This window comes from Argiope bruennichi, chromosome 9, assembly GCF_947563725.1.
Source record: "Argiope bruennichi chromosome 9, qqArgBrue1.1, whole genome shotgun sequence".
NCBI classification, from domain to species: Eukaryota; Metazoa; Arthropoda; class Arachnida; order Araneae; family Araneidae; genus Argiope; species Argiope bruennichi.
Genome location: NC_079159.1, coordinates 100,320,233 through 100,371,251, shown reverse-complemented (window position 1 = coordinate 100,371,251; position 51,019 = coordinate 100,320,233). Strand labels below are relative to the sequence as shown.

The following is a 51,019-nucleotide window of genomic DNA, read 5'->3' as shown; positions in this document are numbered from 1 at the left end:
TATTCTTTAGTTTCATGTGTTTCACCTGACAACCAGGATACATTTTTAGTATCTTGATTTTGATTTAAAAATATCAGATTCTCAGTAAAATAACCCTTTTATTTAAATAAAATAATCATTTTTCGTCCTTTATTCACTTAAAGTAAAATAATTTAATGTTCGTAAATGAAAAAGTAAAGATACTTGCATCTGTAACAGATAAACATATTTGAATTTTTAAATTTTGCTCTTGAAGAATTTTTTTATCTAATTATTTCTTTACAAATAGAGAAAACCAAAATTATTATGTTTAAGCAAACTATCTAGAAATTTGATAATTAACCCCTTTTCTTCAAAAAAAAATTAATTTAATGTTGAAATTTTAATTTTCAAAAACTAAATGAAAGCCCAAAAATATTGTTGCGAATCTGTAATGTTGCTTCCCAGCACAGTCAGTTCTATTGTTGGAAAGATAGTTTTATGGACAGTTCTATTGGAATGTGATCAGATGCCGGATCAGTGATTCCCGGGATTGTCTGTAAATTTGTCGACCAATTGCCGATTTGGGGGGGGGGGGGCGATTGGAGATAAATTTCATGATACTAGAATTTTTAGGAATTTTGTCGATAGCATCAATAGGAGGTGAATTATGCTTATTGTTCGAGAACTTCTGTGCCCTACTCCGTATGTTATAAAAGGGCCGCAGTATAAGCCGAAGTCTGGAGAATAGTTAGTATAGTTAGTGGTGCTGAGTCAGCAACGAATTAGTTGGATCAGTCTGGAGAACATTTTAATTCCGTAACAATACTAAATGATTTTAGAAAAATAACTTTTTTACTGTCCCACATATTTAAAAGTTATTATTTTTTAAATCTAACTTCCATAATTTATTCTAATAGCAAATTCTTAATTTTTCCTAGAACAATGAACAAAATATTGTAAAACTTCTAAAACAATATGCGATGTATGTCTATTGAAATTTGAAGTTTAAAAACATTTTTTTAGAGAACTCATTAAGACCATCTTATTATACATGACAAAATATTTAGTTGAAATATTTGATGATAACTAATTATCTCAGACGGCCAGCTGGTTTGTTATGAATATTGGCTATATTTGGTTTCAGATAAATCAATTAGATATAATTTCACGTCAGCGATTCCGCAATAAAGCTATGCTATTTTAATTGTTTTACTCAAATTCCCTTGATTGCGTTTGTGAATCTCTTTAACGAAGAACAATTGATGCATGTCGGACTTTATAGTACTAATAAAAACGTAAATGCCCAATTCATCTATCTTCCAGTATTAGCGACATTACAAGTTAGCTTTTATTCATCTTATAAACTATACAGGTTGTTAACTATAAGTCAAACGGTCTGACCTGTAGAGTGCCAGCACACACACAGACACATATTGTAACATTCCCCGTTTCCCAGTACTGATAAGACATTGTGTTGTACTGATTCATTGTGTCGTCGCTGTTACTTACTAAACTCCTCGACATAGCCAGATGGTGGATCTTTTTACCTGAGTGGTCTCGCATCTGTTCATTAGCCACTACAATGAAAGACCACATACGGAATTCCTCGTCCCAGAGGTATTGACAGTACCTTCAAAGAGAAAGGGGTGTCCGAATATCTAGATGCTAGATGTTTCTCTTTGTGAAAGGATCTTCCCACTGGCGCCGCTGAGAGAGCATATGGCTGAACCCCGATTGGCCGAAGGAAAGCTCAAATGACCAATGTAAATTAAGCGGTGGAAATTGTTGCCGAAATAAAGAGCGGAGATTTTTTTTTTAGAGAGGAGAGAAGAAAAGAATTGCAGAGGACAGTTGGACTACGCCCACGAGTTCGGAGTCTGAGAAACTACCCCTGGAGTTGTCTTGTTGACATGATGGAGAACTGAGTTCCAAGAAAAACCTTCGAATTTGACTGTTGTATCTCCTACTACAGATGTAAATATCTATTTATTTAACCAAGATTAGAACAAGTTGTTCTTTGTATATATATAAGGCTGTAAAATAAAGAATTGTCTGGAAATTCTGCTTCGTTATTTGATCAGTCTAGATCAGGACATTACAACATGCATACATATTCATCTTTATTATTAGTAGATATTAATACCGTTGAGCCAGATGTCATCAAAGATAATCATAAAGATAAAGTTAATAATAATATTGATTGTTTTTATGAGACATTTCCCTTTGTCATTTTAATAAGTACTACAGTTATCTTAAATGCGCAGCTGCCTCATATTTTTTTTTCTATTTTACAAAGGCTACCTTTGTAAATTACCTAATTTATGTAGCCTTTTAGTTGTCTAATAAAATTCTAAATAATATTTCCACATATAATTACATTAATAGAAATCTCTAAATTAAATGATTTTAGTTTTATTTTGCAATGCTTTGCTCCTTATGCCAGTTAAGTTTAAGTCAAAAGCATTTAATTCATTTTTAAACTATTATTTAATTTTGAAATGAAAATTATTAGTGTAAATATAATTGCAAAAAAGTACTTAAAAGAATATTAAGCATTTGTGCATTGCATCCAAATGCCATTATATTAAAAAAAAAGCAACAGAAAAATATAATATTGTATCTTTATCCTTATTTATACTTTTCCTTATTTCATTTAACATTAGGATTAAATGTCAACCGAGCTTTTCCTTTAAAGGCTTTATTACACGGACAAATATCGTCTACACTTTCGTGGACAGTTTTCCGTTTATACCCGCAGGCAACCGGTCAACTAGGATTTTCGTCATCGTGGACTGTTTTCAACCGGCTTGAGAGTAGACGATAGTGACGGAAAGATTGTTTGCAAACGAAATTCAACCAATCGTGCATGGCTTTGGTAGTGACGTAGTTGCCAAGAATGGCGCGATTGACGCCAATATGAAACTAATTTGTAAACACATTTCCGAATCACACGGCAAAAAAGGCTGTATGGTCGTGTGATAAAAAATGGGTTTTGATCGATTTTATTCGTGAAAAGCCGGCTATTTGGAATCCATTGAATATTCATCATTAAAGAAAAATGTTACACGAAAAAATTCATACAATAATTATCAGAAGATGAAGAGATATTGACACACGTAGATAGTCATCAAAACCCAAGAAAATTTATTTTCAGAATTGAAAAAAATTATTAATGTTTAGGTGAACTATCTTCTTGTAAACTGTATTTGATCAGATTAAATCTTTAAATTTTTTTTAAATAATGGTAGAATTATTGAATTTCTAAAATATGTAATTAACATCTTCCATACAGTTAAAAAATTATTTAATTAATATGCGGTTGTGAAAGTCAATAAAGTTCAATTCATTTTCTTACCGCTGAAATATTGTTCAGCGCATTATATAGTACATTTGAGGGAATTGCAGAATATGAATGATTCTGTTATTATTTCATGTTTTAATCAATAAATAATAGTGAAGTTTTTATTTTTAAAATTAATTACATATCCAACTCACAAAATCGCTTTTTTAGCATATTTCTGTGTTAAATTTGATTTTCACAATTTAATCTATAAAATACCAATACAGATACATTATGCAATTATTAGGGGGGGGGGGTTGTATGTAAACCGGTCATTATTAGTGAAAAATTAACAAAATTGATATAACAGCAATATATCCCAGAATATAATGTACGGAATGTACGGTATTCACAAAACAGAAAAAGCAATAAAGAGCGATAAATTAGCCATAAAGTACACCTGTGTTTTAGGTTTACCATACAGCAAATCCCCACGTGACGTCACTACACACATTTTTCCATGCGCATTTCTCCACGAAAGTGTAGACGGAATTTGGCCGTCTGAGAAGGCATTAAGAGTAATACGTATCTTTTATGTTTTTCGTTTGCCTTCCCCGTTGTATTCACTAGCATGCAGCATTAACTTAGTAACTTCTCATCATTTATAGCCTACTGAAAATCTTTTGTGTGTCGCTATGGATAGTGAAAATAAGTAAGTAATTTCTTTTACGCAATTTTTTAATAATAATAAAGTGGAGAAAATTGATTTTATTTCATTACTATAGAAGTGCTCAACTCGTTTTATGTGTGGAATAAATTAAAAGATTAACTGATTTAAAATCAATTAATATAAATGAAAATTTAATTAGATAAGAAAAGGCATTCAAGAAACTGCAATAAGTATTTGTAAAAGTTTGACAGGTAAAAAATTGTATTCATATGTTAATTTCAAAAATTAAAAGTAAATTTAGTACGAAATGCAAACGATTTTTCATTTTTTAATAAGAATTATTTGAACTCCATTATCGATTAAAATTGCCATAAAATAAATATTTTGTTAAATTCTTTTGTTTTTCTTAATAAATAGAAATCTAGAAAGCCGCGAATTCAAATAAGATTGCATGGAATAATATTAAATCTTCCCAAAACTCAAAACTCATTCCTTTTTCAAATTCATCAATATTTGTAACAAAAATTTTAAAACATATCACCAACCAACCAAAAAAAAAAAAAAAACATCAAAATTTGCTGAAAAATTATTTTAACCGAACTATTTTTTTTCCCCTTTAATTGATTGATTTTCATTTATTTTTTAATTTCTGGATCATAACAAAATTTTCTGGATAAAAACGGGATGCTATTTTATTTTTTAAAGAAGTTGCCAGGGGAAAAAGATCCTATATAGGCAATGAAAAGTCAAATTGACAGTTCAAAAAAATCGTAATGTATCATTACTCTAATTTAAGAAGTGGATCATAATGCAATTAAAATGAATTAAGGTGTATTAGTAAGATTAATTACAAAGATAAAAGGAATGTGTGCCTGTGTATTTTTGTCATTCTTCAAGATAGACAAATAGTCCTAAAATTACCAAATTTTCTGCATAGATGTACTTTGGAGATTATACAAGAACACAATTGAAACATTTCTTCGAAATTTTATTTACTTTAAAAACATTTTTTCACTATAACTTCTAAAAAAATTCAAGCTTATGAATAATCCTTAAAGCAACTCTAAAAAAACAAAAAAATTATCCTTTTAATGATATGAATTTAGTAGTCGCGCAGTTTCTTGCTGATTAAAAAAAATAATTTAAAAGTATTTTTTACATAATTTTTAACAATATTTTCTTTATTGCAATGAAATTCAAATTTTTTTTATTATTATTAGATGAAATATTTTACGTTAGTATTTTTTCCATTATTGAAAGCACAGTTATAAATAAGGAATAAAAAAATGAATTAAATGAGGAATAAGAAATGAAGTTATAGTATCGCGAAAGACAATATACAATAAGGCGATAAATAACCTAGATAGTTATGACATTTTTCTATGACATTTTAGTTGCCTTTTTTGTAACATTTCTATGACCAATAATAAGAGTCATATACACGATATTCTGAAAAGGTCCAAGGCTATTAAAATAACACACCTTTAATGCCTGTCGCAATTTGACCCTAAAAAATACTTTGTAGAACAAATCATGTGTAAGTTATGCATAGTAATTACATATGATCAATATTCTGAACGAAACTGATTTGTCGCCAAAAGCAGATTGTCTTAAATAAAAGATACATATTATTTGTAATATATAATACATTATATGATAACCTATGTTTAAAATAAAAGTCGCTTAGTTTCATATTGCCTTGCGCATAGCCTAAAGACATGTAGAAATACATATGATATCATGAATCATTAAGAAATAATACATAAATTTCTAACTCTCAACTCGAGCTAACTCGTGTATAAATTTTATAACATAATTTCTAGCATTGAACGTTATGTTTCGTAGAAAAGCATTCGATATATCGAAATATCGACATGCTGCATTTACTAAAAACAATCATGAGTAGTTAACATTTTGGTGTTAAGTAAGATTTTTTTTTAAAAAATTAAACTTACAGAAAAATTTATTTTAAAAAATAAATAAATACGTATGTAATTTTCAGTTTTATTACAGTGAATTAAAAAATGTTTGGTTATATGTAAAGAAAAAGTAAGTAACTAATTTTAAAATTAATAATAGTAAGTCATTTTTAAAAAATTTTATTTATTTTTGGAAAAGTATTTTTGAACATAAACTTTTACTGAACCTGTTTAAAAAATAATGTTCAAATTTATTCAGAAAAAATGTTTTTCGGAAACCTTTCTCAAACCGTATCGAACCGTTTAGAATACTTCCATTATTTGTTTTCTTGTTTTACAATTAATTCATCTTCATCGTCATCATCATCTTCGAATTCATCAAGACTGAAATAATTTTTTAATTTGTTCAGATCCATAAGTAATCAGCTACCATTAAGTTATTGCCCATGCATAAACAATTACATTTATTTTATACCATTATTTATTATCGGCAAGGGATAATTATTTACACTATTATATGGAACAAAATTTTTGTTCGATATATAGAAATTTTATTTGATATATAGAAATATTTTTTAATGGAAATCCGAGGTTCTTGAAAATAGCATAATTTCTAGAATTTTTCCGATGCATGGACTTTCAATAAATGAGGATTCGACTGTATTTTCCAAGAAATAAACGCAAGAACTTCTAATCCTATACTATATTACTTGTTATTTTAAGCTATTTATAAAAGAATTAAATCTGTGCAAGAATTCAAAAACATAATAATTTAGATTTAAAAAAAATTGGTGCATGATCTTCATTTAAAAGTTGTAAGTTTTTATTAAATTTCAAATGAAATCCATCAGCTGAGAGTCAATTTGTTCATCTCTCTGTATATACACGTAATAATTAAGCAGTAAAAAAGAATGATAGTAACTAAATTTATCAAGATACTTTAAATAAAAACGTTTATAAAAAATAATTAAAAACACTTTTACTAAAGTTCACTCTAAACCGTAAAAAAATAAATAGTTAGATCCAAAAGTTAAGATCAAAAGAACGTTATTTCCCCTAATTGGAGGGACTACCCAAATTCTAACTGTCAGCGAAAACCACAGAATGACCTTAACAAGCAGATGAACCACATCGTTTATTGCATTTAAAGGGGGAAAGTATTAACGACTTTCTACGTCGGAGCCGGGTTTAAATCAGTTTTCGGAAAGCAACTTTCTACGTTCCAGGCGGTTTTCAAGAGACACATTGGAGCGACTTTCTACGTTCCAGCCGGTTGAAGAGTTAAAAATGTCAAGAGCGAGAAAGAATAAATTTAACAAATTTTTAATCATTAGAATAGAGGAGTTGTATCACATTTTACATCAAATTCGTCAAAAACTGAATGCTAACAGCCAAAAGGGCAACAAGCTAAATAAACAAGCTAAATCTAGAGAAAATGCAATTTTCTAGCTAAATTTAAAAATAAAACACTCCGAAGAGCTTATTTCTAATCTCCATGCCAAATGTGGTGCTTAGGTCAAATGACCTGTAGAGGCCAATACACACGCTCATTCATTTTTATTAGTATTTAAGATAGAGATTATGTTTCCGAGTTGCATAACATATACATCTGTAGACACCATTATTGAAGCAGACGTTCGGTTTTATGAATATTTTTATCACGTAGTAAATGTAATCAAACTTACAGGAACCTGACCAATTATACTTGATAAATTGATCATTTTATCCTACTATTTTATAATTCTTTGCATTTGTATTTTTTACAAAGTTACTTATTTAGCAATTAGGAAATGAAGATTTTTAATCTATCCTTTTGCGGCCCCCTCTCAACCTATCGCCACTTGGCAGTTGGAATCGGAAATCCACCACTGACCGTGATGAAATGATGTATACATGTAAACAATGTTTAAATATGAAAAGTATGAACGGTGCCCTATTGTACTTTATTAAAAGCTATTGGTGAAAATATTAACACAATATGAGCATGAAACAATTCATTTCAGACCGACACCTGTGGATTTGTTTTTCACATCTTACGAGCCTTCTGATAAACTCAAAAATACTGAGAGTAAACCACCAATCATTTTCATTCACGGACTCCTAGCAACACCTAACTGCTGGCACAAAGTAAAGAGCCGCATTGCTGACAGCACTGGAAGAAAGGTATGTTTGCTCGCACGACTTTCAAATCGTTACTGAAATAAATCTACAGTTGTTATTTAATTAAACTAGAAGACTTGCTCATCTAGACAGGCTGTTATCCTATTGAAAATATTTCAAATATGATTATCACATATTAACTATCGGTAATAGAAATATCATACACATTGGCAGAGTGCTTAAAAATATGGAAAAATATTACATGTATTATACTTTATGTTAATACATAGTAATTAAATATTAATGTAAATGTTAATATATAATAGAATTAAAAGTTTTGTTTCTGTACAGAGGGATCTTCTCTATTTACTATGTTCACGAACTCTAAAATCAAAAGTAATCACTAAAATGTGATTGAAACAATTAGTGGTCCATTTACAAAAATGAATCAGCCATGATAAAGGCTTAGAATTTTTATTAAAAAAATAGATGAACTTTATAAAATAATGAATATTGCCAAATATAAACATTGAGAAGGAAAATATAAATGATTAAATGAACAATAAAATGAAAATATGCACACACAAAAAAAATTAATCTATCTCAAGAATAATGAAATTTGATTCCCAAAATACTGCAATTCTACGTTTCCGTGAAAATGCCATGCAAAATACAAAATAAAAAATACTATTGAATAGTAAATCTCAACTCATTAACTTCTACTACAATCTGGCATTTAAAAAAAATAGGTGCAAATAAAATGTGAAATTTCCGAATCCATAATGTGCAATAAATTAAACATTTAAATCAAAACTAACCATTAAAATCAGATTGAAACAAATGATGATTTACTAATAGAATAAATGCATTGCCAAATGCAAATTCTATTTTTAAAAAATGCTGGATAGTGGAAAATAAAGTATCATATTCGCATTAATAAACACTTTCAGGTTGGCTTGCGTTTATTATTCTCACACAAAAAAACAGATACTAAAAAAGCATCACCGTCATTTCTAGATAATTCTGACATAAAAAGATGATACTATTTTAAGGACATGAAGCGTGTGAATGACTAAAACGACAAAGAAAGAATTATTCAAAAAGAAATTTAAATTACACTAAAATATTAACAAATCCTATATTGGAGTACCTGATTTAACCCTCTGATTGCCTAATTTTTAATAGCACTATTTGGATGAAACGTTTGCAAATAAGTTCAAATACTTTTTGAACTAATGATATGCTAACAGATAATACCATAATATAATTCAAATCTGTCATCTCAACAGATGAAAACGTTAACCTGCGAAATTGTAGCAGAAAATTGACTAATACCGTCAGAAAATAAGTAATTGTAGAATTGTTGGTTATGTACATGATAAAGAGATTTTTGTATAAAATTTATGGCAGTTTAACGATAATTAGAGAATTTATTCCTTCATTATTTCAAAAATTCTATAAAAAATATAGAGTTATAGAGACTGCGAAAATCACATTTTGCTTCTTTTTTTTTTATGGTAACGGTGAATAATTCGAAATTTGATTTCAAAAAACATGCAAGAAATTAATTGAAGGGGAACTTCATCCTTAAGTATATACATACATAATTTTTTACCTTTTATATTTCCTTAAATTTTGATGCAAAATATATCAATTTTTTTCATATTGTTAGTAGGATAAATTGAATTTTTTTAAGAAATTTTGGATGGAATTGAAATATTTTGAAATTTAATTTTGAAAGACGAACACAACTTAAAGAGACTTAGACACAACTTAAAAAACTTAAGAGTTGTAAATTTTGATTTGGGGGAAAACCGACTCTCTTGGTTTTAATTTATTCTTAATTATAGAAGCTAAGCTGCAAAAAAAAAAAGGTTGAAACGCAGATGGTCAAGAATTATTTTAGTATTCTTAACTAAACAAGCAAATCAGGATTTTTCTTTTTAAAAAAAGAAGCCAATGAATATGACTAAATTTTTTGTACAACTCTGATTACTCAAAGTTCCACTCAAAAAACCATGTAATAATTCCTTTTTTTTTGCTCCAAACTGATAAAATATTGTTTTAAATTTCATGTAAATTAACAATATGCATTCATTTGAAGATAAAATTACAAAAATAGCTTTTCGAATTTCAAAATCAAAAACATGCAGATGTATCCAAATCTTGGTGTTGAATATTTTCGCTAATGTAATACTCTATATATCATACATAATAGAATAAACATTAAAAAAAAGTAAAAATTTGAAATCAAAGAAGTGATTTTAATCAGAAAATAAAATAATTTTTTTAAAACGACACCAAATATTTAATCTTTTGTTGTTTAAAAAAAAGAAAAAAAGATTTACCATAAAATACTAATTCAATCCCAATATTGTTTTTCAGGTTTATGCTATAGGAATGAGAAATCACGGATCGAATGGTTGGTCGGATGAGTTCACTGTTGAACACCTTGTAGCAGATTTGGATCACTTCATGGCGAAGCAAAACATTCCCAAGGCTATTCTCGTGGCTCACAGTTTAGGCGGTAGAGCAGCAATAAGATTTACATTGTTAAAAGTAAGAATTTTTTTTGTAATAATGAACTTTCTTGATTCAACTTTCATTGATTTTTAAATCGTCCTTGTTAGTGTAAAGTCGGGTAATGCTACTGAATCATTTCCCAATTGATGAGGGTGATATAGTCGGATATAGGGACCAGCTAGTTCGCCAGGAATATTTGTTATATTTAATTTTATTTAAATCCTGCAAACATAACTTCATGCTCATATCTTCGGCAAATTATCAGGCATTAAATTATTTTTATTATTGTATGTTCCTCTCGCTCTATACATAAAACGTTCTAATGGAGGTCAATCCCATTATATCATATCAAAATTAAAAGCGTAAATGTCCGGTTCATCAACTTTCTAATTTCATTGTAACTATGCTTTCAGTTTTTATTTTTTTATTCGTTTAATGAACTACATAGATATTAAATAATATCCTTCTTCTTGAGCATTCAAAAATGGAAGAAAATCGCATGATATATATATATATATATATATATATATATATATATATATTAAAAATTTGCCAAAATTAAGAAAAAATTCGCACAGTTATTAAATTAGTATCATTGAAAAGATAACTTTTTTAAAATTTTGAAACGATGTAAAATTTATTTTAGGCGGTAATATTTTCGGAAGTTATCATGGACAAACAGAACAATCCAGCTTACTGTTTAATTAATTAAAATTCGTATTAAAAATTGCAAAAAAATCGCTCTGAAGTGCACATTTTCACCCTCCAAGGTATATATGTGCTAAATTTGGTAGCTCTAGATCAAACAGTCCGACCTGTTGAGCACCAAAACACACACATTCAACCTTATTATTAGTAGAGATTTAGGAGGTTGATGGATTAGTTGTAATTTTTGATATGGGGAAAACCCGACTCTGTTGATTGTAATTTATTCTTAATTATAGAAGCTAAGATGCAAAAAAAAAAAAAGTTGAAACTCAAATGGTCAAGAATTATTTTAATATTCTTTACAAAACAAGCAAATTAGAATTTTTCTTTTTTAAAAAAGAACCAATGAATATGATTATATTTCTTTTTGAACAACTATGATTACTCGAAGTTCCACTCAAAGGACCATGGAATATTTCTTATTTTTGTTCCAAACTGATTATATTTTGTTTTAAATTTCAGTGTAAATTAATAATATGCATTCTTCAGTTTCTTTCGATATCGCTGCACGAAATAAAAAACGTACGAAAGAGCTTTCGTTGGTAATATGGCAACAATAGCGTGCCTACAAAAAGTGTCAGGTATATAAACGCAGGTAACTGCAAGTATAATTATGAAAAGTAATGCTATAAAAAATATTTTTAAATATGTCTTACAAATTTATTAAAATAAGCGAAAAAACTACATAAATAAAATTAAAGAACTGAAAAGCTAATTTTTTAAACTTTTCACCCCTTATAGAAGTATTATCTCTCCATTTATCTTTAAGTTGTGTAAAAGTGGTGTTTGTGCAATAATATGTTTTGAAATTATTAAGAAAAAACTTTAAAATTAAAATTTATTTTTAACCAAAAATTTAATTGAAGTTTAAAAAAAAAAAAAAAACTTTTCTGTGACCACTCATTACGCAAGGAATAAGTACATGCTAAATTTATAGCTCTAAATTCCCTACATGGCTATCAACTTCACTTGAGGCAGCACTTCCCTCTCCAAACTTTCCTACTACAGTAACGTTAGGTGTTTCGCACACGCAACATCAGATTTAATGTGCATCTGGCTTTTATACACGATGAATCTTTCTTGAAATCAGATTTCGTGAATAAAGCCATTCAGCTTATACCTTACCACTAAACCCTTCCCGGTTGTCCTACTTATATGGAATTTACCTCAACCTTGATATCAAAATTCCATTCAAAACTCAATGTTTATACTTATTACCAATCATTATTTCTTACATCTGTTCTCGTTATTTGAAAAATTACATTTAAAAAAAAATGGTGAACAAACTTTATTTTAAATATCTGTAGGACTAAACCCCTTTCTTTTCTTTTTTTTTTTAACAGCCTGAGATGGTGGAGAAATTAATTATTGTAGACATGACTATCTCTGTTGATGAGGAGCAATATGAAGAAACTCAGCAGTTTAGATCCATTTTAATAATGGCAAAAAATTCTCTGGAGGAAATTCCACCCTCTTTCTCCGAAGCAGCAGCGCAGAAGAAGCTTCAGCAACTATTCTCTCTCGCTTGGTGCAAGGTGTGTCGATGTTTTTTTTTATAGCCGTTGAATACATGTTTCTATTGGTAGCTAATCCTGTTAAAACACCAAAAATCTATCTAAAAAAATCTATCTGTCTATCAAATATGCAACTGCTCGACTTCCTTTGTATCTGGCTTATCCTACGACGGTTTGGTTTGGTTTGGTTATATTAACGTCCAATTTGAAGTAACACTAGGGCTATTTTGGGACGGACCTCGTCATTTTGAACCACGGTCAGATGACGAAGACGACACCTGAGCTGGTACCCCCCTCTCCACACCACACCACACCAGATCCTACGACGGAGCACCACTACGAGAAATCACCGTTCAACAGAATGATTCTCCTTTTTCAGGTGGGCAGAACCTTTCCTTGTGAGATCGAGTTACCTCTACTCCAATTACAGGTGAATTCTTGGGAAGGGTTATATCTTGGCGGGGAATGGCCTTCAGGATTTTGCTATCACGGCGTCAGTTGTTCAAGTACACCTCGGAATCAAGGCAGAGAAGGGTTCACTCTTTATGTAGTTACCATTCTTCCTGTATCGCCAGAATACGTAGATGAGAAGTTGTCGAATATGTAACTAAGTTCTCTCTTCTCTGGTGGGCATAATAATATTATGAGGTTCAGTTGCATCCACTACAATGACGGAATGTATCTTCCATAGGAGAGTTGATCCTTGGTCAAGGATGGTTATATGACTCTATCTTCAATTTTCCGCCTTTCACTGTCAGACAGCGATCATTCAATTAAACTCCGCCTCTTATGCGAAAGTAATTCTGTCATGGTAATTATTCGGCATAGCTTAAAAAATGATTCTTCCTAGTAAAAATTATGAATAAATAAAGGTAAAATTTGCTTAATGAGGCATTGAAAGAGAAAATTTATTTCAATATTTTTATTTGTCGCATTAATAACATAAGTTTAGACTTGCAAAGAACGTTTATCTGCTCTTTATTTCGTTAATTGTCTTTGGGCGTCATATCGATAATCCTTTGAATTTCCACTATTCCCGAAAGTAAATTGCTATTTGGCACAAATTATTTTTTTCCCTCTTTAGAAGTTCAAAAATGTGTGATAAATGAAAAAAAAAAATACTATGAAGGGGAGGCAATGCACTATAATGTAACTGGAATCTGAAGTAACAGCAAAAATGTATAGTACTAATTTGTAGAAAGAGATCATAAATTAAGGATAAAGTTGAGTTTTTGCAAAAAAAAAAAAAAAGTAATCAACGGTATTTGAAGAATATGAAGTTTTGAACAATGCAATTTCTCTTTTAATAGCGTCCTATTTCAAGAGCAAAATGTTATAAGGGAATTATGCTTATAAAATTAATAATTTATTCAAAATTAATTTTATAGAAGCACATTCCCAAGTGATTCAAATATACAGTTTTAAGCTTTGAAAGAATGACTTAGCCAAAATATAATCCATGTCGCCTATATTCTCTATGCAATTATAAGTAAATTGCCTTAGCATAAAGATATTCCAGTGCATAAAGATATAGCAAAGGAAGACTGAGGGAAGAAAAATTACTACTTAAGTCTCGAATCATATGAAGACTTGTTTTCATAATCGTTCTCTTCTCTTTCAGAAATCAGAAAATAAAACTTCGAGACCACCAAAAATTCCTTTACCATTTCACAAGGACAAGTCGAATAAATTTGTATGGGACTTCAATATAGACGCTGTTATCAATTCTCTGGCAAGTGCTCACAATTTTCAAACAGATTTGTCTGAAGATTCGGTTTACCTTGTAGAAGCTTTGTTCATCTCAGGAGAGTATTCAACGATTCCTATGTAAGTTCTTGCTTAAATATCTCAATAATTAATTTGTATAAAATTTTCACTTCTCACCAACTTTAAAAATATTTTCCAAATGTAAATGAATTGGGGCATTTCTCGTACAATAAGTAAAGAAGATCATGTAAGTCAGAATCTTCTTTATCAGTTCATATTTGTATATATCATGTCTACAGTTCGTGATTTTAGCTACTCAAAACCCCCTGTTGGTATGACAGGAAGTTATAAGTTCTCTATTCAGAAAAGGTGCAAACTGACATGTTCCTCGTGCTGTCAAAACATTATAGCATTTCAGTACCCATAAATAACTCATTCGCTATTTCCTAAAACAGCTAACAGCGTTTTCCCCCTTGAATAAGAAATTTTTACTCTTTCCACATCTGAGGAATGTGCAACAATTCTCAAGTTCCCAAAAAGTGCATTGAAAAAAGCATTGGAGGAAATGGAAGAGGTAGACTTGAAATACCTATTCACTTAAGTGTGTAAATCATTTTTGCTTTAAAAAAAGGTGCGGTTTAAGATCATAATCATTATACAAAATGAAAACATCTTTTCTTCCCTCTTTCTTTTCAGCCTTACTTTGGTGAAATCAATACCTCCTTACGCATGCGCAAAAGCGCAGAAGTTAACCATGTCTGAAAATAATATGACTTTCTTCGTAAAAAAAGAATTATCCAAGAAGAACTGCTTTTAATTTCAGTACCGATAGTTACCGCGTGTACACAATAGTTGTAAAGATCACTTATTTCAATTGCGTTTCTTGATTATGACGCCTCTTTCCAATTACTGAATGAAAGATGTCGAAATACAGTTTCATATGCAAGATTTAAAAAATCTTTACCACTGCCAGCCTTAATATTTAATTGATTTTTTAATGCAATAAAATGATTTAATTGAAAAAAATTTACACTTTCAAGCGATTTAATATTTTTATTTTTTATTTTTAATTGCGATTGCATAAATGTTCATAAAGAAGAAAAAGGGCTGCAGCTATATGTAATTCAGAAAGTTTATTTTAAATATCAATTTCTACCTAATAAGGAAAAAGTAGTTAAAAATTTAAATTAATTATAAATTATAAGTTGCCTAATTTTATTTATTTGCTAAAACATAGTAAAAAAATAAAAAACTTTTTATTAACTAATTATTAAATTATTCAAATTATTGTTAAAAAGGGAAAATTTAATTTATGCATTAGTAAAAATTGCAGCAATTCCACATTTACAATGTATGTACTATCACAAATAATGAAGCAAAATTTTTGTGTAAGATGAATTTTGATATTATTCAAATAATATTGTAAATTGGTTTTGCTATTATCTTGCTTTCAAAAGTAGTATTTAATTTTTTTTCCTTATTATGTATTACCCCAACATGTTATTAATATAAAAAAATTCTTGTTCTTCATTTTTCTATCCAGACTTAAAGACAAGGACGTGATTCAGAAACGTTTTCCAAATTCCAAAATTGTTGTTGCAAAAGATGTTTACCACAATTATCACTTGGAAAAACCTGATGAGTTTGTAAATGAAATTATACAGTTTATTGGTATATAAAATATATTTTTTTCATCTCTGTATTTAAAATATCTTTTCTGAACTATTATGTTTGATATTACATTTTAATATATAGCAAAAAAAAAAAAAAAAAAATGCATTTGCTTTTTAAAATAAATTGTATTTTTATGAATCGTTGCTGCATTGATTTCGTTCAAAATTCGTATGCAAAGGAGACTTGAGAGATTTTGCATCACATAGTTCAGAAACTTTGACATTTTTCTTCTGAAAAACTAGCTGGAACGTCTTTTCCAAATTCCACACTACACAAGCTTTCTAATTCAGTTATACTATAGAGCTGTAATGATATTTTAAAATCTAATTTCAATCTTAATAAATTTCCACATTTTTATCTTAAATTTGCCCATGTTAACTTCATTCTAAAATGGTCTCTTATTTTCTGATCCAATTTAATTTTTTTTAATTTAATTAATTCTACACGTGCTCTATAAAACTGCTGACTTCAGTATTTTCTCACTCTCCAAGTGACGGGATAGAAATCCCTAATGCTTACAAATTTTTTTAAAAATATGATTAAGTTTCCTTTCCTAAAAATACACGTAAGAAATCCCTATCAAAATCTCATATTAAAATCACTGAAGGAAAAAAGAATTTGACATTTTTTTTCGGAAAAACTAGCTGGAACGTCTTTTCCAAATTCCACACTACGCAAGCTTTCTAATTCAGTTATACTATAGAGCTGTAATGATATTTTAAAATCTAATTTCAATCTTAATTAATTTCCAAATTTTTATCTTAAATTTGCCCATGTTAACTTCATTCTAAAATGGTCTCTTGTTTTCTGATCCAATTTTTTTTTTATTTAATTAATTCTACACGTGCTCTATAAAACTGCTGACTTCAGTATTTTCTCACTCTCCAAGAGACGGGATAGAAATCCCTAATGCTTACAATTTTTTTTAAAAATATGATTAAGTTTCCTTTCCTAAAAATACACGTAAGAAATCCCTATCAAAATCTCATATTAAAATCACTGAAGGAAAAAAGAATTTGACATTTTTTTTCGGAAAAACTAGCTGGAACGTCTTTTCCAAATTCCACACTACGCAAGCTTTCTAATTCAGTTATACTATAGAGCTGTAATGATATTTTAAAATCTAATTTCAATCTTAATTAATTTCCAAATTTTTATCTTAAATTTGCCCATGTTAACTTCATTCTAAAATGGTCTCTTATTTTCTGATCCAATTTAATTTTTTTTAATTTAATTAATTCTACACGTGCTCTATAAAACTGCTGACTTCAGTATTTTCTCACTCTCCAAGAGACGGGATAGAAATCCCTAATGCTTACAATTTTTTTTAAAAATATGATTAAGTTTCCTTTCCTAAAAATACACGTAAGAAATCCCTATCAAAATCTCATATTAAAATCACTGAAGGAAAACATTTCGATCTTTTTTTGTCTCTTGTGGTAGTATGTAGACTGATGTATCTCATTGCTTCACCCTTGTTTCTAATAAGCCTCCCAGGACGAAATAAATCGAAACTAAATTTCAGAAATTTCTTCTTTTCGGCCACGCAATTGCCAAAATACGTTTGCATACATATAAACATGTTGCATAGAATCTGTATTTAAGCTAGTTATTTGATTTACAACATATGTTTAAGAAGACAGGGGATTTTTTTATTGAAATTAAAAAAATTATCGGAATTTAAATAAGAACGAATGTTTATACTTCTATAATATAAAGTTGGTATTCATTTTACACAGATTTTTACGCTCTATAACCTTTTTAATAGTTTAAGACTAAATAAGTCGTTTTCGAATATTTAGGAAGAAAGGAAAAATTCTAAATTTCACATCACTTTTTTCAACTTAATAGCCACAATTCACCTCTCGGTGCGATGAATTCTTGGAACAGTCACAATGGATCATCACTAAAGTGATTGAAGTTGTAAAGTTTTAGAAACAACATTTCGATTTGAAACTACTACTATAAAATGTTCTTAACCTTGTTGAAAATGGGACATCCAAGCCAAGAGCAGCAGCATTTAAAAATAGACACAATTAAAAAGAATGTCACTGTTACTTGATTCTAAAGTTAATTTCTTGATCCTAAGTAAGTAAGATTTCTTGATCCTAATTCTAACCACAAAGGAGCTACTCCCGTCCTGCCTTTGCATCCGGCGAAAAATGAATGAACAGGCCTACAAGAGAAGCCTATTCGTGCACTAAGATAAGAATGGAGTTCATTGCAATGCAATCTATACATCCATCACACAAGAAGGAGTACAGCCAGTCATCGATATAAAGGCAACTCATTCCTCTACCATTGTTATACTGACCAGGAAAGAGAGAACCTAGTTATTTACAAAGCAATTAATCGTGAGGTATTATGAGGTATTTCCCTGTGGGATAAATCTTAATTTTTACATGAAGTTAAAGATCAAAAATTTATGTTTTAAATGATACCAATGTTTTAATCTTAAAATTAAATTTCTATTTTTAATGAATTTTTAAATAAATATTTTAACTATATTTTTCAACAATTTTTTTTTCGCACAAAATAAAAATAAAATTTAAGCTGCACGAGCACGTTTCACATTCATAGGAAAAAATTAGCTTTTTTCAAAGTGTTGCCATCACATTGATTAAAGCTCCAATTAAAAATAAATTAAATCTTTTTGGTAATGAAATCTGCAAAAATATAATTTTCGGCACGTGTCTGTAGGAAATGAAACAAATATGAAATATTATTTTTTCTAAAAAATAAATCCAAGAAAAATTATTTTATGATCTTTTACACTCTCTATATTATTAATCCAATAAATCAGTTTTATTTTAAGGCAAGTTTTGTTTAATATGAACAGGATATCCATTCAAATCAGGGCCACACAGCTAATTTTTAAACCTTTAGTAAGACGCAGATCTGCTAAAATGGTCTAAATGAAAAATGATTATATTTTATGTAACTTGATTCAATAAATGCTCTAATAAATAACGAATTTTTGATTTTACATAAAGATTCTGCTGTGGAAATCACGAATAACAAAATGTTCTTGAAACACTAATATTTTAAATAAAAAGAGTTAATTTCCAATCAACTAAATCAATCACTTAAACTGACTGATTTATGAAAATTTGAATATCACTATTCAATAAAAAAAAAGGATAATTTTAGATTTTCCATCGATCGTTTCAAAGAAAATACGCCAATCAGCGCGCAGGTTTCTCAAGATTCTGTCGATACTGCTACGTTCAGTGGTGGCGGGGTGGTCGGCTGTACGCAAGAAGAGAAGGTTTCTCAAGATTAATTGGCCTATGATTATGAAAATGTTGAGTTATTCTAAATTTTTAACATTCAAAACTTCATAAATAAGTCTTAGTTGATCGTGGAAAATAGAAACATTCATTCATTTATTTAAAATTTGGTGTGTCCAGAATATTTCTCAGAATCTGATACCTTACTGCATTAAATTTAGACTTCATAATTTTTGAAATATATTTATAGGCCGGAACAAAATATTTTTATTGATTTCATTTCAATCCTTTTGAAAGCAAAACTAAAAACTGAATTTTATGCTGAATCTGAGAAATTTTTGTTGAATTATTGTTTGAGATATTACATAAATTATGAAAAATATTTTGTAGTTCACATAAGACTTAAATACCGAGCGATTCTGTTTGCAGTACTCATATTCAATAATAATAATAATAAATAAATAACAATAAAGATGATAAATAAAATAAAACACTTAGTTTTTATATTAATATCTTTATATTAATTGCAATTTCAGCATTTCCACTTTAAATTAAAGTTGAAGTTTTACCGTAAATGACAACAAATTAGCAAAATATATATAGTAAATTGAACGAAACGATCTGAACAACAGTATAAGTTTGGTATGACTATCAAAATTTGAAAATTAATGTTTTGTTTGAGAATCTATTAAGAGACCAGTTACTTAAAATAATGAGTTGAAAATTGTAGCGAGCGGTAATACTGGCCAACCGGCTGGTGGCCAAAGGCGGCTACTAAAATAATAAAAGCAAAAATGAAAACGACTTTTACTTTAATAATAAAATATATTGTTATAAAATATATTTAAAATATTTTTTTTAATTTTATTGAAAATAGAAACATAAATTATATGGTAAAAATTTTCATGTAGTTGAAAATATTTTTATTTATTATTTTTATTTTAGGACGAAAGAACATCATTTCTGTGCTGTAACATTTTGGAAAATATTCACGATAAAATATTAAAATTTCCCTTAATTTTTAATTGCAATTCTAATCAAAAATTAAAAAAAAAATCAGTTCGAGGTGCACATTTACATCCACACAAGTATATGTATGTATGTGAATTTAGTATCTCTAGATCAAACGATCTATTACATCGCATACACATACACAAACGATTACAACACATACAAAAACGAGTTACATCACATACACATACGAGTTACATCACATACACACACACATTCATCCTTATTAGTAGCAGAGATAGAGAAGTAGACGTCAAGTACACAGGTGCATACACGAAGGATCTTTGATGAAACTTTGTTTCTTGTCGGTAACAGTCCGGTCCTGAAGTCAATACCTTACCACCAGGTTGCTGAGTCCTGTGCTCTATTTATAAACACAATAAATCAAAAGCATAAAAAATTAGATAAATGTTTAATGCATTACTTTTTGTTTATCTTTTATGTAATTTTTTATTTTTATTTTGCGCATTATTTATGTTTTTTTTGTTTATTTGTATGTATGTTTTGTTTTTATTTTGTACATTATTTATGTATTATTTTTGTTTATTTTTATGTATTATTTTTGTTTATTTTTATGTATTATTTTTGTTTATTTTTATGTATTATTTTTGTTTATTTTTATGTATTATTTTTGTTTATTTTTATGTATTATTTTTGTTTATTTTTATGTATTATTTTTGTTTATTTTTATGTATTATTTTTGTTTATTTTTATGTATTATTTTATGTTTATTTCCATGTATGATGTCATTATATAAAGAACATAGATATTAACAAATAGAACTCGCCCAATAGATGGTTTGTCTTTCATCCGTACAGAAGTGAATAAAATAACTCAAAGCAACAAATTGGCTGAATAGATTTTGACGTATGTTTTTATTATCGTAATTGCAGTTGTGTTTCCAATTTTGATTGCAATTGATCAACTGGAAAAGTTTCAAAACGCATATTCATTTTTCTTCATTATACTATAATACTAAATACAAGATACGTCATACTGTGTAAGTACACGAGAAAGTAGAAATGATCACTCTCCCAGTAGTTTTTGAATTTGGCAGTTTTGTTGTGAGAATATAAACTAAAATCTTGAAACCAATTTCGACTATGCAAACTTAGAAATTTATTCCAGTATAAACACGAAGTACAGCTATTTCTTTATTGAGAACTGCAGGTATGCAAATAATGACTTACCCATTTCAAAATCTGCTATCATGAAAGAATAAATGCAGTAAATATCTGAAGACAAAATGTAATGAAATAATATTTTCCGGCATTTCTCAATATCGAGTAATAATCTTGTATGTTTAAGATGGAGAAATGTGGTATATTTTGGTGATTGAGTTGAAATTGATGACTTCGAGTGCTACATTTATTTAATAAATATTAATTGTAAACACGTCAACCAAATTCACGTTTAAGCTCATTATTTTTCTGGGAAAGTATCTGAATTTGCTTCCTTTAACCTTCAGTTAAGTATTATCTAATTTGTGTCACATACTAATGGCTCATTTTTCTGACGAAAACGCCTTGTAATCACACTTTTAATGACAGTTTTTATAGACAGTGTCTCGTATTCTTAATTTTGACAAAGCTATGCTCAATTGCACAATAAGAATTGTTCTGCGCTGGCTTGTTTCGTTTTAACGTTAAAAAGTAAAAAAAAATAAGAAATTATTGGAAACGCATACTTTAACAAAAGCATTAAATTGTAGAAAAAAATTTATTAAAAATTACTGTTTAAAGCAAAAATCTTGAAAAACAAAGGCACTGACATGGTTATTTTAAGTTAATTGGAATTTGAAAATCATTCATTCAATATATACATGATACCCTCTCTAATCTTGACCTATCTCTAAGCGTTTAGAGATAGAAATATACTTTCAAATGAAAATACGCTCTAAATGAAATTAAATATTATATTGTATACTGTCTGAGTCAATAAATGTGCTGCCGAAAGAACCATGAAGTCTAAATTTTTATAGTTTCCTGTCATATTTAATAAAACGCAATTTTTGTCACACCGACATTTTAAACGCAATGATTCCTGCTTTTCTGCGACCAAAATTAGCAGAGTAATAAAGGTTTGAATGTCACTATTCCAGATGATATTATAAGTAGAGATTTATTAGAAGCTCTTTATTATTAATAGAGATTCCTTCACCTCTACTAATAATAAAGAGCATATATGTGAATGAATGAGTTGGCACTCTTTATTTTGAAGGATGTGAATGTGCAGTGGGGAATGATTTTTTAAAAAAATTAATCAAAACTTGAATCAATAAAAAATTAAACCAAATTTTAACTTTCCCCGCAATAATTTCCAAAAATATTATCACACAAATATTATTTTTCTATCACTTTACAACTTAAAAATTATTTTTTAATGTTATCAAATTATGTATCTTGCTATCCTTTCTGAACTTAAATTTTTTTTAAATAAATCTTTAACATTTCATTGTTGAAGTGAATTTAAAATCGTTTTCATTGCTTCATAAATTATTTAATCACTTAATATTTCGTTTTTAAAAGCAAAGGATGTCATTTTATGCTTAATACCTTTAGGAATCAGAAAATGAAGTTGCAATCCCTCGAAAGTTAAATGATAAATAGACCGGAATGTTATATTCTTAATATCATTATAATAAAATGAACAACAAGAAATAAAAAGATTAATTATGCTGAAAATTACATTTTTAATATCGCTGTGATGTCATGGGACTTGGTTCCATTTGGATGGTTCATATACACAAGACAATAAAGATATAAGGCTATTGATATAACACGCCTTTGATGTCTTGCTTATAAATATTTTCTTGGGGGAATAATTTAATTAGACATAAGAGATTTAATTGAAAATAACACAAAAAATATTCTCGGTGAACAAACAGGTCTCTAAGGCGGCTAGTTTTACAATAATTTCCATTTATTTGTTAATCTATTTCATTTTTTAATGAAAGTTTAGAATTGTTTGCTTTGTATATTCTATTATTTCGCTTCGTTAGTTACACATTGATTTGGAAATTAAAAATTGTCCAATCTTTTACTAAAATTCTTTTTATTTATTATGTATTATAATTAATAAATATTATTATGTATTTGCCATTTTTAAAAAATTTGCAATTTTTTTTAATTTTATTTTTTATTTATTTATTTTGTAAGATATTGAGATCAAATCTCTTGAAGGCAACCCATAATAAAGAGTTTTGTTATTTCAATTTGTAGTAATATCTGTTACTTAAAAATTTCTAATATGCATATTAAAATGAAATTAATTACAAAGTATCGAGCTTTGAGAGGGTAAAATAAAAGGGCGTTGAAGTTCCCTTTGCCTAAGGGCTCTACGTGGCTTAATCCACTGCCGTGCATATTCAGGAAATGCTGTCTTCTCAAAAATAAAAGAAAAGTAATGTTTTTTATTGGTAATTGAATAACAAATCATAAAAGAACATACAAGTTGGAAAAACAAGATTCATTTATCAGTGTAGTTTTATTTCTAGTTCCAGTTGTTCTTAACCAAAAAAATAAATGCATCATCTAGTTGCTCTAAGAGAAGTTCAAGTCAAAGATTTGTATAAATTCCTAGATATGATTGCCATGGTGATCTAAAAGAGAATGAGACAGAGAATAACCAGGTAAGAATTTAAAAGAAAAACCCTATTGTCGAAAAACACATTATCAGTTTCATTTGCTTCTAAATGGAAATGAATCCAAAAATTAAGCTTTATAATTAAATCGATATAAATCGACTGTTATCTCTAATAACCTATATTCAATTGTTCGTTTGTAAATTATCTTTAATCTTAAAATTGGTAAAGATTTGTGTGTGTGTGTGTTTTTTCTGCACGAAATCCCAAGCTATATTAATAGCTCTTTGTAGGCAACACTTGAGTACTACTGTAAATAATTTTGTAATAAATAAGCTGAATAGATCCAAATATATTTGTTATTTATTTACAAGTTTAAAAAAAATAGTCCTTCCAGGAAAAAAAATTAATTATTATTTCTATTATATTCAATACAAGGGTTGGGGAATAACTGAGAGAAAAGTTATATGTAAAGTAATAGAATAAATGCACGATATCACTTTACATGATATATATTATTCAATCTCATACTTTAAGAAAAGTAAATTTAAGGAAAACAATTATTCAAATCGCACATTTATTAATATGCTAAAACGAAGAAAATTTTCACTTTAATTACTTTTTGATTATAAGTCTTTAGTTTGTATTTCATTTTTATAAATAATATGAAATCTTGAAATAAATTTTGATTGATACCAATATTATCAAATCTGAGTTAATTAAATTAAATCATTAACTGATAATGAAATTTGACCACATTAAACTAGTATATTGTCATAGGTAACAAACAAATGTGTGAAATTTCAGAATTCTTTCATATTTAGAAGAGGATAGATACACATTTATAAACTTCCATGTTTACAAGCATGAAATAAGTGAAATAAATACAAAATTACTATAGTTTAATATCCCTTACTATTGGAAGGGATTTAGAACAATATATTTTTGAGAAATATCTTTCTCTATAAGACGCCCAAATAAAATGCGAATGTAAAATAATAATAATTCAAAATTTCGTAATAATGCTCTAAAGCAAGTATGATAAGTTTTATATTAGAGCACTCTGCAGGGAAGTGAAGGTCGTAACCAAATCTATAAACTGAGTGCAATTCATTATAATAAATAATTTAAATTTCTTATAATTAATAAATAACATCGTGAAAAGATAATTTCAACTGTAGAGTTGCAGAAGATTTGATGCGAGATAATTTTCTCTCTATATGGAATTTTTCGTATCCGATTGTTTTCAATAACAAGTCTGGGGATAATTGGTTTGTAATTTCTTCCTTTTCTGTATTCCAAGAAGTATTGTAGATATATACTATTAGTCATAAGTGCTTTGACTGTTATTGATGTAAAAAGAGAGAGATTATTTTACTGTTTTCTCCTCCATATGCAGAAATTTATTTTTGATATCTAAGATAGAATAACAGTTCTTGTAATTTTTTAGTTTTTTTTATATTAGCCAAAGTTGAAACTTGGCTAATATAAAATTATCAATATTTTCAATATTATAGTTTCCTTTCCAAATAAATGAATTGAATTAAATTTCAACTAAAAATTAAACTAATAGGTTTTTTAGAAAAATACCGTGGCAGCATGCTGTGAATTTGACATGGAAGCCCGCGTATTTTGGATGGATGATTGGCCAGAACTTAATAAATATTTATTTATTATATAATTAGAAAGTACATTTATAATATTATTAATTGATGTTTATATATATATATACATCAGACATAATTAAGAGTTGATACGTCACCGTCTTTGATCATTCGATTCTATAATAATAATGTACATATTGACAACACAAAAATGTTAAATAAAATGAAGATTATAGATAGTCTAGATGTTCAATTCAGTCTATTAGAAGAATACAATACATTACCATGAAAGATTTCTTACCCAAGTCAGCAAACATACGATAGCGAATCCACCGACTCCAAAAAATACAGTATGTGCTAAGTATTTGGTTATAGTTTCCAGACATCCAACAGTATATATAGTCAGATCTGATGGATAAATGTACTTGGAATGATAACTAGTATCTTCGATTCTTTTGTCTACGCAAGGCCGGGAGATATCCGTTCTGCAACAGCTGAAAGGTACATCTTTCCCAAAATACAGATTTCCTCTCATATTTCTGTCAAAAGAATTCAGTTTCGTTAACTATTCGTAACGAATCATATTTTATTTTTAAATTTTTATATTGCAATTATACTTATAAATATTACTGAATTCTAGAAAAAAAAATGCACTAGAACAGGAATTTCTATTGAAATAGAAATACATGCATATTCTGAAATAACAAATTAGTATTTCACGTTAAAATACGATTTGATTAAGAAGAAAGTATCTCTTCAAAGATATAATACATGACAGAGTATTTAATAAGAGCCTTTATTCAGATTTAGTGCTATCTCAAAGCAATGTATAAGCTCGATATTTCGGGTAACTTCATAACTGTTCGTACAGTAAAAAATATTTAATTTTTTTTTATATCGCTTAGGTGAATAATTTTTCCTTTTTACCTCTCGGTCCAAAAAATAATGTAAGCTATGTATAATTAAGAAATAAAAATATATTCTAAAAGTATTGTAATTCTATTAAGAATTCTTTTTAATAAAAGTGATGTTTTTGGAATGAAAATGCTGCCTTTTTTATTGTACGAAAACATAGTTATTATATTTAAAAGTTAATTCGTATTCATTCCATCTGGAGATCTGTTTTACTAGCTAAAAGAATTTAGACATTTAAAGACGTTCTTGAATTGGTTCTTAGTTACTGCCCTATTTTTACAATAGCTATGATTCGGTGGATCCACTGTTATTTCTGTAGAAGAATGTAATTGGAGCAGGAAAAAAGTATCCCGAGAACCAGTAATCACATTTATTGTTACATCTAGCCTTTAGTAGCGATTTCATGAGAATGGAAACCTTGGGAGATGCTTTAATAATGGTCATCCCAACACGATAGGTAATAGCGGTATTCTCCTAAACAAAATGGAAAAATACTGCAACTGGAGGCGTTACAACATAATTCAGTTTCGAAGTGTTCTTACGCCGGATCCCTGGCCTAGGGGTAGCGCGTCTTCCCCGTGATCTAGGCGTTCCTGGTTCGGGCATGGTTGTTCTCTTCCTTGTGCACTCTCTATGAAGTGCGTGAATGAGCCCCCCCCCCTGTAAAAAGGGGTTATGCAAGCGAGTGTGTGTGTGTGTGCTATCTTCATTTGAGCAAGAAGTCAGACTTCTGCCCTCGGGTGCTCAGGGGTCTTTACCCTCAGAAGCTACTGCGCAAAAATTTGGCTTAAATAGTCACACGACAAAAAAAAAGTGTTGTTACGTTGGGAAAGTTTGATTTATCTATATATTTGCAAGTCTATCAAATGTGTTCCTCTCACAATAGCTCACTGTCAGGGCCGGTTAGCCTAGTACAGAGGAGATCATGTTAATTGTAAAGCAAAACGGTGCACCTTTGAGTGTTTTCTGAATCTTATCATTGACTGGTCACAACCAAGAAGTCGTTACACATCACTATTAAGATAGAACTAGATTGCTGGTTTAGATTTAATTATATTAAAGTCTCGTTACAAAGCAACACTTGGGCTATTTCGGAACAGATCTTTCAATTCTGAACGGTGGTCAGACGTCGGGGGCAATATCTGAGCAGGCACTCCCCCTCCAATATTCCACCCCACCAGCGGGAGGACATGGCCCAACGGATTTAACGTGCACCATATCCGTATACATGACAGCTTTCGGTGGAATCGCGTCTCGAACCTGAAACCGTCCAACCCCAAAGCTGAGGCTTTACCACCAAGATATTGCGGTCTAGTGATGTGGGCTTATCTAGAGTTCTTGAACAGAGCTCCGTTTACAATGCAGATCCCGGGCGGCAATGTTTATTGGTATATCATTCTAATATACTATATTCTGAAAGAGAGAAAGTCAAGCACTGTTAAAAGTGGACAGTATCCTGTTAGTATCAAAAAAAAAAAAACCTCTTTATCTAATCTTTTGTTAATGATCAGGGATTCTACCTTTGACTAAGTCACTGTATATATTTATTTTTCTGATTATTTTCATCATTTTTTACTTTTTTAAAATTTGTTTATTTATATTTTTCTCCTTGCTTTTATTTATTTATTTTTATTTTTCATTTATTTTTCTGTTTTCAAAGTTTTAACTGCCTTTTTTTATTATTTACTAATTATCTTTCGATGATACTGTTGCTGTGGATATTATGTGGGCTCTTCTTGAGCCATTTAGGACCTTCTCCGCTTTTTTTTTTTTTTTTTTTTTTTTTTTTGTTCCGGGGTGGGGTGTTTGCATCTAGTACACAAGCATATGAAAGTTTTTTTTTGAGTAGCTAGTCCTTTGATGGCTATTTAAATTCTATTTTTTTAATTCTATTTTTTAACTATGAACTTTTTACCCACTTTTAGCACACACCTAATAATCATCAGAATATTATATTAATCTATTTAAAGGAAAATGAATGCAGATTTCATCTTCATAGATGACAATCTCGTCCCCACCAACAATCATCGTAGATGAATGCTTTAAAAAAGATTATATAGAGTGATATACGATGTGATTTCTTTCTCCTCCAGTTTGAACCCGATTGAATATGTATGGCATATGCAACATTATTTCAACATTTCATTTGTTCCCTAAATCAATTCCAAAATTTCCAGTAGCAATGATTGAAAAGTCGAACAGTTTATCGTATGAATAACTCGATAGTTTAATAAAACGTTTTTGACGTTATGCTGAACCATCTCGCAAAGCATGATGAGCACACAACCTATTAATCTAAAATATTTGATTTATAATTTTAAAAAATTTGAAAACTATACCATTAATTAAGATTAATTATTACATACATTAATATCCATCATCATCACATTAAAAAAAATTTTAATTCAGAAAAAAGACTGAAAGTCTAAATAGTTATTTATTAATGGCGCACAAAATTTCAAAGATCTGTTAGTTTTTAATAAACTTTCCACAATTATTACGAATGAAATCAGAAAAATATTTGGGTGTTAATGTCAAAAGTAATAACAATTTGAGCGAGTAAAATTATTATTTTGTTAATTTTGCGAATTTGTTATTATCCTTTCTATATTTGATACATTTTTTTTTTTTTCATTTTGACATCATCAATTCATCTTTATGAGTTCTATTCAGTCTTCATGCTGAAATGTTCTACTCCCAAAGAGCCAATCTGCGCTTTTAAAACCAAAAAGTTGAGTTGCCTCTCTTGATTGCTGGATGACTGATTGAAGGGTATTGAATTCTCGAGAACTTTGTACTAAAACGATAAAGAAAGGTTTTAAATAAAATTAACTGGCAATATTTCGAATGCTTCTTTAATCAAAGAATGGTCTTTCAGTAAATAAGGAGGCAATATTGCCAGTTTTATTAACCTAAGGTTTTGAAAATATTCTGAAGTATAAACAGATTATTTAATGGCACGATAAAAAAAAGAAAGAAAAACCTCATATAAGAATGATTTATCGTGTATATATATATAATATAATTGTATTATGTATGTAAAAGGAGAATAATCAACTCCGCATACAATATGAAGCTTACAGTGTGCTTGAAACAATCAGCAACAGTAAAAGCTCAAAGTGCCAAAGAGACTCATGGGAGCATTAACCGGCTACTCCAATCTGCCATTAAGGCACACGGATTTATCTGACTGACTGGACTGCTGAGACAGAAACTGACGGGAATTATGGTTGAGTCCTAAGGGCCATCACTGGCCTCGGTAGAATCCTTCCCGTGGGAAGAATGGCTCGTCACCGATAGGAGGTAGCCGACTCCCACCATTTATGTATCCACCCGGGGAACGAACTTCTCATCATCATCACTGAGATGCCTCCTCGGTGAGATAGGGAATCATGGGAAGGGAAATTTTATGTGATAAATGTTGAGCTCATTATTGTGGTAATGTTGAGCTCATTGTGTGGAAAAATAAAGACAAAAATCAAATAAGAAAACCGCATCGTCCTTATTACAATTTAAAATCCACAAGACTGAAATACAAGAGAGATGATTTCAGTTATTTCTCTGCAATACAGACCTTCTGTCATAAAATCTCTTATTGCTTTTTGAAGTCATGAATAAATAAGGACAAAAAATCAGCTGGGATTACGGTATCTTCCTTATCACAATCCAAATCCACAAGATATAATTACTACAGAGATGTCTTCAGTCATTTTCTGCAATTCGGACTTTTCGTCATGAGATCTCAGTGCTCAGTGAAGTCAAGAAAGCTTTGGATAGACAACAATTTTCGTCGAACGTTGATGTGAAGAAGACAATGCACAATGTGTCTCAAATTAAATATGGCGAAGAGCACCTTAAGTATAATACATAAATATGTATAGATACCAAAAATATTTTTAAAAAAGAGATTAAATCAACAAAGAATGATTGAAAAACCTACCTGGCTACTCCAGGATCTCTTGTGTCAAGATACTGAACATCAATCCACGATATATTGTACCATGTTTTATAATTATCAACACCGCAACATTTATAATCAAGTTGTAATCGATCAATTTCCGTTTTTATTTCTGGGATATGCTTATATTTTTCCATTCCAGCTTTCAAGCCTTCTCTGAGTCCGTGACGTAAGAAGTAAATTTCCACGAAGCAAGCAAACGCGGCAGCAAGAATGGCAGAAACTGTAATAGTGGCTGCTATCCAATACATGTGAAAGAAAAAGGCGGCAGATTTTGCATCAGATGCGTCTTCTACAACATGACCCCCAACAGCAGCTTTTATTCCGAGAAAACTGACCAAGAACATCACTAGGCCGGAAACGAGAAAACTTAAAGGAACGGCTTTCGAATGATAATATTCTTGTAGGAAATGGATTTTCTTGTCTAAGGCTGTCTTGACGTACCAGCTAAGTAACATAAATATCACACCACAGTTAAGAGAGAAAAAATTTCCAACTATCAAAATAATTTGTTTTCCATTATCCGAAACGCTAAATAACATGCAACTGTTGCGGGCTTTAGACTGGAAATTATTGTCAGGTTCCAACCAGATACAACTTCATATTTCATTTCATTCATATAGCCTTAATAAATTAGTTTAAATAAATAAATAAAAGATAATTATAAAACACTGGAACTATTACAGCTCTTTTCCAGTGTGTGAGATGAAAATGATGTTAATTGGTTATTTTAAGCAACGGGATATTTTCAACAATAAAAATCCTTTCATTTCAAAAATGGAAAAAAATCACAATTAAAATAGACGTTATTATTTTCAACAGAGGCTATATGAATGGCCCTTAAACCCATTGTTACTTTAAATTTGTGCTTTTTACTTTCTCGTATACGTAGTATAGAGAAAGTATAGTCAAAAATTTCGAACTCGAGATTTTGAAGAATATCCACGTTTTAAAACTTCCCAAGTTCAAAAAATACAATTTTGGAAAGTGTGTGTCTCTCTGACGAAGATAACTCAAAAATTCTTCGAGTTAGATGGTTGAAATTTGGAATTTTATTGTCGCTAAATATGCAAATTTCTATCAAATGTTGAATAAAATTTGCTCAGAGGAAGTCCGTCTTCCCGCTTGTTCAAATATAAGTTAACACGATAACTACAGAACGATAGCTGGATAGATAAGATTCGGTACATAGATTTAACATCTATCATGTAGACACCTGTCAAAGTTTGGGACAAGACCAACAACAGGTTGACTATCTGTCGGTCTGTACTTTCAGAAAGATGTTACTGAGATAATTCAAAACGAAATTAAACATATCAAATTAGGTATGCGATTTTTGTGATTACAAGTGCAGTTTTGTGTCAAATTTTTGTTGCAATCGTTGAAAAAAATGTATCTAAAGCGCAAATTCGATTTTCGGATAGTATTAATTGCACGCCAGGGATTAATAGCCAAAAAACTCGCCAAACGTGGCACAATAGATTCGGTGAAAATTAATATTTTGTAACTATTGTACGCTGGAGTTATGTAAGGCGTTTGATGACAAGTTTATTAAAGTTTATGCGAGAAAATTTTGGGGAGACCATTCACGCTGATTACTTTCTCGAATGGGAAATATGAAAAGTATTGTATTGTTATCTGGCTGAGGTTCAAAATTACGAGGTCCGTTCCAAAATAGTTCGAATCGTACTTTAAAACAGCATTTTAACATCAGTAATATAAACCAAGTTTCATACCTCATTGAGTTAAATAAAATAAAATAAAACATAAAGCTAGATGAATGAAACTTTGTATGTGGTCTTTACAGTATATTTGCAAATATAATGTAAAGTATAATTGCAGATATACCATTCGGTAGAAGTTCAGTTGGCTATCCGAACACAACTGAACACGACACTACAAAAAACGTAAAGATAAATAAATAAAATTCGATACACAGATTCAGCATTAATAATGTAAATACATATCAGATTTTTTAACCAAATCCGTCAAAGGATTGACTTTCAGTTGGTTTGTACTTTTGCATGCATGTAAACAAAAAAGCAAAGACTTTGATAAAATTAAGTCTCATTATTAAAATTATAGTTCTGTGTCAAATTTTGATTTCAATCGTTTGACAAAATGAGGCCAAAATGCAATGGCTAAGCGAAGGTAACAAGCATCCAGGACACAATACCCTCAGTCAACATCAATGATTTAGTTAATACAAATGATGCCAGGAGCATGACATTATTTTTTTCTTCCGTTATATTATTTTAAAAAATGATGTGAATGCATTAATGCTTTGTCTCATAGGCACCCCATAGGGCTGTTAAGTATTCCTGGTCATTATACCATGGCCAAAAATGTTTACTCAGTTTTCTTTCCTTATTACGAAGTATAAAACGCTCATGTGTGGGATACTAGAAATAAAAATCTGCGTACCAATTTAATTTTTTTCTAATTGATTCCAAACACAACTAGCAGCAATATATATTTTTTTAATAATATTCAAACCACTTATATTACTGTATCAATTCTTCCATTTATATGATTTTGCCTATGTTAGAGTTATAATAATAATGATAATAAAAACATTAACATGAAGTAAGGTTTAGGTTCCATATATAAGGTATTAAAAATCTTCTCTTTTCACCAAACTTCAAAGAAAAAAAAATTGTAAGAATAAACAAGTAAAGATAAAGGATTTAATAACAACTCATATTCATTGACAAAAATTTATTGAAACTGAAATTTTATAACAAGAAAGAAACTATTAATATTTCAACAATATCATTTTTAAAATATAAAAATCAGACATGACACAGTCTGGAACAAAAAAAAGCTAACCTTCATAAAATAATGAATTGTGCCAAACATAAACAATGAGAAGTAAAATAAGTATGATTAATTGAACGATAAAATGATTAAATTTATACAAAAAGTGCTTGAGATATTAAAAATACTACAGAATTTTTACATAAAAGAAAATTCATTAATTGCAAAAATGATAAAATTCAATTTCAAAAATGCAGAAATGTGTCATGTCTGAAAATTAATTATGTGTTATTGTTTATAATATAAAAACTTACATTAAAATTTTGCTTAAAAAATTCAACTAACAAAAAAGTAAATAAAATAATCGATAATTATTTTTTAAAAATAAGAATGTGTTAATTTGTTAAGAACAATTTTGTAAAAGAAATTACAGCAAAAAACACACACATATAGGATATCTAATTTTAATCTTTTTTCATCCATCAATATTATTTTGAGGAATAAAAATACATAAATGATGTTATGAGTAAAAAAAATAAATTATATTATAAGGTAATGTTAAAATGGATAAAATAAAAACTAAAAACCTTTAAAAACAGTCAACAACTATTAAAAACAGCACATATACAGCAGTGAACACACTGATAAGCAAAAAATAAAATAGCAAATGATTTCTATGTTTAAAAACCTTTTTGCTGTTGTATGGAACATATAAAAACTCTTTTATATACAAAAGACATTGCACTAAAACATACAAGCACATTTACAAACATTAATACCAATTCATATTTTTCAAAAACTAAAATTTTTATTCAATAAATTATGATATTAGAATTAAATAAATTTATTCTTTGAATAAATAGATAATCTACAAAAAAATTTATTTATCATGAATAAAACTAAACAGTTAGTCTCACTAAAATTCTTACATTTTTTTTAATTTTTTTTTTATTTTGACTTCAATTTTCAAATATATATTTTATTTCTGCAACTTCAAAATATTGCTGCTTTTAGATAATTTAATTATATACAATATTCATTCTTTAACACCTACATTTTTTTAGCCAATAACTTCATAAATAATCATATACCTCATTAAATTAATAATCCATTTGCAATAATAATAATAATTCAATTCAGTGATAATATTTTAGGCAAATGAAATATGGTTTAGAATTAGATTGAATTTTCAAAACCGAAAATGAGATTAATTTAACTGTACATCTGAAAATGTAAATTCTAGATGGTACAATTAAAAAAAAATGCCAATTAAAAAATTTGACTTTTTAAAAAAAATATTTGATATTTGCATTTATTCCATTACACATCATAGAAGGCTAATCACAATAATTAAACAGACATAAATAAACAACATCAAAATCATTCAGAGTTTTAAAAATGAACAAGAAAATTAGACATATACTTTTAAAAGAGTTTTTAATATTCTCTAAAACAAACAAAAAACCTTCCTTCATTTTAAAAGTTTATTAATGTCCCTGAATAATTTTATTTTTGTTTCTGTTTTGCTATTGAACAAATTTAATGATTTTACTGCTAATACTTTCTCATACGTTAAATCACAGCTAAGCAATGTTAAAAGAAATTTTTTTTTAAAAAATTAATATCAAATTTCATTTTATTTAAAAAATAATTTAATTTTTGTAAAATATACATATCTACACTCTGTTACATTTTCATAATGAACAATGCAGCGGTAAAATACTATTTACAGAATGAAATTTGATAAACAATTTAAAGAAATTAATCAGTATCAATTTTTATAATTCAAAATTTGGCCAGTTAAAAAGCAGCACGTTTCTTTCATTTTTTCATTAATCAAGAGAAGAATAAAAATTTGTTTCAAACAAAGGTTATAAATTTGGTTGAAATCCATTAACAAGTTTTATATCATACTTTCTAATACTTTGATTATGAAAGTAATTTGATTAAAACATTTAAGAACACAAAAAAGATGTTTATAAAATCCTCAACATGAACTAAGAGTCTAAAATGCTTCATCTAGCTTCATTTAATGTTCCTAAAATATCTTGTAAATAAGAAATAAGTATATATATTACACAGAGTCCAAAACTAAAGGTTTAATACCAATTTGAAAGTCAATATAAATAATAATAAACAGAATAATTTTAGAATCCTGTATAGTAAAAATAATGTCATGGAATAAATAAAAAGTAAAATATTTACTTTGTTTTTAATTCAGTAATCATGAGAATTTATTTTTGAATTTTTTTTATTACATTTGGAAATTTTTTAAATGTCATTCTGTGGCCTTCACATCTATTTTAGTTCTTTGGTCATTATTTCTCAATTAAAAATTTCAAAATAGAAAAACAATAGGTAAAGTTCATATTTCCAACACAATAACTAAGTTTAGTTTAGTTAGAATAAAGCTCCTTTCTTAAAGAATGTGTCTTATTTTGGGGTGTACTACGTAATTTTGCCAAATTACATAAACCACATTAATTCCATGTCATATTAATATAAGATCTTTAACTCATTTCAAAAGATTTGATATCAGCTAAGATCAAACTACATTAGAGAAATTCAACAACTAAGTCTCTGAAATCTCCAAAAATAACTAACACTATCTACAAAAATTTCTTTTAAGATTAAAAGACGCAACAGCATGCAAATACCGTACAATATTTTCAATGCTATACAGCATTTTACAAGACTAAAAACATTCAGGGTTATTTGGATTAGAAAATAGGTAAGAGTAATATTCATCTGAACAACAGTGACAAAATTCTTAATTCATGCAATGCTTCTTCTTAAGGAATGCTGGTAAATATCCACCCTAATAAATTAATATGTATAATAAAATAAGACAATTTCTAATTTTAATATAAGAAAACATTCCATATACAGTAGTATGTAAGAGTTGAACCTTTCACTAAGAATCCAGCCCAACCGGTTATGCAAATTCTGTGCCAGAGATACGGTTTCTGTTTCAAACGAGGGCTGCAAAATGTAAAACAAATTATTACCAAGGATGTCTTCTCTTTAAATTTTGCACCCTTCATTGGAAATAAAATCTGGCAAAGCAGTATAAAATTTGCATGGTCGGTTGGGCTAGGTTAGCAGTAAAAGGGTTAATGTATTTTCATACTAAAACCTGGATAGTCTTTATACAGATACATTCTCATACTTAAAGAAAGAAATAATGATTTCATATAATTGCTCCAGAAATTAAAAAATTTACAGGTGGTAGTTACAAAGTTCTAAATTCTTTGAAGAATTATATTATGAGCATTTAAGGGTCATAAAATTACAACTACTGAGGTAATGTTTTATACTGAAAACTATATGAAATTATATTAGAGCATTTTCTCCTGTGCCATTCAAAAAAAAATTGGATACCAATACAAAGTCAACCCAAGTAAGAAGACCAGAATTTAGTAGTTTAACATTGGATTTCCATTCATAATATTAAGAAGAAAAAAAAAAAAAAACTGAAAATTTTATGATTTATAAGAAGCAGAATTCATATTTTTTTAAGCCAAGTCATTACTAGAATCAGAGATGTCACAATTTTAATGAGGAATAAGTATATATTGTATCACTATAATAAAGAGATGATACTTCCTCAAGCATTTTCATATTTGAAACTTATTTGGTTTAAAAAATTAAAATAAGTTTTATATATTTTATTTCTATATAGTAAATATCAGACTTATTAAGACACCTGTTTCCATTAAGAAATGAAGAACTTCTTATTTAATAGATGAAAAGGTAATGCATCCTTTGGTTTTGGACCCTGGTAAAATGTTTCTAAATTAAGAGATACCAGTAAAATCTCTTCAAGTTTCTAATTCCAATAATGCTTTCTTAAATTACACAATGAGAGAGAAAAGACTACAAGAACAAACTATAACAATATTAAAAAATAACTCACCGCCAATATTATATAATTATATCAATAATTAACATATTTACTCTTTTTAACATCTTAAAACATTTATACACACAGAGAAATAACTTTGAATAATATATTATATTTGGAGGGAACAATTTATGCACAACAAAGCATATTTTCCTTCTATAAATATTTATAATAAAGATGCATTCATGCATTTAAAAACCTTGTCAAATATACATTAATTTAAACAGCAGGTACAAAAGTCACTTTATCAAATTTTTTTCAAATAAATAAAAATGTACAGTTTTACATATGAACTGTAGTATATGTGGAAGTAGTTTGCCCCGGATCAACTGACACAAATGTTTGCAAAGTTTCCAGAGTGAGGTTCTGGTTACTAGGCACTTGTATTGTACCATCAGGATTTTGTACAATAATAAGATTTCCAGGCAAACAGTTCTGTACAAGTTGCTCATTCACAGACTTTTCTGAACTATCAGCTGGTGACCAAACACCAATCAACTGACCATCAGGTAAAACAAAGTGCCTTAAAATTTGGGAAGAATCGGTGGTCTTGGTAGATTCAGAAGCAATGTCACTTGGTGGAATCTAAAGATAAATTAAACAGATACTTAATATGCAGAAAACTAATAATCAATCTACATAAGACATTTTATTAAATAGTTTTTTAAAAGGAAAGGTTAAGAAAAAAGGCATGCATACATATTTAAACAAGTACATTAACCTCTTTACTGCATACTTTTTTTTGGTACTTAATTAAGTTACAGATACCTTTGGATTTAAAAAGGAATTGTTGTATTGATTAAGCTATAACTCTAATTAAGTTCTTGAAACCCTTGAGACATTTATGAATGCAACATAATTTAAATATCGAATTATAACATATAGGAATGAATTTTAGCTTATTATTTAAAATATAAAGTTTTTAGATGCATGAACCAAAGTCTGGCACCACAATAAATACCCATATTAATGTTTATTAACTCACAAAGCCATTTTTCTTGTATCAAAGATATGAAAATGTTCTGTGTAAATAAAGGAAATCTATCTATCTCTCTATATTCATCATAAAAATAGAATCTAACAATCATTACTATTATTACCAATTATGCCTATTTATTTTTAATCAAATTTGACAAGTTTCTTGTCTAAGTGATTAGATTTTTAGACACTCAAACTTCATTTTAACAAAATAAAAAAAACTATCAATCAATTATTTTTACTTTTTATATTTATTTAAAAATAAATAAGATAAACTAAAAATTTATACTGTATACAAAAATAGCAATATAAAAATTCTAACCTATCAAAATGGAAAATAACAAAACAAAATAATAATAATAATAATAAAATAACATCAAAACTGACATAAGAGATTTGAAAATAAAACTTGTTATTTTATCTTAAATAATAATGAAAGTGAATAAATGAGTGTGTGTTTCGTGGCTTTCTTGAGAGCAGATGACTAGACCCAGATCTAATGATTTTGCGATTGATAATGAATTTGCAATTCATTTTTTATTTTTTGGGTTCATGAAATTTTTAATACAAAAAAATAGCTAAAAATGCTTAAATTTAATAAGTAATTTTTACTTTCTCACATATGCAGTAAAAAAAAGTATTGCAATCACCAAAAAATTCAAAATAGATTTTGATACATCTTCATGTTTGAAATCTCTCCAAGTTTGAAAATTACATTTTTGGAAAATGTTTGTATGTCTGTTTGTAAGAAAGGTAACACAAAAATACTTTTAGCTAGAAAGATTAATTTTGATATACAATCTCTACACCAATTTGTAGATTTCTATAAAAATTTGAGAGAATCCACTCAGAGGAAGTTTATGTATCTGGCTATTTGAATATAATTCAGCATATTACTTAAGAAATAAAGAGAGCTAGATTAATAAAATTTGGTGTACAGATTTAATATTTATAGTATAGGCACCTATAGATGTTCTGTCAAATTTTGAGCTAAATCCAACATCGGCTTGACCATCTATCAGACTGTACTTTCAGAAACATATGAAGGCAAAAATTCAAAAACGCAATCACTTAAATATATCAAATTTGGTATGCGATTTTGTGACTATATGTACAGTATTGTGTGAAAGTTTTGATTTAGTCAGCTGGGCAAAAAAGTCTAAAACACAAATTCGATTATCGGATACTATTAACTGCATGTTACGAATTAATTGTCAAAAAAAACTCACCAAGGATCACACAATAGATTCACTAAAAATGCTAAATTCCCACATAGTTTAATATTTTGTACCTATTGTATGTCAATGCCATGGAAGGCATTCTCTGGGGTAAGACCTTTATTAGAAAGTATGCAAGAAAATTTTGGAGATTCTACTCCCACTGGTTTAAAACAATGTCAATGGGGATCAATACTAGAGGTCTATTTGGTGAATTACCATTGAAATATGAAATAAATTTCATAGCATTCAAAAAAGATTATTTAAAGTGCTCTTGTTTGTGAAAAAAAAGAAATGGATCAACTCTATTAAGAAATTCAGCAGAATTTTTTGCTACTTTTTGAAGGATATTTATTTTAACTACTTTATACTTTTTTTCCCCATTTAGCTATTTATTTTATCTATGCTCATTAAAAATTCTCATAATATATTATGTATTCATTTACTATTCACATTATTATTAATTTATTACTTGTGTTGGCTGCTTTACATTTACACACACACATATTTCAAACACAAACGATTTTACTGATTTATCTATGAGTCATACTTGTATTAAATTACTGAATTTTAACATTTATAAAACCAGATTAATTTATGTATAGGCAATATAATTCAATGTAAAAATTACAGAGAATCTATAAGCACTTCTTCAAATTCTTATTTGGATCAAAACTGTAATCATTCTCAAAACCGCAAATATCATCTAATTAAATAATATAAAAAAGTGAACATTATGCAATTAAATTATTTTTAAATATTTTTTTTTAAATAGCCTTACCTCAAATTCCCTAGATTCTTCCAAAGTGTTGCTACTGGTAGTGATATCAGGTGGTAAGCAAGTTTGTATTTCATTGTCACTAACAATGGTTGCAGGATTTTGTACATCTACCAAAGGTAAACAATTAACAATATTTTTAGACACCTCATCTTGGACCTTTTGTGTATCAGTTATTTGGCTTTCATTAGAAATATGAGTATTATTTACATGGGATAAATCAGACAAAGAATGATCTGTTGCTTGATTGTTACATATGCCAACACTTTCTTGTAAACCCTGACTAAGAATGTCAATATTCCCACTAAGATTTAGAGTTTGAAAAGTACTTTTTGCCGTTAAATTACTGCAATCTACTTCCACTTCCCTGTTGTTCATGCATATAGTCTTATTAGATGAAATTTCATTTAAATTAAAATCTGGAGGTAGAGTAAAACCGTTCAATGACATTCTTGTGCTATTTTTCACCAGTACTTGCTGCTGGGATTCTGTTCCCAATAATTGTACTTTACGAATTTGTAAGTTATGTAATTGTTGAGCACCATTTGTGGTGAAAAGCATATTCATTTTTTCTGACTTAGAAGTATTCACAGCACTAAGACAACCTGAAGACAAAGAACTAGGAGTAACAGTGGTAGAACTGCTGAGATCAAATAAACTCTTTGAAGCTAAATCATTTTGTGGATCAACTGCAGTAAGAGCTGAACTGAATATGTGATTATCTTGTCTCTGAAAATCAGAATTCACAGGAAAACTGACTTCAGACAATGGCAAATCTATATTACCACTTTCATGAACATCACTCAAAATCTGATCTGGTAATCCAGAGCTAATATCTTCCACATTCTGATCAATTCTTTTCCGTTTCGCATGAGGTTGGATAATATCACCAGATTGGTTCAATTCACCACTTAAACTTTCACTGAAGGCAGCATTTGAAATGGTAGTAGATGGGTCATTGACAAAATAAGCTCCTCTTTCTAATGATAATGCTTCAGCAATCTGCTTGCTGGAGATCTGTAAAATAAATCAAAATAAAAGTCAAGGGTTTTTATGAAGCAGTTATATAGATAATAAATGCACAATTTACAAATGGTTGTTTGTTTTTTAACCATCTTTTACAAATTTTTAAAAGAACACATATAACAAATGCTTATATTTTTATTAATATTAAATTAAAAATTGAGCAAATTATAATTAAAATTGATAGATTTATCATATATATATACTATGCAGAAAACTTTATCAAAAAGGAAAAAGGTTTGAGAAATAAAATTTAAAAAAGTAAACATTCATATAAAGGGAAAGAATATATGCCTACATTTAAATCAACTGCAAACTTTATATGAGAAATAAAGTGAGTTTACCATATTATATAATATGCAATTAGTTAACACAAACAGTTATAATTGCACAAAAATAATGGTATTAAGGAAATTTATCACACAATATGCAAAAACAAGTATAAGGCTATTAAAATAACACAGTTTAAATGTATGTGACAATCTGATGTTTAAAAATACATAATTAAGAAAACCATGAATACCAAACCATGCATAAGAAATTTAACTGAAATTAAACACAACCATGAATCCAGTTGGTTATCAAAGACAGTTAATAGATTTCATAGTTAAAAATAAAGAATGTTAGAATTAACAGAATTTCTTACATTAATGATTGTTTTCCCATGATCTTCATATGATGCAGGTGACAGATAAGCATGAGAGATCTTTTGCATTTCAACAAGAAATTTTTCAAATTCTTTCAGCATCTCATAAATTCTCAATCCATCTGACTTTTCATCACACTTTTTTAAGAAAAAATCCCACAATGAAACCTTTTGGGCTAAATCAGGAAGTATTGCATCTATCAATTCTTCATCTGAATAACTTTTTAAAATCTGAAAGAAAAAAAAAAGTAAGATTCTTTTTACATTTGCTTTAATAAACTTACAATACATTCCACAAAGAAAATCAATAAGGCCATAAGGATATATTAAACAAAATAAAAGGAGAAAAAATTATTATAAAACATACATCACTCATAGAATTAATCCAGATAACAAGCTAAAGTAGTTTGTTCCTATCTGTTGTTTATTTTCTATAATAATGTTCAACAAATTGCAATTACCTACATTATGTCAATTAAACATTTCAAATTAGTTGAATATTATTGCTTTGATTTAAAACATTCTTCCTATTATATGAATGTATTAAAATTAAAATATTTTAAAACTTCTCAAAAATATTAATTATACATTGAAAACAAAATTTTAAATAACAGCAAAGGTGTAAAGGAGTAGGTATAATTAATAATTTTGATATACATTTTTAAAAATCTAAACATATATATTTCTTTATATGTAGCACTTTTCCACTAAAATTAAATTCTAATTTTGAGACCTATTTTAATAATATTTTTCTACAAAATCATTGAATAACCGTTTTTAATTATAGTTAAAAAAATACATAAAATTAATTTTACTTTTTCTAGAGAAAATTTTTAGGTGGCAATTTTTTATTTACAATTTTGTTATTCATTTCACAAAATAAATAAGCAAAATCCTACATTTTTCTGCGACTATTCCAATAATTTATCACAATCAAAAGAATTTTGAATCAAATCCAACAAAGGTTTGACTGTCTATCTTTCAGAAACATATAAATACAATCAAAAGAATTTTAAAGAAATTAAAAGAGAAGAATTTAAGAACTCTGTTGATTTTTGTCTTGCAGAATCTTGCATTGTATCTCTAAACAACCAAAACAAATCAAGAAAATTCTAAGAATCTTACTTTCCATAATAAAAGCAAAGCATAAAAAAAAAACCCACCCACAACTGATATTTTATTCTTGTTATTATAGCATTCATAGTAATCAAAACCGATCTTAGAGTTTAAATGTAAGTAATTTTATATAGCTTTTTTTTTCTGTTTTTAGAATTTAAGAATTTATTTAAAGAAAATACCAGTAGGTATGTTCTTTCCTCAACTTTCTTTTATAGAACACAATATGGAATGTTTCTTGCACTGCAGTATAACAAAGAAAAGAACTGTATTCGGAATATCCTTCTTTTGACAGATTGAAACTATAATTTGATACATATCTACAATTTTGTAGACAAGACTACATATTAATATTCATATATTTAGTCGCTGCAAATTTTCCATTGAATTCAAAAAAATTTATTGAATAATTCTAATACTTTATGTAAATTACAAAAAATTTTCTATAGCCCATATAAAACTTTAATGCTGAATTATTTTACTTTCTATGCCTACATTTTAACATGTTTCATTCAGCAAGAAAGCTATAAGATTGCTTGAAGTTTAATCACATCAAATTTCATAATAAAGTTCAACTTCTAAGAAAAATGGCAAAAAATTAGGAAGTCATATAGCACACATTACAAAGATGTGTAATTACTTTTTTTGTATACAAAGTGTAGAGAATATATTATAATAATCAAAAATTTTAAACGAAAGATTTTGTTGAATTGCCATGTTTCAGATCTTCCTGAGATTGATAAACAAATTTTTAGCTTTATATCCGTCTAACTATCTATCTGTTACATAGATAACACAAAAATGCTTTGAGCCAGAAGGAGGATATTTAGATATGGTCCTTGCACAAAATTTGTAGATTTCAGCCAAGTTTTGTGCAAAATTCAGAGGGAGTCTGTTTGCTCTGCTGTTTGAATATAACTTAAGATGATAACTACAAAATGAAGAGAGATAGATGAATAAAATTTAGTACCTAGAATTAATATTTATAGAGTAGACACTTGTAAATTTTGAATAAAATCCAACAAGAGGTTGACTGCCTATCTTTCAGAAATATATAAATGTCATAACTCAAAAATGCTACGATTTAAATATATTAGATTTGGTATGGGGTTTTGTTTCAATCATTTGGAGAAAAAACATATAAAACACAAATTTGATTTTCGGATACTTTCAATTGCATATTCTTCATTAATTGCCAAAAAACTTGACAATGAACATATGAGAGATTCAACAAAAAAGCTATATTCATGCCAAAAATTAAGATTTTGTAACTGCTGTACACTAATATCATGAGAAGGTGTTCTCTAAGAAAACACCTTTATTAAGGAGTAGGCGAGAAAGTTTTGGTAAGAACACTCTCTCTGGTTAAAAATATCATCTAATAATATCTAATACTAATGCATTTTGAATTTACAAAACATTCGGGTTTTGAAGTCATTAAGGTCAAGTAATTTATAAAAGATTTAATTAAAAATTTCAGAAATGATTATTTGTGTCAAGTTACTTGGTTTCTAAAAATTGCAAATTTTCAACATAATCTAAATAATAAGAATTTAAAATTTGATGATTATTTGAATGAGTTTTTACACTGTTAAATAAATTAAAATCACTACAAAAAGAAAAATTAATGATAAATTTGATGCTGATACTATCATTGAACAACTTTTCCATAACTATCAGTTCAGAAAATTTTTGAATTTCTTTATTTTAAGCTTTAAAAAATAATTCACAATGAAGCTTTATACCTCCTTCAACTTTGACTTTCTTCTTGCAGATAATATTGCATTTACTTGGCCAGAAGATGGCAATTGTGGTGCTTTTTCTAAAGAGCCTTCAGTTTCAAATCGAACAGATACTTGAGGAAAGGAAGTAGTACCATTTTGGCTGTTATTCTGTCCTCCAGAACTGCTCAAAACAGATGATGCTAAGGAGCTACTTGAATTTTCATCTGCTTAAATAAAAGAAAGAAATTTCAAAAAATAATGTGATTACATTTATTATAAATTTCTTAATGTAGATTGGTCAATACATATTTTAACAATTTAGCTTACAACACGAAGGAATTGTGCTTTAGCATTATTTCAAAAGTAATAAAAAATATTATTTCAGAAGATATTCAGCTATACTAAATGCTTATAAAATGATTTTAAGAAAATCAAATATAAATTTATTTTAAGGTCACTGATAATAATGCAGAATATTACAAAAATTATATTATTAATGTAAGAAACACTTTCAATGGAATTTAAAGGAACACTTATGATGTTGAGAAAGTAATTAGAATTATTTTTCAATACCAAAAATGATTGCTTTTTATTTATCACCATATGAGCACTGAACTCCAAAAAGGACAACGAACAACTTAAGTATTTGATTTGTTGATCTAAAAACGCTCTGTTTTCTCAGGCAACAGACTGAACTATTTCTGAAGAATCTCTTGATTTTAGTCCACTTGAAAAAACTTTCTGAATTTTTATATCATACTATCAAGTCATACTAATTATATCAAAAGTATATAATTGATATATATTTATTTACTTTGTCATTTCCAAAAGAGAAAAGCCTAACAATACTATTAGGTACATTTAATTCATGATTTATAACAAATCTAAAGCTATAAAAGGAAATGTAGAAGAAAATAGAACTTTAAATTTTGCTTGAATTTTAACTAACTTCTAAAATGACAGAATTTTTTTTAAAGTTAGATTTCTCTATTAATCAATGAAAAATAAAATTTTAATAAAATCAATAGTAAAATAAAAAACAGTAAATTACAGAACCTTGGGTACTGACATCCTCCCCTTCTTGCATACTTCCATGACTTGGATTCAAACGATAATGTCGTGATAAACCACCTTTTCCAATATAAGCTTTTGGACATTTTTGACAAGCATAATTCCGCTGCTTTGATGTAGTAACTCCTTTGAAAGAAACCTTTCATATATTACAATGATAATGACAATGTACACTATGCATACTGCAATATAAATTCTTAACACATAAATATTCATATACACTATGCCTCCATTAAATGAGATGATATGCTCAGTAGTGTAGCTAGGGTATTTGAAGCCTAGGATGATGATTATTTTCATATCTCATACTAAGGATATAACTGCAGTCATCAATAAGTTAGGAAGGGTTAACAGGGCTTCGGAAACAATATTATACCCCCCAACCCCTTTGACATTCCATTTAAAAATGTGATACAAATGTAATAATTCTATTATCTCCAAAGTGCTCCCAGGATATTTATACCTCCTTGGTCACTATACCACTGGATATCCTCCAAAAGTTAACAGACATTATATCATTCCATTTTAAAATGGTATTCATTACTTAATGAAGGAATTAAATTTTAGAATTGTGTTTCTAAATGCAATTGGAATCTAAAACTTTAAAGTATATTGATTTTATTTCCATTTAGTAATCACTTTATTAGAAATTTTCAGTATTTCTCTAACTATTAAAATTACTTTCATCATCCAACCATGATCATTTCAGAGCGATAGCAAAAAATTTGTACTTCTGTGAGAGAAGAAAAAAAATTGGTGGATTCTTACTTACAATATCTGGAAAAATAGAATAAATATATCATTAAGACAATTTATTGAATCAAGATATTATCAAAGTATTTAAAATGGAATCTTGAAAGGTTAAACAATTTCATATTTTAAAAAAAGATTCAAGTGCAAGTCATGTCAATAAGAGAAAAATAAAGTCCATATTAATTATGTTTGTTACTTTTGATAACTTCTAATATTAGAAAGAAATATTAATGAGAAAAATAAATAGAAAAATAAATTTGTCCAAGAACAAACTATTTGCACACATATTCATAAAATTATTTTATTTATTTGTTCCTTTCTGCAATACACATATTTAGGTTAGAAACTATTAAACAGTTATGGAGTAGAAAGCATTTTCATCATTAAGAAAACTAAAGAAAAGGACTTCTAGAGCATTAAAAAAAAAGACAAAATGGTATGATTAAAGGAATATCTACTGCATAGAAGTTGGCATAATTACAGTCCAATTGAACTGAGTAACTGAATTGAAAATAGAATTAAGTAATTAACTATTCTAAAATTAATCAGAAATCAAATACAGAATTTGTGCAATTAATTTTTAAGTAAAAACTGTACATAGAAAGTATTCATTTAAGATAATTGATCCCTCCCCATCCTTGTATAAGAATACATTTAAGGAAAAGTTAGTATATATGCAGCATTTTTTTTTTTTTTTTTTGATAAAAAGATTTTCATTGAAATTCTATTTTCCACATATAACTTTTTAAACACAATTACTCCACTGTTACCAAATCATTTGGAAAAAAAAAAAAAAAAATTCTCCTTGTACTGAGTGGCAAAAAAAAAAAAAAAAAAAAAAAAAAAATCTTATGATCATCTTTGGAATCGATCAAAACAATCTTCATAACTTTCTTTTCCACTACCTGACTATGCTAAGATTGACATTATCCAAATTTCAGCTCTGAATTTTTCGTCTCAAAACAACAAGTTAGAAAAATCAAAGATTTGCTTTTAAGTTTAGGAAGCTTATTAAGATTAAGATTTTAAAAATATTCAAGAAATTTTAATAAGGAGATAATTTATTTATCAAGTGTAAGTGTTAAAAAAATCCTCATTTCGATAATCTTTTAGGCATAATAAATGAATTATTCATTTAATTATTTTTGATAGAGAGGAAAGAGCAGAATAGGCTTCAAGTAAGATATCTTTACCTTAATAAATAAAAAATAAAATTGTGGTAAATTTGATAATGAGAATTATATAAAAACATTTAAATTAATAAAACACTGAAGAATTCTTTTAAACAACATTATAACTTTGTAATATATATTTATCTCAGGAAAACAAAATACAAATATTACTTTTAGTAAAATAAGAAAAGTAAAAATAAAATAAATGCAGCTGAAATATTATTCTTAATTATCATCTATAGCTTTCACAATAAAATGTGACGGCAATGATTAAATAAAGGAACATATAAATACAGACTATTTGTTCTATAAATAGCAAATTTATCAGAGGTAAACTTCAGACAGTAGACTATGCACCTAAGCATAATCTGTCTAAAATTTGAATTAATAAAAAATTAAGAGAGACTTTGACATATTTTGGCAATAACTTCAAAATATTATTGCATAAAAATCATTTTTGCACACTTCAAAAAAACTGTTTTATTAATAATACCAATTTATGGAGGGGGGGGGGTCCCTGTTTAAAATTTTGGAAATTTTTTGTTTGCTTAATTTTTAACAATAGATGAAATGGTTATAATGCCATTTAAATTACTCTTATAGTTTCATCAAACATATAATTATCAATTTTTTCCAATTCTGTTTATTATCTCAGCTCTTTACAGAAGAAAGTGATTGACAAATTATACTATGACAAGAAATATAATGCAAATAGAAGATGGATTATACAGAGAATGATGTTTTCAATGGCTCTATGAATAACTGAATATGACTAAAATAAGAATGTTCACATACATAATAAACAAAACAGATAAAATAATATGACTTTCATATCTATTACAATTTGATGCTCAAAACACTGTTCAGAGAATCTTCAAACTGTACATAAGGATTTTAATGTAAATTAAATACCACCAATATTATCCATAAACCAGCTGATCACCAAAGGTGATTAGTATAAAATAAAAATCCCCTCCCCCAAAAAAGAATAAAAAATATGAATATACCTGGTGGTAATACTTCTTCTTTAGTTCCAGATTTTACTGTTTCTTCATCACTTAAATGATAATCTGAGTAACCTCCATCAGAGTCATAAACATCTTCATTAAAATCAAGATGATGAATACGTTTATAATCTTTCACCATGTAAGATGGTGGCTTAGAAATACGACCAGAACGTGTTCTGGGTCTTTGTTTTTTTCTTTCTTCCCGTTCTTCTTTAGTCAAATTAGTCCCCCTGTCATCATCATCTGTTCTCCTATGACGTCCTTTTCCTCGCGAAGATGAAGCTCTCCTGATTGCAGTTGGCTTTGAAGCCGTCTCAGTTGTAGAATTAGTGCCTTGCAATTCAGAAGGATGTACAATACGACAAACAATTCTTGTGTTTGTCGTGGGATCAAATAATACAGATCTTCCTCCATTCTGAATTCTATTGGCTCTTTGGTTTTGCAAAACATATGATATTTGTTGCAACTGAGCTTGAGTTAACACCTGAGTAGTTTCAAATGAATCACCTTTGTGAGTAATTTGTATAGGATTCTCCACAGATCCTAAAGGGGCATTGGTTTTCTTTGTTGTAAGAAATTTTAAGTTGGATAAGGCAAAATTGTTTGATGATGAAACTGAGGAAGAGGGAAGTGCACAAACAGTCTGATCTGATGAGCTGTTAGATGATACAGGATTTTCAGATATAATTAAAGGATTACTACTGACAATTGTTTCATTGGCATAAAAATCTTCACTGCAACTGCCTTCCACTGCATTAAAAGTTAAAGATTCATTATTTAAATTTATTTCGTTATCTTCATTTAAAGATAAGGATTTTAAATGATTTCCAGAAGAATCTGAAACACATTTATCAGTTTCAAAGGACAAATTATGTAATTCTAAATTTTTGTTTACGTCCTTATCAGGAGCTATTGGACTACCGACAGAGTTTAAATCTTCTGTGTTCATAGATTCAAAAGTAGGTGATTTGGTTGTATGAATGTAGGAATGATCAGAAAGGGGATGAATATTTTCTTGCAAAATATTACTTCGATTTTGTTCAAAAACATTTTGATCATATTCACCAGTTTCATTCACTGGTGGTTGTAGCACTTCACCAGAAATTATAATTTTTTCACTTGCACTTAGGTTTATCGATAGCTCATCTTTTGAAATGCCATCAACTACTGGCACATGTTTGTTTACCATAAGTGTTTGTTGTGAAAGTTCCTCCGCCATGCTAGAAACAGTCATATTACTTGTTGACATGACCAGACTTCAATAAAACATAATCAGTACTTACTTAAATAAAAATTTAAAGTATTTTTTTTATTTCAAAGAATAATATTTCTGCTAATTTTTTTACATTTTTAAAGATTTTTTTTAAAGATAATCAAGTTACATTTGTCAGCATGACAGTTTCGCAGTTTCTATTTCAAAATATTGCCATTCTAACAAAATTATTTTTACCACTTGCTTTCATTATCAAAGGGAAAACACAAGCAGACAACATTAAAACAATTTAAATTGTTTCATTTACATTTACTTCAAAGTTATTCAAATCTTTACTTTCCTTTGTGTAAAATTATTTTAAATTTCCCTTAATTAGCGAAGATCGTAAAAAGTATTCGTTATCAGGTAAACGATATGTCAATTTGATACAAATTTTTATGTTGTTTGACTGATGTAATATTATAAATATGTATGTCATATTAGTGTAATATTATAAATTTGTATGTCATACTGGTGTAATGAATTTTTGAATACTTCAATGATATATTCGGTTGTAAGATTCACTTGCGCAGCTTAGATCAAGAGTTGCAATAGTGTCTACTGAAAGGAGAGGAAGAAGTGACAATATAATGCATTTTCTATAATGTAATGCAAATCTTTTTTTTTTTTTACATGATACTGTACACATTTAAGAGGTTTGAAGCCAATCTTGAACTATTGTAGTTCACATATAATTTTTGTTAATTCACAATGTATTGAAATTTCTGTCTCAGGCATGCTGATACTAGTTGAGTGCATACAATTTTTATTAACTTATTCATTTCATGAAAAGCGTCAGCAATCCTTGAGTTGCATTTTTGCAGTTGTAACTATGTTTTCAATTCAAATACATTTAGCTTCTTTGCAAAAACATGCCATATTCTCCAATTCGACTTTTAAATCATGGTATTTTGCTGCTCTAAAATTGACTATATTCTTTTTGGAGACGATATCATCTGTCTTCATAAATAGGGGTGATTGAGGAACCAGGGCCTTTATATCTAACATTATTACTTTATTCACCTCGAAAAAACATAATTTAATTTCGTTTTGTGGCCTAAGACATGACGGAAAATATTTCTTGAAAAAAAAATGGTTTTAATCTCTTTGTTTTGAATAAAAATAAATTGTAACAAACGTTATGGTACTATATAAATAATGCACCTGCTAAAATGTCGCCTTTTCTGGAATTTCTCCTTTTGCATAAAACAATCCACAATAAAAAAAATTTCAGTTGGCTTTGAAATTGTTTGAGACACTATAC

General features: G+C 28.2%; 3 protein-coding genes across 3 annotated transcripts; 1 reads left to right on the top strand and 2 right to left on the bottom strand.

Moving 5' to 3' along the window:
* The first annotated feature begins 3,782 nt into the window (after positions 1-3,782).
* On the top strand, positions 3,783-20,279 carry LOC129984578 (protein ABHD11-like). Its single transcript, XM_056094492.1, has 7 exons — positions 3,783-3,953; positions 7,834-7,993; positions 10,316-10,489; positions 12,505-12,696; positions 14,297-14,502; positions 15,926-16,053; positions 20,232-20,279. The coding sequence occupies exons 1-7, from the start codon at positions 3,937-3,939 to the stop codon at positions 20,258-20,260; spliced, it is 906 nt and encodes a 301-aa protein (XP_055950467.1). The 5' UTR covers positions 3,783-3,936; the 3' UTR covers positions 20,261-20,279.
* A 10,056-nt stretch (positions 20,280-30,335) lies between these two features.
* Positions 30,336-30,704, bottom strand: LOC129985030 (peripherin-2-like). Its single transcript, XM_056094958.1, has one exon. It carries the CDS (start codon positions 30,702-30,704, stop codon positions 30,336-30,338), a length of 369 nt encoding a protein of 122 aa, XP_055950933.1.
* A 3,748-nt stretch (positions 30,705-34,452) lies between these two features.
* Positions 34,453-49,878, bottom strand: LOC129984501 (uncharacterized). The gene is made up of 6 exons (XM_056094391.1): positions 48,504-49,878; positions 45,557-45,697; positions 44,522-44,724; positions 41,661-41,891; positions 39,995-41,008; positions 34,453-37,603 (listed from the first exon to the last, which is right to left on the bottom strand). Exons 1-6 carry the CDS (start codon positions 49,750-49,752, stop codon positions 37,301-37,303), a joined length of 3,141 nt encoding a protein of 1,046 aa, XP_055950366.1. The 5' UTR covers positions 49,753-49,878; the 3' UTR covers positions 34,453-37,300.
* Positions 49,879-51,019: the final 1,141 nt, after the last annotated feature.

Bases quoted from the DNA above. Each gene is read 5' to 3' on its own strand.
- LOC129984578 (XM_056094492.1), top strand. The intron at 7,994-10,315 runs GTATGTTTGCTC...ATTGTTTTTCAG, and splicing joins CTGACAGCACTGGAAGAAAG to GTTTATGCTATAGGAATGAG. The intron at 14,503-15,925 runs GTAAGTTCTTGC...TTTTCTATCCAG, and splicing joins GAGTATTCAACGATTCCTAT to ACTTAAAGACAAGGACGTGA.
- LOC129984501 (XM_056094391.1), bottom strand. From the start codon at position 49,752: ATGTCAACAAGTAATATGACTGTTTCTAGCATGGCGGAGGAACTTTCA. The intron at 41,009-41,660 runs GTAAGAAATTCT...TTTATTTTACAG, and splicing joins ATGGGAAAACAATCATTAAT to ATCTCCAGCAAGCAGATTGC. The intron at 37,604-39,994 runs GTAAGGCTATTT...ATTTATCTTTAG, and splicing joins AAGAATCTAGGGAATTTGAG to ATTCCACCAAGTGACATTGC.
- LOC129985030 (XM_056094958.1), bottom strand. From the start codon at position 30,704: ATGTTCTTGGTCAGTTTTCTCGGAATAAAAGCTGCTGTTGGGGGTCAT.